Consider the following 70,772-nt stretch of genomic DNA (forward strand, 5'->3'; position numbering starts at 1 on the left):
AAATGCACCAAACAGTACTGCGAACACAACAGCGCATGTTTGATTTTCAGGGGTCTTTAAAAGTAGGGGACTTGGTGCAGGAGTGCATAAGTGGCTATCCTTTTGGGTCCACGTCTGTTTACGAAGTACAGGTGTGTCCTTGTTTGGTAGCATTGCCTAGGTGAACGAGGCTAAACAAAGCTGGTTATGTGATGGTGGACTCCCTTGAGAGCCTATTTCAGTGATGATACAATACCGTGATTAGGTCAGACAGACCTAAAGTCAGTAAGAGGGAGTGGGCATTCATGTAGGGGCTGCTTGCAATTCCCGGGAAAGCAGAGGGGAGTGAAGAAAGGGAGTGTGTCAGAGGGTCCACTCCTGAGAGGGAAATAACATGTAGTCTCTTTATCAAGGTCACCTGCCCTGCAGAGGGGAGGGAATTAATGACGCCTCGCTGTGACATCCTCTGCAGTGGCCTGAGGGCGTGCTAGTGTGCTGGACAACGCGCTCCTAGCGGACAGAGGGAGACCTATACGAAATTGAGAAGAGAAAGGGGCAGGATCTGATGGACGAATTCTGCAATGCGAATTCAAGTTCTTTGTCTCAAGAACATCCAGATATTTGTTCCCCACGGGGCTCAGCTTCCCCGGCTGGGTACCGAGCTCTGCTCCTGCTTCTAATTTTTCAGACTTCTTATTACTCTCCGCCATCTGTTCCCCAAAACTGAAGAACATTTGTGTACAGATGAGAATTTTCCTCAAGTGAGGCAGAGCAGACAGCAGGCTGTAAATATTTTATACTTTCCAGGATCATTTTCTTGCAGGGTATTAAGAATTCACTCCAACAGTTGGTAATGGGTTATCCGAAGAATGCTTTGCTTAGTAAAGCATTCATCTTGGTAAAGAATAGGAGGAAAGGACTTGGATAAATTCAGAGCTGAGGTTTCAAAGAGCTGCAGCATGATTTCATTCGTGGTGGCAGGCTCACCTACTTATTAACAACATTTAAAATTCTCCTCTTGGACTGTTTTTCTTTAACAGCTTTTTGGGAGCCTCCAACTTACAGAAAAGTGGCAAATATGTGCAGTACAAAGAACTCTTTTTTTTTTTTTTCTACACCATCTAAGAATAAGCCTCCTACATCTTGTCACATTACTTCCACATCCTTTACTGCCTATTTCCTACAAATAAGGATATTCTCCTACTTTAATGTGCTGAATTATGTCCCCCTCAAATTCATACTGGGGCTTCCCGGATGGCACAGTGGCAAAGAATCTACCTACCAGTGCAGGAGACACAAGAGACTCAGGTTTGATCCCTGGGGCAGGAAAATCCCCTGGAGTAGGAAACGGCAACCCACTCCAGTGTTCTTGCCTGGAAAATTCCTTGGACTGAGGAGCCTGGCGGGCTCATCGGGTCACAAAGAGTCGAACACAACTGAGCACCTGAACACACACATACAAATTCGTATGTTGAAATCCTAGCCCTCAGGACCTCAGAACACGACTGTATTTGAAGACAGGCTCTTGAAAGAGGTTGTTGTTTACTTGCTAAATCGTGTCCAACTCTTTCATGACCCCATGGACTGTAGCCCGCCAGGCTCCTCTGTCCATGGAATTTCCCAGGCAAGAATGCTGGAGTGGGTTGCCATTTCCTTCTCCAGGAGATCATCCCAACCCAGGGATCAAACCCACATCTCCTGGGTTGGCAGGCAGATTAAGGGCCACTAGGGAAAGAGGTAAGTTAAAATGAGGTCATAAGGGTGAGCCCTAATCCAACATGGGGTCCTTACATGTAGAGGAGGTCAGGAAACAGACACCCACAGAGGGAAGATCAGGAGAGGGTGGGGGAGGCGACCCTTGCTCTTCGCCCACAGTTCTGCCCTGAGCAATTGGTGATGTTTGCTCCCATCTCGTGGCTCCTCGGACACTTGGAAGATGCATGAGCATGGCATACGTATGGTTCTGGTCTCCAGTCCTGAGCTGTGCAGAAGTCCAGTGGGCTCAACTGCCTGTCCCGCATCCCAGTATGCCAGACGCTGAAGTCTGGCCCATCTGGTGTGGACTAATTTTCACTATCCCTAGTTCCCCTCCCCGCTCCCCTACTGTGTCAGATATATCTTTATTCTTATGCTAAAATTCTTAGGGTGACCTATGCTGCAACAATTTGAGAATTTATGGCAATGAAAGGGAAGCAACATGCCTGATCACATGCTAATTGGGGAAGAAAATTATAGGATATCTTTTCCTTCTTGAAAAATTTATTTTTAACTGGAGGATAATTGGTTTGGAATATTAGATCCTTTCAAGATATATTCCCTTTGGGTAAATAATGAGGTAGCTTGGAGGTGCTATATAATGTATTATTGTCAGTCATTATATTGCTCACATCTTCGATTAAAATAGTTATAATTTTGCTGCTCTCCAGTATTTAAAAACCAGGATGGGTAGCTATCACTAACTCGAGGGAAGGTCATTTAAGAAAAAAAGATAGATTTTTTTAGTGGCATTTGGTAAAGTAGAAGAGGGATGAAGGGCATATTTTCTTGAAAAATACACTATTGCAGTAGTTTTGTTTAAAATACTTTTGTTTAAAAATACACCGTGTTGATTTCTCCCAGTTTCTCATTTCTGTGTTGTTCCTTTGCATTAAAAAAGAAATTTTAGTTTTATTAACTTGACATTCTTCCCTTTCTAGTTAATTTTTGGCCATTAGTTCTTGTTTATAGATACATTTTCTGTTTTCTCTTTTGGCCACATCTCACGCGGGATCTTAGTCCCTGACCAGGGGCTGACCCGTGACCCCTGCATTGGAAGGGCAACGTCTTAACCATTGGACCACTAGGGAATTCCCATTCTTTTGCATTTCAACCCTGCATACTTGGGTTACATATGTTAGACTGTTCCTGGAAAATAAAACTGAATTCTTGTGGCCACACATTTCCACTGTATAGAAAAACAGAACTGTATAGAACCTGACAGCTGGGTGACTGTGGCTTTAATTTCAGAACTCCTAGTCTCAGTGAGGATCTCTGGTTTTGAAAAAGGCAAGCGGACACAGCCGTGACGGCAGTCCTTGCTTACGGCCTCCTATACTCCAGCCTCACACTCAGCTGGGCGGGCGTGTTCACCTCTGACCCTTGCGCTCCCTGGTCTCCATGGAGATGCATCGACACTCAGAGAGGTCAAGTGAAATTGTCCGTGTGACTCAGCCATGTCAGGGGCAGAACAAGGATTCCATTTACGGGTCTCTGTAGCTCAACAGCTGTGCCCCTAGATACTTGACCATAAGACATTTGCAGATTTCCCACTCATAGGTTAACACTCTCTTGATTTTCACAGCACTGTCAAGATTTCCCAGACTCCTCTCCCTAAAGAGTAGAAATGTGGCTTGTCTGATAGTTGATTTCTACGATGTTTTTGCAGCCCAAAGCCACCTGGAGAAGCATCTTTTCTTCTCCTGCCAGCTGGACACCTCAGCGCTCCTGGGCCAGTGGCTGAGTGGGAGCATGGGATGGGGGACCCATCTCCCCGATTCCTTGAGTGGCTACTGACACCCTCTCAGCTGTGAAGACAATCCCAGGCCAGGACCAAACCGGACTCCTACAAGTAAAATCCTAATAATGAACAAGACCAGTGGGAGGAGATATTTATAATGGTAAAAGAAAATGTTCTGTGCAGAGTGTAGCGGGTGAGGGAAGATTTCACAGCACAAAGAAACCATTTCTCCTTTTCAGGGATAAGCCCAGAACCTAAGTTGAAAATGTAGTTGAACTCGATGACAAGGTTTTAAAACAGACCCAACTCAAACACTTCTCCAAATAGTTCTTCTCAATGTAATTTTGAACAAGGTATTTGAACAGCATATTAAAAATGCTTCAGAGCTAAGGGTTTATTTCTTTTTCCTTCTGTAAAGTATTCTGACCAAGATACAGAATCTAATTAATGTAAACCCTTTAAGCACATTAGGAAAAGTGAAGTCACTCAGTCGTGTCCGACTCTTTGCGACCCCATGGACTGTAGCCTACCAAGCTCCTCTGTCCATGGGATTTTCCAGCCAATAGTACTGGAGTGGATTGCCGTTTCCTTCTCAACAGTCCTATATTCCTTCTCGCTCTGCAAATGTGCTCAGATCTGAAGGCTGTTCCCCTACAAATTGTCACGTATTGTTCGTTTCTTTGAATACTGCTACATAATGTCACAATTTCCATAGAGTGCCAAAGGGTATTTCTAAAGTCCCCTGCAGGTAAGTCGAAAAATCACTGCAGGGTGTCCCTCTGGCAATCCTGTCACGAGGACTTCATGGTGACTTCTGTAAAAGGCATTAAGGTGGACAAAGACCCGAACTATCGAACTCAAGCAATTCACTGTTTGAACCTGACAGCTGGGTGACTGTGGCCAATCTACTGTTAAATCCCTTCGCTTATTCCTAAACGTGGCTCTCTAACGTCTGGTCAGCTGGGTTATAAGGCACCGAAATCATGGAAGAATATCATCTGTGGTTTTAGGGTTTTCAGGGAAAAAAAGAGTCAGCTCTACTGAAGTCAGGGTTTGGGGGCCAACTTGTCAGTTACAGCCTGCTCCCTGGTCCTTGTGGACACTTGGCTCTGAAGGGCTCCTCCAGCGCCTGGAGCACAGGGAAGGGTCGGCTGGAGGCTGGAGGACAAGGCTCTGCTGCTTCTCTCTGGGCATGCAGGGAGCCCCACAGAAGTTGCATGCCAGACGACCTTCTTTGCTCTCATCAGGAATAGTCAGATAATTGACTTCTGCTGCAGGTTAATCGTCCTTCCCAAACTGAGCCTCCATCTGTGAGCCGGTGTCTATTAAATGACCACAGATGTCCTGTTAGCAGGTGGGAGCGGAGCCCTGGGACATGTGGCTGGGGAGGGGCCAGGATGAGACATTTGAGTTCTGGAGAAATAGCTGTGTGAGTGCAACCCGAGGCAGCATCTCTCAAGGCCATTGGCATTCACGGGTGTGTGTGTACTGAGCCCCTGCTAAGGCTCTGTCCCGAGGAAGAAGATGGCCTGGTTAGAGAGACACGAGCACATACAGGAAACTCAGTGACAAGCTTGCTAAGCAGTGAGAATCAACGGTGGGCTTTCCCCTGGCCCATGGTTCCCAGTTTATGCATGTTACTTGACTATGAGTCCATTAAGAATGAGAGATTCTTGGGCCCTGTGATGGATTAAAAGGTGCTCCCTAGTTGGGTACTCAACTGATAAGACTCATCCTCCCGTCTTCTGATCCAAAGACCCAGCGAGCCATCTATGTGTGTGTGTGTGTTAATTGCTCAGTGGTGTCTGACTCTTTGTGACCCCACAGACTACAGTCCTCCAGGCTCCTCTGTCCATGGGCTTCTCCAGTCAAGAATACTGGAGTGAGTTGCTGTTTCCTTCTCCAGGGGATTTTCCTGACCCAGGGATTGAACCTGGGTCTCCTGCATTGCAGGCAGATTCTTTACCATCTGAGCCACCAGGGAAGCCCAATATCCACCTGGCCTGATTTAAATCAGGAAGGAGCACAGACGTTTGTAAGTCTTCATTACAGTCTGTTAAGGAGCTAATAGGGAGAAGATGAGGAGCTGGAGGAGTGAGGAGGGGACTGGAGAGAGAAGTGGGGTGGAGAATCAGAGAGTGATGGAAAGAAGGGAACACACTGAGAGTAAGAGCATGGGGAAGCTGAGCTATGATGGGTTTAAGTGGGAGAGACCGCATCCCAGTGTTCGCCTGGGGACTGAGCTTCTGGGCAAAGGCGCCTGGGTACTGGAGTGTGCCCCCGCCCTGGGATCCCCAATCTCTACTCCTGTCTCTAGAACTCTGCAGGCGGCCTCTGCAGACAGAGGAGGGGTGCTGGCAGCTCAGGACTGCAGCCACAGTAACCAAATCAAGACCATTTCAAGGACCAGAAGCAGTCAAGCCATAGGCTGCACTCCTCTCCACAGTCAGAGGGTACAGTGAGCCCTGCAAGCAAGGTGGCTGCCAGGTGGCATCACTCATGAGAAGCTAAGCATATGTTCTGGCATGTCCTGGTTGCATAAATTCGAAATAAAATGATACTGTTTGTCATGTCCGACTCTGCGACCCCATGGACTGTAGCCCACCAGGCTCCTCTGTCCCTGGATTCTCCAGACAAGAATACTGGAGTGAGTTGCTATTTCCTTCTCCAGGGGATCTTCCCAACCCAGGGATGGAACCTGGGTCTCCTGTATCGCAGGCAGATTCTTTACCATCTGAGCCAAATAAAATAAATCAGTATTAATAATAATACTAACAATGATGCCATCATGCTTGATAAAAGAAATGAACATTTTTATAACTGACATGAAAAAGAATAAACCTCTTACAATCGTTGTTTGAAGCTACTTGAAAAACGAAGTATTTTGATGTATTACATCCACTTTACATAACTATAGGTTAGATACAAGATATTAATGACCATGACATTTAGCCTAAAAGCTTGATGGTTTTTATCTGGATTGCTCCTAAGCAAAACTGGGAGCTTCCACAGGCAGCCCATCACACACAGCGGCTTCCTGGAAAAAACGAACAGCTGGTCTTCATTGTCTGTGCCTCTTTGGTTCCTTGAGAAATCAAACAGGCCTTCAGTCTCCTCTGTAAGCAGGAAGCTGCCGGCCCCACAGAGCACATGTTTGTTTTGTAGCGTTTCCTCCTCTCTGAGACAATGCTGACAACTTTGCTTAAGTAGATGAACATCCCCATGTCTATGTTTGCACGTGGCAGGAACAGTCGGTGAATGTGAATAACGAGTTCTCCTCACTGAGGCTCCCCTGGACTGGAGTGTTGTTGCTGCCAAGTCACTTGGTTCTTCTCTTCCTCCACTGCTCTTCTGTCTTCTCCCGTGACTTGATACCTGACTTGATCATGGGATTCTCCAGGCAAGAATACTGGAACGGGTTGCCGTTTCCTTCTCCAGGGCATCTTCCCCACCCAGGACTGAAACCAGCTCTCCTGCATTGCAGGCAGATTCTTTACCACTGAGCCACCAGGGAAGCCTGTTATGCTGCCACACGTACCAAATTAATGTGTGAAATACACGCCCCGATGGATAATAGTTGCCAGAAATAAAGCCAGGATCTCTAGCTGATGAATTTGACCATTTCAACTAATTTTTCACTTTGGCATGCTTCCTTTTAGTATTATTTTGAAAATTCCTTAGATCTTCAATCCATGGAATGGATACATGCAAAACATCTAATGAGGTCTTTGTATTGCCGTTAACTGTTTTTAACAAAAGTTCCCCATGAATTGCATGAAAAGGGAAAAGGACAGGAAGAAGAGGAGAGGCATTTTACAACTTACCAGAGATCTTAGTAATGATGACTGTAAACAAGCACTGACTAATCCTTTCCTAGGTTGGGTGGGGAGTCTGGAAACGGGATTTAGTGGAAGAGGAGCAGATGCCTCAGCAGGTCCTTGGGGTGTCAGGGGAAGTAGGGGGCACCTTTCTTAGAAGCTCTGTGTACATCACTGACTGCCCCAGCATCAGATGCCTCATAGTGAAAAGACATACCCAGCGTTATCTGGTTAATGTGAATGGTTATTCTGAGCTGTTTATGTTGGGAGTTTTTGAGTAAATGTGTTAAGTCACTCAGTTGTGTCTGACTCTGCCACCCCATGGACTGTAGCCCGTGAGGCTCCTCTGTTCATGGGGATTCTCCAGGCAAGACTACTCGAGTGGATAGCCATGCTCTCCTCCAGGGGATCTTCCCCACCCAGGGATTGAAGCCAGGTCTCATGCACTGCAGGTGGATTCTTTACTGTCTGAGCCATCAAAATAGTCACACCATTTTCACTGCAGTCAAAGAAATATTTTACCATGAAAAAATTTTTTCCAAAAGTGCACAAAACTCTAGGGTCAAATCAACAGACATGTATCAAAGCATTTACTGTGCTTCCACTATCTGTATGATCAAAATTTTTTCTTTGTATTTTGTTACATAGGACTTCCCTGATAACTTGGTAAAGAATCCACCTCAATGCAGGAGATCCCAGTTTGATTCCTGGGTTGGAAAGATCCTCTGGAGAAGGGATAGGCTACCCACTCCAGTATTTTTGGGCTTCCCTTGAGGCTCAGCTGGTAAAGAATCTGCCTGCAATGTGGGAGACCTGGGTTTTTTTGTTACATATGAAGACTTTTTACAAGCTGGCTGTTCTTCTGCTGCAAAACCATCTTTTGCTGATGTGTGTGTGTGTGCATATTCTGAAGAGCAGTATTCATGTTTTCCTTTTTCCAAGCCTGCTCCTAGAGAAATTGTGTGTGTGTGTGTGTGTGCATATTCTGAAGAGCAGTATTCATGTTTTCCTTTTTCCAAGCCTGCTCCTAGAGAAATTTCAACCTTCCAGAGGCATTAGATGCATATTTTTTTGGTTGTGATTTTGTTTTACTGATCCATGAATGCTTTCAACTGTGACAATACTGCGTCCATAATTTTCAGTCTTTTATTTCTTAGAGCTGGCATGCTAAGACTTCAGCAGCTTTTAAAGTCAGCTTCTGAGAACTAAGTTGTCTGTGTTTTAGAAGTATGTCTAGATGCTTCTAAGGCTTGGATTTAATCAGTTCAGTTGCTCAGTCGTGTCCAACTCTTTGTGACCCCATGAACTGCAGCACGCCAGGCTTCCCTGTCCATCACCAACTCCCGGAGTTCACTCAGACTCACGTCCATCGAGTCCGTAATGCCATCCAGCCATCTCATCCTCTGTTGTCCCCTTCTCCTCCTGCCCCCAATCCCTCCCAGCATCAGAGTCTTTTCCAACGAGTCAACTCTTCCCATGAGGTGGCCAAAGTACTGGAGTTTCAGCTTCAGCATCATTCCTTCCAAAGAAATCCCAGGGCTGATCTCCTTCAGAATGGACCGGTTGGATCTCCTTGCAGTCCAAGGGACTCTCAAGAGTCTTCTCCAACACCACAGTTCAAAAGCATCAATTCTTCGGCGCTCAGCTTTCTTTACAGTCCAACTCTCACATCCATACATGACCACTGGAAAAATCATAGGAGAAATTGGGGGCAGAAGGGGACAGCCGAGGATGAGATGGCTGGATGGCATCACTGACTCAATGGGTGTGAGTCTGAGTGAACTCCAGGAATTGGTGATGGACAGGGAGGCCTGGCGTGCTGCGATTCATGGGGTCGCAAAGAGTCGGACATGACTGAGCGACTGAACTGAACTGAACTGAACTGACTAGACGGACCTTTGTTGGCAAAGTAATGTCTCTGCTTTTTAATATGCTATCTAGGTTGGTCGTAACTTTACTTCCAAGGAGTAAGCATCTTTTAACTTTTGAAAACCTACTATCTTCCAAATATGTAAGAACTGAAGGTACAAAAATGAAAATGATACCTTAAAAGGCACTGTAAGGTTGAATGCATAAATGAGAACATCTGTTTCTGGTTCCCAGTAATAGTAAAGAATAGTAGAGCCCCACGTCCCCCATCTAGCCGGCTGGCCCCGTGTGAATGTGAGGACTTGATGAGACCGCATCTGGCAAGAGGTACTTTTAGCGGTGCAGGTGTGTGGCCGGGGCTGCAGAAGATCTTGGTGTGCTGTAAATGCATGGTCAATAACTTTAGGGCAAAAATGATGCCTTGTGACCCCAATTCTCATAGAAGACTTTTGAAAATGCCACTGAAGGGAGGACCAATCCTACCCAACTAAGTGGTAGCTTCCATGACTGCTTTCCCAGGAAAGGAATATGAAAGGCCTGATTAAGAAAATTCCAAGTACCTGAGAATGTCTGGTAGCAAAACACAGATAAACATCTTAAAATGGTTAGTTCTCAAATATTTTCAAATGTTCATCTCAAGTCTGATTCCAAAATAGATGGAAAGAAGCTGCTTTGGGCATCTTTTTATTCAGTTCAGTCACTCAGTTTTCTCTTTGCAACCCCATGGATTGCGGCATGCCAGGCTTCCCTGTCTATCAGCAACTCTCAGAGCTTGCTCAAACTCATGTCCATAGTCGGTGATGCCATCCAACCATCTCATCCTCTGTCACCCCCTTCTCCTCCCGCCTTCAATCTTTTCCAGCATCAGGTCTTTTCCAATAAGTCAGTTCTTCTCATCAGGTGGCTAAAATATTGGAGCTTCAGCTTCAGCATCAGTCCTTCCAATGATTATTTGGCACTGATTTCCTTTAGGATGGACTGGTTGGATTTCCTTGCAGTCCAAGGGACTCTCAAGAGTCTTCTCCAACACCACAGTTCAAAAGCATCAATTCTTCAGTGCTCACTTTCTTTATGGTCCAACTCTCACATTCATACATGACTACTGGAAAAACCATAGCTTTCACTAGATGGACCTTTGTGGGTAAAGTAATGTCTCTGCCTTTTAATATGCTGTCTAAGTTTGTCATAGCTTCTTTCAAGGAGCAAGCATCTTCTAATTTCATGGCTGCAGCCACCATTTGCAGTGATTTTGGAGCCCAGGAAAATAAAGTCTCTTACTGTTTCCATTGTTTCCCCATCTATTTGGCATGAAGTGATGGGATTGGATGCCATGACCATAATTTTTTGAATGTTGAATTTTAAGCCAGCTTTTTCATTCTCCTCTTTCACTTCCATCAACAGGCTCTTTAGTTTCTCTTTGCTTTCTGCCATAAGGGTGGTGTCATCTGCATATCTGAGGTTACTGATATTTCTCCCAGCAATCTTGATTCCAGGTTGTGCTTCATCCAGTCCAGGACTTCACATGATGTACTCTGCATATAAGTTAAATAAGCAAGGTGATAATATACAGCCTTGATGTACTCCTTTCTCAATTGAACATCTTATTAGTTTCAATTTTATTTCACAGATTTTATACAACATAAAAAAGCATTAAATTTATTTACATGGTGTAAAACTTTTAATAAAAAATTTATCATATAAGATGTTCAGTAGAGCAGAAACTCTGCCTGTGACCATTAATGCAAAGATTTAACATAAAGTATGCTCTATTTCATGATTTTTCACTCTACGAGAAAATCTCTAATTCAGTTTGTCTAAATGTAACAACTACCCAGTAGCCTTCACTTTTATGAGCTTTACTCCCTCCTGTTTTATTCAAAACAGAGGCTGGCCGAGGGCTGTGATGATCAGAGCCTGTGACACTCATCAGGAAACACAAGCTTGCTGGTTCTTCTGATTGTCTCAGGATCGATTATCTTCAATGACAATAGTTCTAGAATAAGGTTCAAGTTCTACAAATATATATCGAAATTCATATTCACCACTTTCTGGGTTCTGAAAGAAAACAAAAACATAAACGAAAGAGCATCAAGGCCTTGCTTTCCCCTCGGCACTTCCATGAGTCCGGGTTCGGGACCCCTGCCCCACACGGCTCACCTCCTTCACTTCAAGATGCACGGTTCCCTGCTTCCCAGGCTCCGAGCCCTGGATGTAGAACTTCACTCGCATGTGTTTCAGCCCATCTTTTGTGTATTCAATAAAGCTGTCAAGAAAGTGGACAAGCCTGACTTCCTCTCACTTAAGCCTCTCCCACCAGCCCCCCGGATCCCGGCTGATCCCATACCTAACGTGCTGCCTTCGGCCTCGCCGTGTCGCCTCCCCATAGCCTTTGACGGGCTCGCCGAAAACACTGATGACCTAAAGGACACAGACCAGGCCTGCTCTGTCATGGTTATGGTTTTTTAAAGCTTCCTGGAAAAATATTTTCTGACAAACCAAGTGACCCCACAAACTGCAACACGCCAGGTTCCCCTGCCCTTCATTATCTCCCAGAGTTCACTCTAATTAATGTCCACTGAACATTTTTAGCAACATTTACCCAATGGTGTCTGATACTAAAACTTATGAGAGCAAAATGAAACTTTAGTCACTAAAGGGAAAGGGAAGTCGCTCAGTTGTGTCCGACTCTTCGCGACCCCATGGACTGTAGCCTACCAGGCTCCTCTGTGCGTGGGATTCTCCAGGCAAGAATACTGGAGTGGGTTGCCATTTCCTTCTCCAAAACACACATATAAAAACAAATGACCCTATTTAAAGCACACCAGATCGAGGGGTAGGAAACCATTATTCCTAATGGGAAAACTCACAATGAAGCAGACATGAAATTTTCACTGAACTGAAAATGCAAATACTTTGGAATACTTTCATAAAATACAAATTTGATACGAAAGTAAAACAAATATTGCTTCAACTCTAGAAATATTTAGTTTGTTTGTTGAGTGTCTTCAGTATCAAAATTTTCAGACATAAAGAAAAAGAAGTAATAGGTAAGATGAGACATATTAAAGAACTATGTATTTGAAACAAATCGGACAATTCTTCAAATAATTCACTATAATAGATTAAACATGTCAGTATCAGAACATTAGAATTTTCTGTTTTTCAGTCAGTCACAGTGCCTGGCAAAGAACAGGCCCCTAATAAATGCTGAGAAAATCAAGTTGTTTAAGTTTAATTATTCTTTGTAGCGCTCGTTCAGGCAGCAAATTAAGTTATGAGCTTGAAAACATCCCACTCCGCATTTATTCAGGGAAGTTCTGTTTTGTTCCAAATGCTGAAAATCACTGAATGGCTAGTTTGTGAACAACGCAGCAACTCTTCGTCTCTTCCAACATTTAACTATGCAACTGGTCATATTTATCATTGTAGTGTGTAAAGCATATCTTGTCAGGTAGAATTAGGTTTCCCAGTAACTACAGTGCTGCTGCTGCTGCTGCTGCTAAGTCGCTTCAGTTGTGTCCAACTCTGTGCGACCCCATAGACGGCAGCCCACCAGGCTCTGCTGTCCCTGGGATTCTCCAGGCAAGAACACTGGAGTGGGTTGCCATTTCCTTCTCCAGTAACTACAGTGGGAACTTCCTTATTCCCTGCTGAGTTTCACTCAGAGTGGCATCTCCTCCACGGCTCTCAGGTCGCCCAAGTTCAGTAAGAAGGAAAGACGTCAGAGACCGTTAGCTCCTGAGGCTTCCGTCCTGACGAGACTAGACACTGATGGAGCACACGGAGGCGGTGCCCAGGGAAACCCAGGGCAGGGCACGGATGCTGACAGGACCTACACTGACAGCGTCTGTGGGTTTGAAACCTTCCCGCCCCCCCCCAGGGACTGTCTCTTTGCTATTATTCCTTGGTCTATATGAGAAACAGCCATGCGATTTATGATGCTATATGCCATATTCTTTCAAAGTGCAAGAATTAAGCCTTCAATGAATTAGATTTTTCAATGCTGAAGCTTTGCACTCAGGGAGTAAGAAATCTGGGCCTTCACAGGCTACACTGGCTTTCTCTCTGTGACTGGAAAGCCGTATGGAAAACTTCCTTCTCGATGGGATCCTTTAAAAAAAAAAATCAACGTAGCTTTTCTGCGCCTGCCTACTCCTGGTTCAGGCAGGCTGTGCTTAAGACATAAGATCTGGAATCAGACAAACTTGGACTAGGTTCTGGCTCTCCCTCTTACCAGGCTTCCCTCGTGGCTCAGAAGGTAAAGAATCTGCCTACAAATGTGGGAGACCCGGGGCTTGATCCCTGAGTCGGGCAGATCCCCCGGAGGAGGGCATGGCAACTCCCTCTAGGATTCTTGCCTGGAGAATCCCATGGACAGAGGAGCCTGGCAGGGTACAGTCCATGGGGTTGCAAGGAGTCAGACATGACTGAGAGACTAACACATTCACGTTCTCCCTCTTACTGGCTTGGTCATCTTAGCTTTGTTAATTTACTCTCTTTAAATGTCAGTGTTCTTCTGCATGCAGGATAGAGACCGCGCCCAGCATAAGTGGTTCTCGTGCGAATGAGTGCTCAGACCTTGGGCAGCGTGTGTGGTGCACACTATGCTCTCAGTAAGCTCCAACAATTCCCACTATGATCGTGAGGTCATGGATCAGGTTTTTAAAAAGACTGGACACTTACTGCATGAGTTTAACATGCTGGTATAGTCTAAGCTTTTACAATTAGAACTGAAATGTCCCTGTATGGACCTCTGGGTGCTGCCCATAAATCAAAGCATTTCAAGTAGCGAACAAGGAGCTAATAACATAACCACAACCCAACCATTCTGATTTATTACATAAATTTCACCAGTCTCGGAACCACTATGTGACTTCTGCCCACCACTCCCCCAGTCACCCCAACGTTTTTTCCTCCCTATTATCGGAGCTGAAATAACTCAGCCTTGAAGACTAACCTCAGGATGCGATCTGCACTTTTCTAGGGCTTTCCCATATATCTTATTCGGACTAGATGAAGAAAAAAGTTCTCTGAAGATCGTGTAAAACAAGCCACCTGAAAATCACAGAAAAAGGAGATCTAGCAAAACAAGAACGAGCCAAATGGAGAGAGAAAAAGACATTCAGGAGGTTTATACTTGCTGTGATTCCAACCTGTAACGGTGATTCCAATAAGCACCACTATTAAGTAGGTAAAATCTCTTCCAGCTTCTTTCACTGTAAAGAGAAAACACCCCTGGTTACACGTGTGCCGGACATGAGCTGGATGCTCTTGGCTTCCGGATTTCCAGCAGGTGAGATGTGGGTTTGGGACACGGGAGGGGTCGGCGCGTGTTCTGGAGCAGCTGCTGTCAAATGTGCGCATTGGAATCACTTGAAAAGTTCTTTGGAAAGAACCACAGCCAACCCTGGGAGCAGGGCTGAGGAGCTGGTACTTTAGGTACTTGATCTTAATGCCTCCTTACTGTCTCAGATTAGGAAATCCTTTGATCCACTTCCTCTGAACCCTCCCACATGAAGTGGCAGCTCACGCCTCCCAGTTAAAGGCTAGCTCTTCCTCCTGCTCGAAGACCTGGTGGGGACTTCCACCTTGCAAGACACGTGCTCTGACCAGGGTACAATGTAACTGGAAGGAAGAAGGAAATGGGCTACCCCAGCCCTGAAGTGGCCAGAGGCCCCACCAGCAGAGCCAGCCATATCCTAAGGGAGACGGGAAGGGGCGCGAAATACAGACTGGGACGAATGGGAGCTGACTGATCAGCACTCTCCGATCAAACACTGAAGTCTGACAGGCAGCCTGGGAGCTGGTGCACAGCTCGGCTCGTGCTGGGAAAGATGGAGCGAGCGTGGTCCACATTAAGTGAAGTAAAAATGACAGCACTGCCACAGCAAACTGTGGGTGTACTCAAGCGGGTGTCGGACACCAGGGCCGGCTGTCCCGAGGGGGGCCTGGAAAACACTGCCCACGGGTGCTCTGACAGCCCTGGGGATGGCCCAGCACTGAAGCCAGGTGGCAACAGTCGTGACAATGAACAGCTCGGTTTCTGGACCTGAACCGCTCTTCACTCCTGGCATTCATTTACCGAAGGCAGGCCAACTCCATCAGGAGGCACTTGCGCAAGCATAAGATTCCCCTGGTCCTTCACCAGAGCCCCTCAGCCATTAACTTGGTGACCCTATGCTGGAAAAGGGGACACTTCAAGGTACACCGGACAGAGTCTAAGCTGACATCAATAACCTAAGGAGTCTCTATGGTCCCTCTGTGGAGTACCTGTGGTGGCTATGTAATAAAGAGCCTGGCATGTAAGAGGGTCACAGCTGGGTGGACTTACCAGACGGTTATTTCCCTGATTTTCGAAGTATTAACTGGAACGGCTACACTCAGTCATCAGCAACAATAGTCCCTAAACTAGGTCCTTTGAGGTGCATTGCCCACCATACCATAATCAGAAAAGTCGAATGGAAGCCTCTAAAACTGCCTGCCACTGATCAAAATAATAAATAAAAAACAGCACTGCATCTAAGGGCCAAATGTCAGAGACAGCGCTATTCTTAGAGACTAAAGATAGGTGTGGTTGTCCTAAGAGGTACTGGCGTGGCTATTAGGAAACTGAGATTAGATATACTCACATTCAATTTTTAATTGTGCAAAACTGGGGAAATTAGCCTTATACATACTACTGAGCCTGTCTGAAAAAGTAAACGGTGAGATTCAAATGAGATGAAGTAACACCTGGGAAATCTACTTGTCTGTTACAAAACATCAAACAACGGTTTTATAAGCTCTCTCCACACCAAACTAATAAAAGTTGAGAAAAATCTTACAGGCATAGTTCAGCAAAGTTGCATCAAAATCAACCGTCAAATGTGAATTCTCAAATCTGGGAAGAAAATTGCAGGCCTATCGTCTCTGCTTCTGAACTGCTTTCAACGGTTCTACCTTTTAATTTGCGTGAACCGTTTATTCTCGGTTCTGAACTTATATAAAGGGCGTTGGCAGCTCCCGTCACGTTTGCTGAGAGACTGAGCGCTACACGGAATCCCCTTTACCTTTCTGTGACGTTGAGAGGACAGTTTCCCTGCCCTGACTCCTGTGCACAGACACTTGCTTGCTGCCGTCCTCCTTCGCGCTCTGGGGGCTCCGTCTTTGCGTCCAGATGGATCTCTGGTTGACTCCCCAAATACACGTAGGTCGCGTCGCCGTGTTCTTCTCTTGCAGCCCCCATCTCCACCTGGGCTCAGTCTGCGAGCAAGCTCTGTGAGGCACGAAGTGTGGCAGAAACCATGGCTTCCCGGGGCACCCATGCAGCCTCTCCGCGCACCGCACAGCTCTCAGGAGAGTGCAGATCATGCTCCCGGAAGGTCGCCCCGCTCAGGGAAGACGCCAGCTGTGAAGAGCAGACCTTCGCGACCTGCCACACACCCGGCCGGGCGCGGGCTCGAGCGCTCGCGTCCACACCGGTGACGCTGCACGGGCGTGTTCGGCGAAAACGTTAGCTCCAACTGCGTCAATCAAGACAGAACGTCTCCCGAAAGGAGCTGACGCCCAGTTTCCCTTCCCTTCTGCTCTCCTTTCATTGGACTCAAAGTACTTGGATTCCTTTCTCTGCTGACATTCACCTGATCCCCGGCAGGCCCCTCGCAAAGGGACCTGGGAGACCGCTAGGAGCCCTGGGAGTGGTAGTTCGAGGGCGGCACTCCTCCCAGAACTGCCGCGGCGCGGGACGCTCAAGGACTACATCTCCCACAGTGCAAGGCAGCCGGGGCGCGCGCGGACGCCTCGGGGCCTCCCTCACGCCCTCCCTCACGCCCCTGCGCGGACGCCACGCGCCTCGGCGGGACAGGAAGGCGGGGCTTTGTTGGTGGCCGGCGGGGTGGGAGGCCCTGGCGCTGCGTACTTCAGGAACTTGCAAAAATCAAGTTCGCGGTTACAAACCGCCTATCCCGGTGTCCCACTAGAAGGGGCCGTGCCAACTGGGGAATTCTCGGTCTGACTGTGGCCCTGCTGTTGCCTCTGGGCAGACGATGTGGCCTTTTCGTTTGGTGTGCTTAAACAAGTCGGGCAGGAAGTAGCGAAGACTACCCCAGAGCCAGCAGGTGGGGAGGGCGAAGCACTCTCAGAGCCCGCGTGGGAGCACAGGGCCCGCGTTGCGCTCTCGCCGCCGCCAGGCGTCCTCGGCGTTGGCGTCGGCGCCAGGTCCCCTGGAGCCGGCTGATAGGCGGAGTTGCCCTCGGCCCCGCCCCCCCCACAGCTCCTCTGCGCACGCGCCAGCGAGGGGGCGTGTCCCAGGGCGGTGCGACGGCCAGGAGGAGGAGCGTCGGCGCTGGGTATCCATGGCGATCGGACGCGGCCGGCTCTTGCAGCTGCAATGGCAGTGCCTCTTGGCGCGGCCCCCGCCTCTTGGCTGCTTTGGCTCAGCTTTCGGGAGCCCCGGGGCTGCCGCGGGGCGCGCAGGGTTCAGGTGACTCTCCGGGGGTGGGGTGGCGTTGGGGCGGGCGCCCGGGAGCCCCGACAGGAGTAGCCCCTCACTCCCCCGCCTCCCTTTCTCTTTCTTTTCATTGATTCCGACCTGTTAGCGCGGGAAAGGTCTGGAAGGACGGAGAGAGGAAGTGTCTAAAACTTGGAAGCGTGGGGTAACCCCAAGTCACGGTACAAGTCGAGGAGCTTCCCTGGAATATTCTGTCTCCTCGGTTCACTCAGTTAGTGGGCCCTGGGGGTACGGGGGCGTGTGAGCCCCTAGACCTGGAGCAGCCCTCGCGGAGAGCCGCCGCGTGGACGCGCCCACCTACGCGGGCAGGTGGGAATCTCCGCGCTCCCGCGCCGCGTAGCCGGCAAGGCTCCCCTCCAAAGCATGTTCCCGAAGTTATTTCCTACCTAATTCTGGGGCCGGGTTTTTGTCTTTTTTATGACTTTAGAAAAGTCGATTCTACTTATCAAAACATAATCAATTTTCTCTCCTGCACCCAGTTCACGAATGGAGGACTCAGCCCCCTAACCAGGTAACGCTTTTAGGCAGGTTGGTCTGCGAGCTGCACCTCCGCCATCACGGCCAGGTTTGCGTTTCTGAGCAGACCCTGCGGGGATGCCTTCTGTTAATAGACAGACACCCCTCGGTGCTCGCTCCCCGATTCTCTTCTGCAGTCTTGTCCAAGCGGGGGAGGGTGTGTGTATGTGTGTTGTTGTTGTTCTGGTGACAGGGGGCTCGTCTTCCCTCCAGTTCTCTCGGGGTGCCCGGCGGCTGAAGGGTGGTCCTCTTATGCAGTCACAGAAGGAGATAGGAGGAGTGAGGTCGGGGAGGGGCACGGCGCTTGAGGCGGCAACTGCTTTCCAAAAGGAACTTCAGCTTAACTCCAAGGATAGTGGCTCACTTCACAGAGTGAATGTCTGAGGAAGTATCCCTAGTGCTGTCTTCATGTCTTATTACATCCCTTTCTTTGATCCTGAGCTGTTCCTAGCTCTGCACCGGTCTTCCCAGTTAGCTTGCAGGGTGGAGGAATAGTGCTAAGGACCGTTTGGATTCTTGAAGACTCTCTTTTTGCTTGTAGATCTCGATTTATGGATATAGAAAGTCTGCCATATTATGCCTTCTAATAAACCAGATGTCTGTGTTTAAGCATAGAAAAGGATTCTGTTACTAAGCAGTGACTAACACTTACATGACTGCTACTTACCAGCTCAACTACTTAAGGAATATTTTTTTCGCCCTGAATCTCCAGGACTGTGTCCCGTGTCCATCCTGCCAGGATCCATTACCCCGTTTACACGAGTTTCAGAAGCAGGGCCCCCCCCCCCCCCCCCCAGGTATTACAGTGACAGTTGGTTCTTGAGAATAGCTGTAAACGCTCTACATATCACAAGCCTCGTGACAAAATGGTGATAATGCCTGCAAAATTTCTATTATGTAGGAGAGAAAGACAGGAATTTAAAGTAGGAAGATTGAACTTTAAATCAATTTGCCACTGTTACTAAAATTAGTCTTTATATATAAGGTTCTGTTAGTGGGAAGCAGGATGATTGTTACATGATGAATCTTCTATTACTTTGCAAGTTGAGTGAACGTCTTGTTGAAATGATGTAATTAGAATGCCTGTAATTATGCCTGGCATGGAAGTGTGCATGGCAGTCTGTGATTTGGTGGTATATAAATTCATTTTGGTCAAGAAGTCAGATCTTAAGAATGGTTATAGTCTAAGTAGGTGATTATTTTTAATGTCTTGAGGCAGAAAAAATTAGATTTTAACAATCACACAAAATGTTTAATATGTTTAAATCTTTTTAACACAAAATATGAATTTGTATAAATATCTTAAACTATAAGAATATCACAGAAAGCTGTCAAGTTGGCTTAGTTTCTGCTTGGTCTAATTTCTTTGATTTATCAGATATTAAGAATCAGGCCCAGAAAGTAGGTTTTTAAAATACTGAACTTAATTCAAAGCAATCAGGTAAAGTTTGTCACTTGAAAAAAAATTAGTTTTAAACTAACTGTCATCTTACTAGTTATAAAGCTTAATACGCACTGCTTAACTTTGTAGCCATACAGAGCTTCATGACATGCATGGGACTTCTGGTGGTGAACTGTGTAGCTCTGAAGAATGTGCAGTTAGTTTATTTTATGGAGAAATGCAGATATGCTCTCAATGGTGCCAAAGTCCAAAACGATAAGATATATGGTGACACAGGCGTCACTGTTAATTACTTCATTAGAGCCTCAGTCTTCTGCTCTGGCAATGCAGGGCTAGGGAGATCTAGTTTAATCATGGAAAACCAAAACAGGAACAAATAGGCTGTCCTTTTCAAACAGATATGAGCTAGTGGGCAGGGGATTCCCTCTTGACCTGGAACACTAATGTAACAATTTTGGGAAAAAAGGTTAAAGAAGTTTTAAGCTTTCTGCAGGGTGTGCTCAGAGGACCTGGAGCCCAGAATGCTTGGGGGCCTTTGAGAACCAAGGCTCCAGCTGAAAGGATGTTTTTTGCTGTGATAGCTGTGCTCCCAGACCTTCCTGTGTGGGGGGTTCTCAGTTTTGAGATGAGAACAACAAACCTCCCTTACAACTCATTACATTTTCAGTACACAGGAAATATTAGAGAGTACACTGTGTTCTCCAGTCTTCCAAGTTCTGTTTAAAAACAAGCACCGCCATAAACTATAATCCCCTAATCTTGTGAATCAGATGTATTACCAGTTAGTACCTTGTTATCTTTCCTTGCAGACTGCTTTTCTTTGTGTGTATGTGTTTGGTTTTTTCCTCTGAAGAGAGAAATACAAACATAAGATTTTGTAGTGTATGCTGATAGAGTCTGCATTTTCGATCGATGTGTTATTAATTTAGAAAATATTTATTGAGTGCCTTCTTCATGCTGGGGGTGTTGTGGGTGATAGGCAGTGAGTAGACCTCATGCAGAAGCCCTGCCAGCACAGCCCTTCCACCCCAGTGACGTTGGGCGAGTGAAATGTGCGGTAGACACAAATGTGTGGTGACGCGTGCTAAGGAAACCAATGGGGGGGCTTCGCGTGTGCATGCAGTGCAGATTGGAGTTTAGAGGGCGTGGCTGGAAGATCTCGGTGGGATGGTGCCGTCTCTACCCAGGAGACGCAGAATGCCGTCTAGATCCTCCGTGCCGGCTTCATGCAGCCAGAGGCACTCGGGTGCTCTTCACCTCCCCTGACTTCCTGGCCAAGTGCACAGACGCAGGGTGGGAGGGGGCAGGATGAGATGCTCGTTTGGAAAGCTCTGCAATGCCCTCTCCCCCTTTAGTCAGAGAATCCCACCTGGGCACTAATTTTTATACTTCTACTGACATTTTTGTTTAAGTAAAGATATCCATAGCCAACAAGCTGTAAGTCCACTGATCTTGTTTGTCTCCATGGCAGGCACCAGGTGATGCCAAGTCTGTGGGCAGCACCGTCCCCAAGCCTCCTGAGAGCAGGCTGTGCTCACGGTTAAGGGCCATCCTTTGATCTGTCCATGTGGACTTCATTCTTGCACTCCCAGAGAGACTATTGCCCTGTCTTCCAAGGTCTTGGGGTCCCTTTCCTTTGCCCCCCCAGTCATCGTGCATATCTGGTAGGAAAAATGGGATGGGGTGATTAAACCGGTGGTGAACAGAGTGTACCCTCAGAGCCATAGCGTTGGTGAGCCAAGCACGTGGATGCTGCATACTCTAGGTTCTGCTTGATTCTGAAATGTGTGCTGGCTGGGAGGGTCAGTGATTGTGTGTCTTTGTGTGGTGGGGGGTGGGGGTCAGGTGTGTGGAGGCAGGTAAGGAAGCAGGTTCCAGATCGCCCCAGCAGAAGCAGCGTGTCAACCGGGAGGTGTGCGCTTGCTGACTGGCTGGGCGTCTCAGGTCCCTGGCCAGCTGCTGTTGAGAGCGGCTGGTCTTGAGGGGTGACTGTAGTGAACATTGATTTTAGCAGGTGGGCGTTTGGTGGTCCTGTGGCTGTGACTGCCGGAGCCAGAACTGGGACCGCTCGTTAGCCCTCCAAGATGGGCAAGCCTGAGGACGGTGCCAGATCCAGTTCAGGAATTTAAGTTTTTTTTTTTCAAACCCTACTGAGACATGCTGCAATTCATGGGTTCGCAAAAAGTCGGACACGACTGAGCGACTGAACTGAACTGATGTTAACTGTACTGTTTTTCTGTTGTGTTATTTAAACTGGACAGTTGGCACATTTTATCTTCCATTTTTGCTTCCATTCAGTACTCTTTTTTTTTTTAATGTATTTATTTTTGATTCAAGGATAATTGCTTCACTGTTTCCACCAAGTTCTTTCTGTAGCACCTTTTGATATGCTGATGGTTTATAAGAAGCAGCAGAGTCAGCCCAGCCTCCAGGTTTGCTCAGGACACTGAATGTCTGACTGCCACCCCCGCCTTCCGTAGACGAAGTTTCACAGCGAGTCGTCTTTGGAGTGCATGAATCCTTTCTGTTTCGCAGAGGGGAACGGACAGTTCACCTTTGTAATTAGTATTTTCCCCGTGTGCTTTCAGAACGAGGCCAGGCGCCATGTTGCCCTCAGGCCCCGCTGCCCTGAGTCGCCATGCCCGGCAGGACAAGGTCTGCAGAAGGCCCAGCGCAGGCTGCTCTGCGTCCCTGGACAGGTAAGGGGCGAGGTGCTCTGCCGCAGCTCAGGGCTGCAGGGGCGGCGTTATTAGAGAAAGCTTAGTGCCGGATACACCAGGCTGCTATTTTGAGCTCTCTAAGAACAGACGTGTGTGGGGAGAATGTGCAGCATGGAGAGCCGGCTGTGAGTCATCACAGCCTGTCACGGTGATCATCAGACTAGTCTCATGAAGCCGAACTTGAAAAGTGACAAGTGCATTTAATTTTCCTTTTTGAAAATGTTCTTCACAATTATTCACTTTCTACTTGATAAAGACCCTTGGAAAAGGAGAAAGAAGATTAAAGTGTGTCCTTTGGAGAGCTCAGGAGGTCTCGGACTTACTTGGCTTTCAGGATTTGGGGAACCCTTTTCTGTCATGTCAGGTTCCGTTCTGTGACCCTCAACAACAAGATCTGTAGAAACTGATAAAAATACTTGCTATTTGAAATTGATGCTGAAATGCCTGTGGCTTAGTACCGTACTAACGTCTCTGGAGCAGCAGCTGTGCGCTCAATGTTGTGTGCAGTCCTGGAAAGTGGGCACCACCGGGGGCGTCTTGCAGGGCGGGGAGCGGGCTCCCCTAGTCCACGTGCTGCAGAACGCGGATTCGCACAGAAAACCTGAGTTCAAGTTTTGGACGTTTAATACCACGTCGTAACTTGCTCAGGTAACAGTGTCCATACTTGCACTATGTTCTTAAAAAGAAGAAAAGCCAAAAAAGAAAGATTTAACTAAGGACGTGGATTTAAACGTTAAACCATACACTCTGGGAATTTTGTTGTTCATTCACTCAGTCGTGTCTGATTCTTTGCGATCCCATGAACTGCAGCTCGCCAGTCTCCATGTCCTTCACTATCTCCTGGAATTTGCTCAAACTCATGTCCACTGAGTTGGTGATGCCATCCAACCATCTCATCCTCTGCCATCCCCTTCTCCTTCTGCCTTCAATCTTTCCCAGCATCAGGGTCTTTTCCAATGAGTAGGCTCTTTGCATTAGGCAGCCAAAGTATTGGAGCTTCAGCATCAGTCCTTCCAATTCAGGATTGATTTCCTTTAGGATTAACTGGTTTCATCTTGCTATCCGAGGCACTCTCAAGAGTTGTCTTCTTACTCTTCTCTGGGAATAGACTCTGTCATACAATAATCTGATAGGAGAACTAGAACAAATATCGCTTTAGCTGATCTGTCCATGGATACCAGAGGGCCTTCTCTGAACCAAACGCTCTGCTTGGGGAAGGAGGCAGTTGGTGAGCCACTCACATGTGTTCTCATGAGGCTTCCAGTCCTGTGGAGGACCCAGATTGAAACAGGGAGTGGGTTATAAATTGGGGTACGTGCTGTCCAGAAAGCAAATGGACTCTTTAATCCAGATTAGTAGGGCGGGATGGTCAGGCAAGACTTCTCTTGAGGAGCTAACATTTAAGCTGAGAACTGAACACAGAGACGAAAGGGCCTGGAGAAGAGCCTCCAGAGAGGGGCAGCGCAGTGGGCTGGGGGCCTGCACCTGCTGCCGGAGTGGGGTGCTGGGGGTGGGGGCGAGGGAGGGAGCCCGCAGGCCCAGGGGAGGGGCGGGCCTTGTTCTCCCTGTGGGGCTTTATGCTCGTAGGTGCTCACCGTTTGCTTTCTGACATTGCCTCGTTCACTTCTCTGCCTGCGTCCCTCCTTCCCAAGGAGGGCAGAGGGAGAGACGCCAGCAGAGCTGAGACGGGAGCCCCGGGACTCTTGCACAGAAAGGGCTGCTTGTGTTGGGAGGTGAACGGCCAGGTGTTTTCTGGAAGCTGCTCTGACTCCTCTCCTCCCCCCTGCCCCTCAGTTTGCCCTCAGAGGTCCTGCTGAAGATCCTGTCCTACCTGGATGCGGCGGCCCTGCTGTGCGCCGGGTGCGTGAGCAGGCGCTTCTATCACCTGGCCAACGACAAGTAAGGAGACTGCACGTTGCTGTCGGGTCCAGTGGCGTTTTGATGGAAGTTGTGAAAACTAGAGAGAGCTTCTGAGCCATTTTTGAGAATGTAGAAGAATTTCGAGAGCGGTTTCAGACATATGTCTCCCGGGTGAAGTTTTCAGTGGTTTGCCTTTCCGCGTTTTAGGAAAGGGATAGTCTTTGCATGAACTGGAAAAGGTCACGCTTGTTCTCGATGAAGCTGTTGGAGAAAGTGGCCTCCGGTCTGTTTTCCGGGAGGACTCGCTGTCCCCCAGAGGTGGGCAGGCTTCCCCCGCAGCCTGCGCTGGCGTGGGACCTGCCCTGACCTGCCCCGCTGGGCCTTGTGGAGCAGACCCCGAAGGAAGAAAACCTGGCTGCCGTGGGACATGCTTGGTGCAGGGGTGTGAGGGGAGGGCAGGGAGGACAGAGCGTGCCCAGGGAGCCTCTGCCCCGGAGAGGAGGCCCGCAGAGCCCCCGGGCTGGTGGGGGGTCCGTGGGAAGAGGGGTGAAACCCCTTCTTCTGTGCTGTCGCTATGATCTCTGTCGGCGGCTCAGAACGTTGTCTCGAGGGTGAGACGTGGGCTCCCCCAGCTTCTGGCGAGTGTTGTGGGGTCTTAGCTGTGACACCCCTCTGTTTTCAACATCAGAAGGGTCAGACGGGTGTTGGTCCCACACAGAAGCCCCGTGTCAACCAGTGCAGAGAGCATGATGGAGGGGAATGCGGATTTCAGGAGTGGTTTACTTGGTGAGGGGGCGGAGAGGGAGGGGGCAGGGCTGTGGTATGTAGACACAGCTGCACAGCGCTCCTCAGTGCGGGGTCTGCAACAGCTGCATCAGAGCCAGCGGGGAAGGTGAAAAAAGTATCAGACCCCTGGTATACATTTCTGCAGATTTAAATTCTGTGTTCTAGAATCTGTGTTAAAAATCTCTCCAGCCACGTTCCCATAATAAGAAGGGGACATATGCCATTCTCTGGTTGGTCAGGGTGGTTTTCTTATCCGTTAACTTTAAAAAGATATTTCCTGTATGAGAAAATACGTGTCTGTGTCAGTATATATGCATAGTGTCAGTTCCTGAGATAGTTCGAGAATGAATGGAAAGCAAGTTTTGTGTGTCTCTCCCTTAGTGACCCTCAGAGATGAAGACATTCACTGAGGCAAAGAGCAGTGAGGCGTTTTTCAAGGACGGGGTTGACTAAATGGCCAGAACTGTAGCTTCTTGGGAGTTCTTACTTAATTCAAGGACAGAACTGAGACTATTCAGATAAACTGCTAAGCCGTAAGTTTCTTAGGCTTTGTCCCCTCAGTCCAAGGCCCACGGGGTGCAGGCCCTGGGCTCTCAGCAGACTGGGAGCCTCAGCTGTAGTTAGATTCTTTGCACTTCTGTTGTTGGTTATCTGTCCACCCCACTTTCTTGGAAGTGGTTGTGCTGTAAAAATCTGAGCTTCTTCTGAAGTTACCCTCGTGTTTGTTCTCTTTTATGGAGGAGAGTCTTAGTGGGATAAGTTGAATTGTATTCTTAAGAGTTACAGTCTTGATTTCACAGCCAGACTTCATAAAACAACTTCGTGTTAACAACTGAACAGGTAAACCATGAATGTTCCTGAGAAGTTGGTACTTTCTGAGCCTTGTTTGAAGAGAGGACAGGAGCCATCCCATGGCGAGTTACACTGTTGACTTACGGGGAGATGCGTCACGAGGGTGGGGTCTCCCCCTCCTGCATGGGGCAGCCCTCGGCATGAGCCCTTGGCTCTGCGGTGGTGGTGGGGGGTCACAGGGAAGCCTGGATCGGGCTGAACCTGGCTTTCTCCAGTCCTCTGGGAAACACTGTTTATCAGAACATTAAATTGGCCTCATTTTCTGACCAACCTGATGGAATTCTTCCTGTGCATGGCTCATAGTCAGATAGCTCTTGCCCTTCAGTCTGCTCTAGCTTTTTAACCAGGTTGGGCATTTTGTGATCAAGAAATGAGTGTTTTTGGGTTTAGGGACTGTCTAAAAGCCTCTTAAGCTTGACCTTTGTGTTTTATAGATAATCAAGTGGAACAATATACATAATATTGAATATTTTAATTGTGTAGGATGTTTTTTATTCTCTTGAGGCTCTTCCGATGGTGAATTAAGTGAGATAATGTGTGTGAAAGTGTAGGGTGGCACCTGTGTCCAGCCAAGGGTGTGACGTCACTGCCCTGCCCCTCATGCCCCTCTCCGGGCCGTGTTCTGTAGTTTGTGAGCGCTGGAGCTTATGGAAAATAGAGCGAGCCGCAGTTCTGTGGTGCGGAGGTGGGAAGTTTGGGGTTCAGTGGAGATCTTGCTGAAGTAGAAAAACACTGAAGTGGAATGATTGAGTAAATCAGAAGAAAGCATGGACAGGCATTTATGCAAAGGGAGTTTTCAGAAGCAAGCATCTTCTCAAGGGATTTTGGTGAAAGAGCGCAGATTACCTGAATGTTCTCAACTGATCATTATTTTGCATCTGTTAGTCCATGTACAAAAGCTTGTAAAATTTTGAGCTGAAACATGAATAAGCCTTGGAGTGAAATGATTTTGTGAGGGGAGAAATGACTAGAAAAACTCATACTAGAAAGCGATTTTGGTAGTGGGCAGGGGTCTGACTCCTGGCTCTTTTGCTGGGAAGTCCTGCATGGAGAGTGTTGGAGGATCCCTCCAACTGTGCTGTCTGAAAAGGCTGACCCCTCCAGACCTTCCCCTCTAGAAGTCTTGCCTCCCAGGCCTCCTGCAGATCATCCTTTTTTGCATTCAATAGAAACGCGGAGACAGGAATTAGTCAATAATTAATTATGTAAATTTTGCCCTTCACACTAGGAAACCCTGTGTTAACTCCTGCCTTAGTTTCCCTCTGGAATGCCTTTCCTTACTGATGGAGAGTTTTGGTGAGGGGAGCCCCCAGCTCAGCCCCTTTCGCTGCTCTACTCCTGTGACCCCCTGCCCTTTGCCTCCTCTGGGTCAGAGTGGCGTTGGAATTCCAGCGCCCCAGCTGGTGGGCGCTCTGGGTGTGGATATGATTGTTGGAGCCCATGTGTCCGTGCTGCTGAGAGTCAGGGACAGGCAGGGGTTGAGGCTGTGAGGATTCAGTGGCGGTTCTGTCAGCAGACCTGGGCCGGGCACCTTGCAGCTGGGCCTCAGTCACATGGTCCGTGCAGGGGGGACAGTCGTAGCCGCCACCTCCTGGGTTTGCTGGAAGGGCGAAGTGAGTGCGTGCCTGAGAAGTGCTGAAGCGTGCTCAGGGCTAGTGCTCCGAAATGTTAGCTGTTGTTAGGTGTTACTAACCGTCCTCAGTTTTTCCTTGTTGTGCAAGCAGTCCATGTTCATTGTTAAAAAATTAGAATACATGTCATTCACCATCAGCGTTTCTCTCTGTGTGTGTGTGTACATATGTATGTATGCATAAAACTGCATTCTGATCTTTTCAAAGACACGCATGTGTAAAAGCTAGGAAGCCACATTGTGTACCCTTCTTGCTTTCTCCGATGTTAGACCTTTTCAGTTATTGGTGTGAGAAGGCAGCTCTTACTTGGGATGACACCAGGATAACATGAGATCGCTCGTTTGCCTCGGCCCTGGGAAGCATGCATTTCCCGTTAGTGTGTGTCTCTAGGGCTGGTGAGTCTAAAACACTGACCTTCGTGTTGATATTTGAACAGCTGTGAACCGCTCAGCTTGACTTGGTCATGGAAATAACTGGACAACAGTCACTTGACTAGCTGTTAAATCACGTGACCAGTTCCTGTGTGTTCCTCTGACACTCGTGGCAGGTGCGTGGCAGTGTCTCTCCGTTAACACGTTTGTTTCCTCTCCTCCCCCAGTTTTATTTGGATCAGACTCTACTCAGCTGCCTTTTCACCTAAAAGATCTCACTGGAGAGTTGACCCGGCAGAGAAGATGGACTTGTCCGTCAGCTTACTGTCAGCGGGGGATAAAGAAGCTGGATATTGGAAGAAAGAGTATCTTACAAAACAGATAGCGTCTGTAAAGGCGGCTCTAGCGCAGGTTCTCAAACCTCTGCACCCCAACACAGGCCTCCCGGTGAAGACCAAGGAGGCCCTTAGGTAGGCCTTGCGTTAGCAAAGAAGGATGGCCTGAGCCCCGAGTACTGTGTATACAGGTTCTGTGTGTGGTTTACATGGGGAGGGACTGTTGGATGTTTTCTGGTTTTGTGTATCTATAAAATGAATGGTATTTTCCCACCCCATATATATGGTCTAAAGGTTTTATGGGCCTGGTAGTCGGCTCTAATGAAGCGGGAGATTCAAGGCCCTGCTGAGCGGCAGAGCCTTGGCCGTCTTCATCTGTGTGTCGCTGGTTCCTGGCACAGAGCAGCAGTTCCACGGGTGTTTGTGAGGTGAGGGGACAGGTCCCGAGAGAGCTGCCATGGCCTGGAAACGCGCCTCAGGCGTGTGCTAGGAGCTTGGGCTTTCAGGGTTCCAGGTGCTTTAGAGATGACAGGTGGCAGCCTGCGTTTTTACTTTTTGCCACGAGGCAGACCTTCTCGCTCGCTCTTCCATCTTCAGAGTGTCTGGCCTCGGCTGGGTGATCATCCTGAGAGGAGCCGACGGGCGAGAGTACACCATGGAGCACGCCGACCTCTCCGTCAACGACTCCTCGGTCACCGTCGCGTGGTACGGCAAGGACTGGCCGCCTCTGGCCACGCTGTCCACCTTGGACCTGTGTGGGGTGACGCCAGTGTTCATGGGCAAGTCCAGAGCCCCCAGCAGGACCAGGTGCGTGCCGCTGTGTGAGGCTGTGTCATGTGGAATGACACTTGGCCTGCCTTTCGTCATTCAAAAATATCAGTGGTATATTTTGATTTGATTGCATGTCCAAGCCTTCTGTTTCATTCTGGATTGCTGTCGAATAGGAAAAGAAGGGGCTTATTGTGTCGATAAGTTTGTTGTTGTTTAGCTGCTCAGTCAAGTCCGACTCTGCGTCCCATGGACTGTAGGTTCACCAGGCTCCTCTGTCTGTGGGGTGTTCTGGGCAAGAATCCTGGAGTGGGTTGCCTTTTCTTTCTCCAGGGGATCTTCCCACCCAGGGACTGAACCTGCCTCTTTTACGTTGGCAGGAAGGTTCTTTTCCCCTGAGCCATCAGGGAAGCCCTATCTATGGCTTAGGGAATGGTTTTTTTGTGGCAATTTCCTGGAGGATAGGTGGCTGGCTGAGTTTTTCAGTTTTAAAACCATTTTAACACAGAGACATATAAAGCGATCATATTTTCCTTCTTGAGTAAGTGATACAGTGATCACAGTTTACGCGTTAGATCGTACAGTCACTATTTTATGTGCTTTTCTGTTGGACTCGGCTAGTCGTGCCATCTTGGGCAGACGGCTTGCAGACCACGCCTCCACATTCTCATCTGTGAAATGGGGTGAGGATGGTTGTGATGTAGTGTTCAGTGTGCATGGCTGCTGTGAAACCACAGGTTTTCACCGTCCAGTGCGCACATCGGGTCTTACTGCTGCACATACGTCGGGTCTTATGTGTCTTATTGCTGGTGCTTATTGAGTCCTTATTATTATTCCGTAGTGAGGTGGCTGTGCCCTGGGTTCACACTCATTCTTCGGCTTTTGGTTTTCCTAAGAACTCGGTCGTGCTGACTTTTCTAAGCTGGATTTTGTCACGTGTGGCCTCCCGAGCTCCTGGCTGTGCGTGTGTGGAAGTGCAGAGGTGGCGGCTGCCTTGTCTGGCGCCGCTTCCTCTCCCGCCCCCAGCCCCTCTGACCTCGCAGTGCACTGTTCTCACTGCCCTTCGAGCTGCAGCCCCACCACGGGCTCTCCCAGCCCCTGCCGAGGAAGGCGTTGAGGTCTCACTGCAGCGTCTGCCTTCTGCTCAGTAGAACTGCCTTCTTTCCCGGTGCCCCTGACTGCAGAGACGACTGCAGTTTGTAGCCGAGCCGCTTGTCTGTGTCGGCCTCTGGCGCTGGCTGTCTGAGGGCTCTTCCCGTGATCACTGGTCCGGCTGTCATGCTGTGAATACGGGTGTCGTATTCCTAGTGCTAGTGGGTCCAGGTTTTATTGTATTCCGAAAATATGCTTACTACTGTGAAGGAAAACATTGGCATCGCTTCCCCTGGCTATATTAACCGAAGATATTTTGGGAACAGCTACTTTTTTGGAATGGTATCTTTATCTGCGTGACTGTTGAAATTCTACCTGGTATCATGGTGGACCCCAGATTTCCCTTCTCCAGTGTTTAGGTTTTATGCACCATGAAATTGTTTTCAGAGAGTGAGTCTGCAGCCTCTGTGCCAGCGTGACTGAACAGTACCTTACTGGCACATCATGAGATTATGTTTATAGGAATGAGGACAGAACAGTTTGCATCAAAGTAAAACGCTCATGAATGTTCATAAATGGATGGTGTTGAATTGTAAACTCACTCAAAGATACTATGTTCCTGAAATTGTCATCCAAGTCAGGAATACCTGATACTGCACAGTGACAGAAAGCTAGAACTCACTGTGAAAATTCATTTAATGTAATTTATTTCCATTAAAACTCACTGAACTTCAGCCAGCATTTATTTGATCAGCGGTGGTGAACAAACTCCGAAAGTGCTTCTCAGGAATCTGTTTTGATCGACACTTTTATTCCAGGTTTGTGAGCAGATGCGTCTATGGTGCAGATATACAAACCCTCGTATGCATCTGCGTGACGGCAAAGGAGAGACATGGTGATTTTTATTTTGTGTCCTCCATGAGGACCTTGTTTTTAACCAATGAAAGCCTTCTTTAGGGTTGTGCTGGCTGTGTCACCAGGGATGCTCTGCCTCCCGGATTCCGGAGAAATGTCGGGTCACCGGCAGCCTTAGTTTCTGCGTCAGGGTGAATTGTAAGGCCAAGGCCAGTGGGGACTGGCATGGCCTCTGTGGTGTTCGTCAAACCGGTCTGGAGCTGTGGTCTGAGGGCTGGGGCATCAGGCTCCTTTCGGGGTGTTTTCCCAGCCCCGCCCACTTGCATCCACGTTGGCGACGTCATCGCAGTGGCTGCAGCCATCGCAGTGGCTGCCGCCCCGGAGCTCCTCGCGGTGCCTAGTGCTCCAGGGAGGAGCTCTCCTGTCGTCCCCCGCCCGCCCTCCCTCCAAGGCGGGGGCTGTCTCCCCAGACACAGGTGAAGTCACGCTGAGACGGTGTGCAGGGTTGGAGCTAAGCGTTCAGCTCTGGTTCTCCTAACTCTACACTCGGTCCCCAGCCTGGTGTTCAGCTGCCCCCAGGGTATTCGCCCTTGGGGTGTATTTTTAGATCGCTGCCTCACACCCACGCTCACCTAACCTGTGTGGTTCTTAGTGCAAGAAGCCGGGTGAGAGGCTCAGGTGGTCAGGTAGCCATGGATGGGTCTGGTTTCCATGCTTACAGCCCCTCTGCTTTCAAAGAGTGCACAGTGGAACACCCTGATTTTTACATGCTTCTGCCTAACGAACATCTGAACACCTGTCACCAGCTGGCGTGTGCCTTAGGTGCTGGAGGGCCCCCCGCTCCTTAGAGAGTTCCCTCTGATGGCAGCTGAGCTGTGTTAGCCACTGAGCGCTCCTCTCCCTCCCGGTTTCCCGGATTGCCTCCGGGAAGGACAGACACCTCCGGTGGAGCGGACAGCATGGTTTTCTTCTGTTGATCTGCGTGTCAGAGCTGTGTTCTGCATGTGGGAGTTACTTACTCTCAGACTCTCAATCCTAACAGAGTTCACGCTGCATCTCGTTCATGAAAACCCTTGTGATTTTGGTTTAAATCTATTTTCTGACATTAACAATTTCCACTATTTCTGAGTTGTTCTTGATAATAACTTGAAGAGGTGACTCTGCTTTCAGGTAGCCCAGTGGACTGCTCCTTTTTTGCCCTTTAAGGGAGAAGGAAATGGCAACCCACTCCAGTGTTCTTGCCTGGAGAATCCCAGGGACAGGGGAGCCTGGTGGGCTCCCATCTATGGGGTTGCACAGAGTCGGACACGACTGAAGCGACTTAGCAGCAGCAGCAGCAGCAGCAAGGGATTTCATCTGCGTTACTGAGGGCCGTACTTTGAGGCTCTGCTCCTGGTGGCGATGGTGTCCAGGCTTGTGAGGACGGCCCTTCCCCTCGCCCCTGGGTGACGCTGCTGCTCACTGCAGCGAGGGCAGGGGCTGGGGAGAATGCTGGGCTTACCTGGTTTGCCTTTTATTTATGCAGGTTGTCTCTCCCTAGGAGCTTCCTGTGCATGGTTAGAGGTTCCTAGAAGTCTTTCTAGATGCACTGAAGAGCGTCGGCAGCACGGGCCAGCCAACGCTCATGTTCCTCTCTGCTTTCTTTGGCATGACGTTCAAAGACCCCGATGGCATTCTCTGATCACCAAGTACCAGCTGAGCCAGCTGACCGAGTCCAGCGCAGTGGGCGGCGACAGGCTGATGCGGGTCTTCTGCCTGCCCCCTGGCCTGGTGGTGGGGCTCTGGAAGGTGAGCCCAGCACACACCCGCCCTGCAGCCCCCCGTCCATACCCCCGTCGCTGCCCTCGCGCGTGGGGCGGAGGGTGCGGTTCCTGCTGCCCCCTCATGACTCCACATTTCCACCCGGGGTCCCGCTGCTGCCCGCACCCACGGCACGAGCCCTTCCTGCCCATGTGCTGGGTTCCCGTCACCCTGTGATTTCCCAGGACGTCCTTTCCCCTCAAGCTAGTCCACACTCCCGCCTGCCGCTACTTCGCGCCCTTCCTCTGCGGAAGCTTCTTCCTGCCCATTTCACCCCGGGTGCTCACCGGTGTCTCTGCTCATGACGGGGGAGCAGCCCCCCAGGCGTTTCCTCTCCCTGGGGTGGTTTCCAGTCTACCAGCTCCTTCTCATCCCCTGGGCGGTAGTGGCAGCGAGGGGCGACAGTGTCCTGCTCCCCACGGGGCCAGGCCGGCTCACCTCTGTGGCTGCGGCCTGTGAACGAGCTGCTTGTGGAACAGTTCACACGTGTTCACGGCGAGGCAGCGTCCGGGCCCCACGCCAGACTCCAGACCGCTTCTTGCCTCGTCCTGCCGTGGCCTCTGCTCTTCCTCCCACCCTCCCTCTGCACACGGCGACTGTGGACCGGGACGCACGGGGCTTGTTCTGGGCTCGTGAGTTGTCCACCTGGGCTGGCCGCACAGACGCCAGGACTCTGGCTGACCCCATGGTGGAGGTCTCACCGGCGTCCTCTTCATCTCTGAAAAGCCTTTGAAACAACCTGGAATTAACTGTATATTCTCACAGTCAGCATATGTCACAGGGCACTCTGATGTTTCACGAGTGCTAGGGTGTTAATGCTTCTGGTTCCATGCACTGTGTGTGTTGGGTGCCTTGTGGTCCTGCCAGCACTGTGACGTCTTAAGTCTTATCAGGCAGTGATGGTGAGTTAGCGCCGCGGGGTCTTAGATGGTAAGAAACCACATTTCTCTGTGATGCATGTGCTGCGATCAGAAACAGCGACCCTGTGAACGGTGAAAATATCTCTGCCGACGCATGTCTTCTTTTGATTGCCTTTGCAGAGGGAGGAGGAGCTGGCGTTTGTTATGGCAAATCTGCATCTCCACCGCCTCGTGGAGAGGAGCGTGCTGGGGTCGCCTGCTGTGTACGTATCGCTGTGCGGTGTGTGCAGTTTTGTACAGTCAGCGTAAGGGAGTCTGAGGTGAAAACGTCCTAACGTTCCAAGAATAGCTTCAAAGATACCGTGTTTTTAATCAGTAGCCACAAGCCGACGGCATAATGATGCAGCTGTTGCCAGCAGTCACGGGCTTACCTGCGAGTAGCCTCCGCTGCGCTCGTTAGGGCTCAGGCTGGCGCGCCTTGCGGGACGCGGCCTGTGGGCCAGGGCAGTGCCTCGCAGTGACGAGGTTCGCGCACACTGAGGCGCTGCACGCTCTTGGCGCTGCTCTGCTTGCTCGTATCGTGACTGCGGGCCGACGTGGCCCCTGGGGTCTGAGCTCCAGGCGTGTGCTGTGCTTGGTCGGGACAGCACGCCTGTTAATGGACCTCGGGTCAGCATGTGGGCCGTGCTTTCCATTTCTCCACTTCTCTCACCCCCCGGGGCCAAGGCACCCACATACCGACCTGGAAAGCTCCTGCGTGCTTCTCCGTTGGGTGCGTTAGCTGCTGACATGTTTCTTCCTGGATGAAGCCTCCTTCATCATAGCTCTGGGTCTCCTCCTGGCGGTCCCTGAGCTGCTGGTCTGTTGTCCGGTGTGTCTTCCTGCCGCGCATTCACCCTCTGAATGCTGAGACCACCTGAAGCAGAGCTGCTGTCCAGGGCGGGTCCCAGCCATGTTCTGTCGTGGTGGTCCGGGGGTGCCCAGGAACACACGTTTTTGCCCGTTTGTATAGAAGTAGGGAAAAGGAACATGCCCTTCTTCTGAGCCAGTGGTATTGAACCCTATCAGGAATCCACAGAGGGCTGGCGGCAGCTGCTGTCTCGAAGGGGTGTTCATTTTCTAGGGAGTCTTTCCCGTCAGAGCGTCTTGCCTCTGAGGCTAACAGATTCGCACGTGTGTGTGTTTCGCTCCTCAGCCCCTACGAGCTGCCTCCGCACACACCCATCTCGGATGACAGCCCCGAGCGTGGACTGCACGGCTACAGGCTCCACGTGGACATGCACAGTGGGGGCGTGTCCTGCCTCTGCGGCTCCTTTCGCAATCTCTCCGCCAGCAAAGGTGAAGCTCCCTGAGTTTGAGTGTTTGTTTCAGTGTGAAATTGTTTCAGTGTGAAAGTCTGGAGAGGCACGGGGACCACTTTTTATACCCGAGTTAAGGCAGGCCCGCCGAGTGACCAGTACCCGTGTCTGTCCTGGCCCTGCGTGCCCTCTCCCCCCCGCAGACCCCTTATCACAGGCTGTGGGGCTTCTGGGCCAGCCCCACTCACAGTTGCTGGCTCTGGCTCCATCATCACATCCCCCTTCTCTACCTTCTGGAATATTCTCTGCTCACCCTTTCCACTGGTACCTGGTGCTTTGCCCCACCACGTGCCCCTTCTCTCACCCCGACTTCTTCCTTCTCAAAGGAGTGTGGTGAATGTGGTGGTTGCCCCCACAGGCCCAGTGTGGGGTGTGCCCAGGGTGAAGGCAAAGGAGCCCAGACAGCGGTGGACGGGAGGCAGAGGCCGTCACCCGGGGGTGGGGGTGATGCAGGCGCCTGCCCTGGTTCTGACTGTTCCCATCTGGTGTCGGTCCTTGTATCCTGTAAACTTGAACTTCGGTGTACAGACTTGCATAGACTCAAGTTTCACACTGGTTGTAAGAATATTTTATAGGGGAAAATTACATATTTCATTTCTGAATGTCCTGGTCCCCCAGATTCTTCCACCTGATGGATTTGACATCCATTAATACTCCCTGCCTGGACGTCTCAGGTGGCGCTAGTGGCTAAGAATCCACCCCCCAGTGCAGGAGATGAGAGGCTTGGGTTTGATCCCTGAGTCAGGAAGATCCCCTGAAGGAGGGAACGGCAACCCCTCCCAGGATTCTTGGCTGGAAAATCCCATGGACAGAGAAGCCTGGTGGACTGCAGTCCATGGGGTCACCAAGAGTTGGACGCGACTGAAGCAACTTAGCAGCATGTTAGCAATACTCCCTGCCTACATCATCTTTTTGGAGTTTAGAAAACAGTGATTTTAAAATTGTGTCATTCTGTCTGCAGTTATTAGCTGAGCTCTTGTAGAGAACGTTTTCCCTCATCAACTGGGTGACTTCCTGTAATGGCAGGGTAAATGCTTTAATCCTTTCTCTTTTAACCACCAATTTGCAGATTACGAAATTGGTATATTTATCACCGGCCATGGTAGAAACAGCTTTGAGGGCACTCGCTCCTGTCTTTCTTGTTTAGTGTTACTTTGGACTCTTGGGTTATTAAGTACTCAATAATTTATAATCAGTGACAGACGTTATTCTTTGTAAAGCTAAAATTGTCCCCAGTTTGGTCAGTGGGATTGACTTCAGGTCGGCTTCTCTGCCTGTTCATACACCTTCCTTCTTCTCTGAGTCATCTTTGCATTTGTCCTAAGAAGATTTCTAGGCTTTTCTCTGCGTGTTGGCACTTTTATTACAATTATGAAGAATGTATATGTTAACCTAGGGTGAGTTGACATCTTTGTTGTTTATTTGTCCCCCCTCCCCCAAGTATGGAATGTCTTCCAGTTTGTTCAAAAATACTTTTCTGTCTTTTTGGAATGTATCAGAATTTTCTTCATATGAATTTTGCACATTTCTTAAGATTGTTAGTAACCGTCTCCTCTGTTGCTTTTGCTGTATCTTCCAACTCTTTGTTAAATGTCTTTGTGTGGTTTTGGTCTCAGGTCACTGCTGATCTCATAGAATGAGTTGGGAAATATTCCCAACTCTTGAATTTTTTGGAGGGTTTTGGATAGAATTGGCAGTAGTTTTTTCTTAAGTGGTTGGTGGAATTCACCTTTGAAGTCATCAGGGCCTGGAGCTTGCTTTGTGGGAAGGTTTTTAGCTACATTGTCAGTTTCCTTTATAGCTGTAGGGCTTGTTTAGGTTATCTGTTTTCTTCTTGTGTGAGCTTTGGTATTTTGTGTCTTTCAAGTTATCTGTGTAAATACAAAGATTGATGAGTGGGTTCACTGGTGGGTGGGTTCATCAACAGAAGAACAAGCCTGCTTCTTCCGTTGTAAATTTCTCCATGAATGTTTACTGGATGACGAGTACTTAAATCCATTGTTTTACTGGTGGTTTAGTCACTAAGTCATGTCCCATTCTTGCGACCCTGTGGACTATAGCCCACCAGGCTCCTCTGTCCATGTGATTTTCCAGGCAAGAATACTGGAGTGGGTTGCCATTTCCTTTTCCAGGGGATCTTCCCGACCCAGGGATGGAACCTGGTCTTCTGCCCTGCATGTAAGTCTCCTGCATTGCAGGCAGATTCTTTACTGACCAAGCCACCAGGGAAGCCTGGTCCATCATTTTATTAGAGATTATAAAACGGTGATTCCTTCATTGTATCATTCCTTCTTCATCTATTATTAGCATTTGATAAAGAAGGGTTTTCTTTTGTCAATTATTAAGTTACCATGAAATATAAATAATACAGGAAAGGCATGATACATGCTTGATTCTTTCTTGATTTACATACAGCGTATTAATTTATGCTGTAATAGTCTTTGAAGATGACTTATAAGTTTTCTGCGCTCAGTTGCTCAGTCCTGTCTGACTCTTTGTGACCCCATGGACTGGAGCCCACCATGCTCCTCTGTCCATGGAATGTTCCAGGTAAGAATACTGGAGTGGGTTGCCATTTCCTTCTCAAGTGAGGTATTATTGTTAATTCATGGATTGAAAAAACAGAGGTTATTTTAGTCCATTGGAAGCCATTCTTTTTATTATTACTGTGATGTTCAGACTGTCCTGTCATGGGGCATCTGCTTCTGTTCATCTGACATGACTCTTCCCCTTTGGTAACTTGCTTGTGTTCCAACAGGATGAGATGCTCCAAGCTCATGTTGTCTGTTTCCCACCCAGACCTGGACTTGGCCATTTCCCCAGGACCTCTGTTTCCTTTTATTTCTCACTATAGACTGTGGCATTTAGAGATCATAATCTATATCCTAAGGACGCCTGTTGCTCTTGGGTTTTCATCTCTTCTAGGGTTTTCACTGGGCAGAGCTATGAGGTTTGTTGACTTTATAATATGTAGAAATAAATTATGCATTCATTTAAATCAAAGATCTTGGGGTTTTTAATTCACCTATCATTTTTATATACTTATATTTCTTTTCCTATGCTGAAAGTCTTTGTTCCAAACAACATCAAAATATATAAAATTTCAACCCCCCCTGAATACTGATATTAGTAATAACCTATTGCATGTTAGGGCTTTCCTTTTAGCTCAGTCAGTAAAGAATCTGCCTGCAATGCCAGAGACCTGGGTTTGATTCCTGGGTGGGGGTTTGATTCCTGGGGAAGGAAATGGTGCCCACTCCAGTGTTCTTGCCTGGAGTAATTCCACAGACAAGAGGAGCCTGGCAGGTTACAGTCTAGGAGGTCGCAAGAGTCGGACACGACTGAGTGACTAAGCACATATTGCATGTTACTCTAAGATTTCCCTTGTGGCTTTTTATGTGCTTAAGATACGTATATCACCTTAGAAAAAGTTAAGTCACCTAAAATAATTCTGCTCTGTGTGGTTTGCTATCACCTTGATATATGATTAGGGTGATTTGTTTCAGTTGACTTTTTATTTTTCAGGATTGCTTTGCTTCTGTTTTTACATTAAGAAATTACATACCACATTTATATGGTCCAAAGTTGAAGTTGTAAAGCAATGTAGTTCAGAGGCGTTTACTTCTGCCCTGTCTCTTCACTCCTGTTCTTTCCCTCCCTCCAAAGGTAACCCTTCATATTAGTCCGAAGTTTGTTCTTTCAATGTTTCATTTTGAATACATAATGATATATATTAATATATTCATATTTCTCCCAATTTTTAAAATATGACATACTAGACTCCCTTTGAAGTTCCTTCATTTTTTCCAATTGATGATTTATTCTGAAGATTAGTTTTTAAAATAAGATACAGGTCTTTCTCTTTTCCTCCTTCCCCAATAGCTCAGTTGGTAAAGAATCCACCTGCAATGCAGGAGACCTGGTTCAATTCCTGTGTCAGGAAGATCCACTGGAGAAGGAATAGGCTACCCACTCCAGTATTCTTGGGCTTCCCTTGTAGCTCAGCTGGTAAAGAATCTGCCTGCAATGCGGGATACCTGGGTCCTATCCCTGGGTTGGGAAGATCCCTAGAGAAGGGAAAGGCTACCCACTCCAGATTCTGGCCTGGAGAATCCCATGGACTGTATAAGCCCATGCAAAGAATTGGACATGACTGAGCGACTTTGACTTGTTAATGTCTTTTCCTGTGGTTTCCAGCCTTTGCTGTTAGTGGTTTAGTGAATGTAAAGTGAATAGCCTTGTTCACATATCACTTCATGTCTTGTCAGCTTGTCTTTGAGAGACTTTCTTAGAAATAGAATTGCTAGCTCAAAGAGTACATTGCAAATATAATATTGAAAGATACTGGCAAATTCCCCTTTGTGAGAGTGTTTCCAACTTAATGGGGAATTAAGTTAATAAAATATGTTGTCACTAAGTACAGTTCTTCTAGGTTTTTGTTATATGTCCTCTTAAGTTGAGTGTCTTTCTATTCCTGGATTTGTTGGATTTTTTACAAAAATCAAGAATAATTATTAAATGTTATGAAATACATTTGGGCAACTATTGATGGTATGATTTCTTCTCCTTTACACTATTAACATAGTAAATTTCATTAATACATCTTCTGTGGGAAGGTTAACATCCTAGAGTCCCTAAGACACGCTCCTCTTCTCATATATGTGCTTATTTTAAAAATACTAGTTTCAGTTATTTGGTTTTTAGTATTTTCCATTTAAACTCAAACTATAGTTTTCAGTTTTTTATGTTTTAAATTTGTTTCATTTTCAATCATAAGAAAGTTTTCTACTTTTAACTGAATCAGTTTAAGATTTATATAATTTCCTAGAAATCATCTATTTGGGGCTTTATTTTGATCTTTTCCTAGCTTTTTGAGTTGACTGCTTAGATTGTTTAACTTTCAGGTTTTCTTTTCTTTATTTTTTCCCCCCGGTTCTCTTTATGCCCAGAATCTTGGACTCTGGAGGTTGGAAGGAATTGAAAGGTGATCTAAAGAATGATCTATTCTGGGCTTGAATTTGCTCTGCCCGGAAACAGCCCACCTGCCTTTTTTTCTGCTTTTCCTTGAGCCCAAAGTAGTTTCTCTGTCCGTCCACCCACTTGCCTTGATTCTGTTATTTAAAAGAGAGAATGAAATCTCATCCCTTTTCTTGATATGCACCGTGGAGGGGCTGCTAACGTGCGCACCTGTTCCCAGGGCGCCATGTGCATGCCCGGGGCTGCGGCTGGCAGAGCGCTTGGTCTCGCGCTGCAGGGCTCCAGCCCCGGGTCCTCGGGTGCCCTTTGCGTCCCGCCTCCCCGGCCTGACACGGTCTCTCTCCTCCAGGGGCTAGGCCGAGGTCCGTGTCGGGGGTGCTGCTGGGACTTCAGAGGAGAGGACTGCCCGCGCCTCGTTGTCAGGGAACACCGCGTCCTGTTGACTGCGCTCTGTGTGCGTCCCTCATGCCCGAGCTGTGCCCTCGATTGTGATGAGGACAGGACGAGGGTGGCAGAGAACCCGGGCGGGCCCTCGTCACAGGTGCCTGCCGCACGCTTCGTGCCTGTGTTAGTCTTCATAGCAAGCCTGTGGGCTGGGCACTGTGGCCCCTCCCGGGTTACTGCTGGAGCGGCTGAAGCTTGTGCTGGGAGTGCTCCCTCCGGCTGCGCCCCGGGCTGACTGCGGAGCCCAGGGTCTCAAGCACTTGGCTGCTGTCTCCTGTATGCTGTACTCTGCAGCGTTGTGCTTCTAGGGTGTGCTTTCTCCTGTGTGACTCTGTCTTTTCAAGGCGGGGGGCTTGCAAGGGTGTCAGGTGGGGGCCCTTCTCTGCCGGAACGCTGACGTACCCTGAGAAGGTGAGATGATTGTTAGGACACGAAGGAGGCTGAGTAAAAGAGAATGGGAGCCTGTGATGGGAGCAATTCAATTCGCCTTCAGGGACATTTTCCCCATAAGGCTTCACACGACACTCTTGCATGTTTCCTCTGCCTGTCGTTCCGCGATGCGGACCAGCAGAGGGCGCCGTTGCCATCAGAGTCATCCCTCTGCCAGAGTACAAACCCAGACGTCCTCTAGGTTTTTGAGAAATGCACTTGTGGTTCCAGGTGGTATATTTAGTCAATTCCAGCTCTGTCATTGCGGGAGGGGATGACAGCACAGTGCCCCCATCAAGGATAAATGTTTTATCCTCATGGCCCTAGAATTGCAGGGCGCTGAGCAGCCCGGCCTGGCTGCAGAGGCAGTCTGCAGAAGGCAGTGGCAAGACCTTGGCAGCTCACACCTCCTTCCTCCAGACCCTTGCGGTTTTTCTTTTTCTCTGACTTTGCTCTGTATCCTCTCGCAGTAATAAATCTTAGCCATTAAGACAGCTATGCCCTGAGTCCTGTGAGTCTTCCCAGTAGATCCTTTGGGTCTTGGGGGCCCAGTGCCAACCATCTACCCACATCTGCAAAAGTACAGAAGTCATAACGTGCCCAGGGAAACCCAGGAACCCCTCCCAGGGCTGTGCAGTTACACACGAGTCGTGACTCCACCTGCCGAGTGCTGTCTGCCTGAGAAGCATGTTGGAGCCTCAGCACCTAGGGCTGTTACTGGGGCTGGCCACGTGGCACCCCCTGCCAGCCTCACCCACATTCCAGACTCCCAGGAGGAAAAGTATTCAGCATGGATCATGTTGTCGGTACAGACTGTTCAGTCAGAGAGGAATGGTGAGGTAGGAATCCTCCTGAAACCTGTCTCCAGACCTCAGCTTTCTAAGGGTAGGCTGTCTCAGGATGCGAGTGCAGTTCACCCAGTGGAAGAGCAGACAGGAAGAGGTCCAGTTGTGTCTTTGAAGTGTAAATGGAGCCTGAAAAAGAGCATGTTCAGCAGTGCAAAGTATGAAAGAATGTGTATTTTTTGATCTTAGTATCAAGCTAATTATTACCAATTTTCAGAAGCTGGAGGAAAAAGATTTTGCACAGTACAGCATGTTGAGACTTCTTATCAGTGTTGAGAGGGAGAGTGATGGTAAAGAGGCAGAGGGAAAGAATTTTTAAGTAACAGAGTATGCTGCTAGTGTCATTTATTTGAGTTGTTACAAAATGCATTTAAAAATGAATGGCTTTTTCCTTTTATGGGATTTGAGAATTCTGAATATGTGGACATTTGTAAAAAACAAAAATCACCCAAGGACAACGCTTGTTTCTCTCTTGGTTCATTTTCAAATCTAGAGCTATGTTTATATTTGTGGACCACACTGTGGGAGCAGTGCCTGCTTTTTCCCCCTGTCACTAAATAGCCTTTGAAAAATTAGACTTTGGGAAGTTGTATGACAACCTGTGTTTGGTTTTATCATGCTTTATTGACCTCTTCTCCTTCTGTTGGGCATTTAGGTCTCCTTTTCCATGATTATACCACTATTATCACGAGCATTATTTTGAAAAATGTTTGGTAATTTGAGAGGTGAAAATGACATCTGATTGTTTTAAATTTGCGAACGTCGAATGTATATCAAGGGTTTGGAATAACAGACGTGTCTGAAGATTATCTGAAGATTATTATCTGAGAAAATTAGCAAAGCCGTGTGTATTGACTGTTTTAGAAGGCCTGTAGACTGTGGCTGAGTTGGCGGTTACTGGAGCAGCTGTCGGTGGGCTGCTTAGGGCACCTAAGCCACTCGAGCTGCAGTGGTCAGGTGAGAAAGGAAGTGAGGCGTGTCCAGGAGACGGGGCTATGCCAGTGCTGGCTGGTTTTCATATTTCTTTCCTAACTGAATTTCTAGTTTGTGTTTGATGGGTTCCACTGTTTTAAATGTTTACTAGACCTATATGAGTTATATTGGTTGCAAATATTTTTGACATTTTGTCTTTTTTGCCTTCTAAATTTTGTACATGTTGTTTTGGATTCCCACCCCCCCGCCTCCCCCCGGCCCCAAGTGGTGGTGGTGGTGGTGTTGTTTTTAAATATTTATTTATTTTGGCAGGTCTTAAATGCGGCATGAGGAATCTTGAGTTGCAGCATGTAGGGTCTAGATCCCTCACCAGGGATCAAATCCTGGCTCCCTGCTTTGGGAGTGTGGAGTCTTAGCTACTGGACCACCAGAGAAGGTCCCACTAAAAAATTGTTCATTGTATATAATCAGTCCTTTTTTTCTTGTTGTTTCTTCCAAGATTTTTACACGTAAAAAGTACCCACTTGGCAAGGCCAGGCGGACATTCGCCTCTGTTCCCTTTTGTTGATCTCCCTTCCTTTTGTAAACCCAGGCTTCCCTTGTGGCTCAGCTCGTAAAGAATCCACCTGCAATGTGGGAGACCTGGGCTCATCCCTGGGCTGGGAACACGGCCACAGGCAGCCTGCAGTTCCCTGCCTTCCCACAAGGGCTCCTTCTCTGCTATGGGTCGGGCCCCTCTCCCTGTGACTCTACCAGGCAGGAAGTTCCTCCAGGCTTTACTTGTGGATTTTGTTACAAAAATGTGTCCTTCTCCCAGGGTAACGTTTCTTACCAATAAACTTTTATCGAAAATGTCTCAGTTATTTCCATTCATTTATGCTTTCAGATATATTTAAAATAATCGCTTGGCTAGATTTTAAGTGTCTTAATTGGATTTTGATCAGATTTGTATCGAATGTGTACATTAATTTGGAAGGGATTGATGCGGTGTCATTCAGGGCTCTGGACCTTCTGTTTAAGTTTTCTTCCCTGTCCTTAGGAGAAATGTTTGTCACGTAGGTCTTTTACCTTGCTCGACTCATTTTTGTGTCGTTGTGAGTGAATATGCTGAGGTTATGTTTCCGTTACTAGATTTGTTTTATATCCTTTGGAGATTTTGTGATGTGCTTTTCATTAAAATGCTGATTAAATAATAAATAGTACCATACTCTGTAAGGTGCAATAGAAAACACTGAGGGATCTGAAGGAAGTTATGGGCCTGAGAAACTTTTCACTCTACAAAAAAGTAGGGTTGTTCATCTCTTGAGGAGCAGAAACTGTTTAGCCCAGATAACCTCTTTTTAAGAAATTCTACATTAAATTTTTTATGGTTTGTTTGAGATATGTTTCTTATATAGTATGTTACCCCATTTTTATTGGTTGTGATTCCAAAAATAGATAGTTTTTTGTGTCCTCTGTTCCTTGATACTGATTACCTTCTGTGTTTCTAGGTCAAATTATCCTCTCTCAACATTTATGGTAACAGGAAGGCATTAGAAATTGTTTGGTCGTTTCTAGGTGGTGATTATCTTGAAAATTAGAGCAGATAATTTGTATAGCATCTTCGTCAGCGGTGGTGCTTACCTTTTCCCTGGTTTGCACATTCGGTGGCCCGTTATGAACAAATTGGCGCTACAGAATGCTGTCCACACGGCAGGAGAACACAGACCTCCATGCATTTCACATCACGGCTCATTGGGAGTCAGTGGTCTTTTCCCTGAAGCGGGACAGGCGATGTGGTTTGTGGGGCCCAGCATAAAATGGAACTTTGAGGCTGCTTGTGAGAAAATTATTCAGTTCAGAGTGGTAACATTAAACCAGGAGGGTCCTCTGCAGACGCACAGGTTGTGGCCCCTGAAGCTGGCCCCCCTGCCCCAGCCTGGGGACCCAGGACCTGTGGGGAGGAGCCTTGAGGTTCTGAAACTGTTCATTATTGTGTAGTTGCTCAGTCGTGTCCTACTCTTTGCAACCCCATGGACTGTAGCCCACCAGGCTCCTCTGTCCGTGGAATTTCCCAGGCAAGAATACTGGCGTGGGTTGCCGTTTCCTCCTCCAGGGGATCTTCCCGACCCCAGGGACAGAACCCACCTCTCCTGCACTGGCAGGTGGGTTCTTTACCACTGAGCCACCTGGGGAGCCTTCACAGGAGCTCTTTTCCTCCTCGTTTGCATTTCTGGCCTCTTTACTTCTGTTTGAGATTCTGACTTCATGAATGCCCAGAAGTTCCTTAGAGAAAATCACAAATACATGTCCACTGGGTCTGTCAGACTTTTTTCTTCATGTTCAGGGACCTGGTCTGTAACTGCATATAACTATTTACAGTTTATGTATATCAGGGGTTTGGAATAACAGATGTGTCTGAAGATTATCTCAAGATAATTCTCTGAGAAAAATAGCAAAACCATGTGTATTCCAGGGGAGATTTACTTTAGACAGCCAACAGGAGATTTTCTTACCTTAAGAATTCGTGCCATTTCTGTTTGATCATTTGAGTCTTGTTCCTAATTACTACTTTGTAGCATCAGGTCTCTGCAGCTGTAAATTCTTAATACTCTGTGGCTTATATTTCTAGGTTTATAGGGTCTCCCTCCCTCTTTATCCAAAACTTGGGCAGACATCTGAGAGTTGCTTCTGTTCCATTTATTTGTGCTCCTGAGCTGGTCTCCAGATGGTAATCGAGGGTTCTGTCTTGTTCAGTTTATCTGTTCAGTTAACTTGTGCTCTGCTGTCCTTGCCTCAGGCAGTTCTAATCTAACTGAACCCCCTGCCCCGCTTCTGTGTTCTTTGCTTTAGGAAAAAAATCACTGGTCTCTCCTCCCCACTGTCTTTACTTCCCACTTTTTCTATGTTCTATTTGTGATGCAAAAAATGAACTCTAATCATAGCTGAGAAATGAGAACTGTTAACAGTAGTGTCATTAATATGCCACAGAAGACATGACCTTTATCCTCAGAGACTAGGTTATTTCAGGAAAGAGATCAGCGGTCCAGTATCTTTAAATGTTCAAGAGTATAGGGCTCTCTTGGAGGCTCAGACAGTAAAGAATCTGCCTGCGGTGCTGGAGAGCCAGGTTCAATGCTGGAGACCCGGGTTCAGTCCCTTGGTTGGGAAGATCCCCTGGAAAAGGAAACGGCAACCCAGTCCAAAGAGCTGGACACAACTGAGTGGCTAACACACAGGGGTTTAGGAAAAGAAAGAGATGAACGCAGTTAGAAGGGTGCTGTCAGCCGCAGGGGTGACGGGTAAGCTCCCTAAGGCACTGGGGGACGAGGAAGCTCTGAGGACTCAAGTGGGCCCTGCCCGGAGTTATGGTTGGATGGGAAAAGTGGGGCTGGTGCATATGCAGAGGGGCCTTTGGAGGAACACTGATCAAGATAACAGTTAACCCTTGAGTGCTTCATTTTCTGTAACTTTCCCCTCTGCTTTCCAACTTAGAAAAAATTACAGGACTAGTTCAAGAGCTCCCATATACATGTTTCCTTCTTTAACGATAGGTGGGTCTTGCTTGTTCTAGGATGTCATACAGTAGGGCTCATACGGTATGTCCTTGTGCGTTCAGACTCTTTCAGCATGGTGTCTTTGAGATGCGGGGGTGATCGCCATTCCTATTCATTGATGGATTGTATTCCATTGAAAAAATACACCAGAATTTGCTCACCTGTTTTCCTGTTGCTAGAGAAGGAATTTGGGTTGTTTTCTGGTTTGAACTGTTAGGAATAAAGCTACCATAGAATTTTTATGAAAGTCTTTTTTGTGGGCATACATTTTTCTTTCTCTTGGCTAAATACCTAGGGCTGAAAAGTTGAAGCTTAGGGCAGGTTTATGGATTGAAAGTTGACAATCTTTTTTTATTTTATGTATAAGAGATTTTTATGTGTTAGAAGTTACCAGACTTCAGTTTTTAGAGTGGTTGTGCCATTTTACACTCTCATCATCTGTGTCTGAGTGTTGTGGTTGCTCCATATCCTGGGCAACCACTGAAGTTATTGTCTTTTAAATTCTAGCCGATCCGGTGTGTGGCAGTGGTGGTTTTTCCCTAGTGGCCGCCAGTGGGGAGCACTTTTTCACGTGCTCGTATCCGTTTGTATGTCTTGTTTTGGAGTGACTTTGTGTCTCTTTATTCCTCAGTTGTAAGAGCATTTTATATATTCTGGGTAATAGTCCTTTACCAGGTACATGTTTTGCAGATGTCTTTTTCCCAGTCTGTGGCTTGCTTATTCATGTTCTCAGTGGGGGTGGTGTAGCTGCTCAGTCGTGTCTGACTCTTTATAGCGCTGTGGACTGTAGCCCTCCAGGCTCCTCTGTCCATGGGGTTCTCCAGGCAAGAATACTGGAGTGGGTTGCCATTCCCTTCTCCAGGGGATCTTCCTGACCCAGGGATCGAACCCGGGTCTCCTGCATCACAGGTGAATTCTTTACCGACTAAGATTCCAGGGAAGCTCCCCATTTTCTTGATGGTTATACCATTTTAGTGATCAGAAGTTTCTCACTTTGATGAAATCTCATTTATTATTTTTTTGTTTTATGGTATTGTTTTCTGTTTTCTGTTAAAAAAAAAATCTTCTGCACCAAATTATGGAGATATTCTTTCTTCCAGCTGGATTATGGTTTAAGTCTGTGAAACATCCTTAATTAATTTTTGTATGAAGTATGAGGCAAGGGTTGAGGTTCATTTCATTTTCCCAAATGAATAGAAAGTTGTTCCTACACCATTTGAGAAAAGGCTTTCTTTTCTCATTGAATTATTTTGATGTTTTTGTAAAGAAATCAGTTGCTTGTAAAAGTATTGGTCTGTTTTTGGACCCATCTGTTCTACATTGTTCATCTATTGATCTTTGTAGTAATACCACACTGTCTTGATTGCTTTAGCTCTTTAGTAATTCTTGACGTCAATTTTTTTTTTTTTTTCCAAGATTGTGTGGCTATTTTAGGCCCTTAGCATTGCCATGTGAATTTTAGAATCAGCTTGTCAAATGTTACTCTTTGTTGATAAATTAGTTATTAAATACCTGCTGGATGGTGTATGTGTGGTTGGATTCCTTTGCTGTTAACCCGAGACTGTCAGAACAGTGTTTGTTAATCAGTTGTGCCCCAGTATAAAATAGAAAGTTTAGGAAAATACCTGCTGGGATTATGACTGAGATTATTAAGCCTGTATGTCGAATTTGGGTAAATGGACATCCTAACCATCTCAAGTCTTGCCGTCCATGAGCATGGTGCATCTTTCTGGCTGGCGGTAGACTTAACTCTTTAGATGGATTATTATTGTTGAGATAATACATAAAAGTGTTTAGCGTGGCATTTATGATGACCCATCCTCTAATGTTACTATTTACTGTTAGTTCCATTAATCACACAGCTTTATAAAGCACTTTCTGTTCCTCTCTCATTGTGATTGGCTTGGAGCTTGACCATGGTCACGCTGCTAGTAAATGCCTGGGCAGGGTTTGAAATGAAGTCCTTACGACTCTTAGATTTTGTGCTTGTAAGTGCATGTCCTGGAAGCCAAGGGTAGTGAGCCTTGTGTTGTATTTCTCTGCGTTTTGGGGGTGGCCTTTATATGTTGGCAGGTTAAGGTTAGACGGGATCCAACAACAGAGTTTATTCCGAATGGTTTAAGCATCACAGGAGTTTAATGAGGATGTGTTGGCTCAGTCTCCCTGGAGACTGGCTTCTCCCGTGAGAGCATCACCCTGTCACCCCAGGAGCTGACCCCAGAGTGCTGCCTGTGCCCCTGGCCCCATCCGTCAAGGCAGCTTTCCCTTCTCTGCCCCCGCCCGCTGCTCACACTGACCCAGGCGAGCAGGGATGCGCCCCAGCCAGGAGCCAGGCCACTCACCCCCGGTCACAGGAGGGCTGGGGCGGCAGGCAGGGAGCCCAGGGATCAGCCGTGGTTGGGGGCTGCAGCTGGTTCCCCAGCACGTCTGGTCTGTGCAGTCATACTTCCTACTCTGCTGGTAGTAAAATGAAAACAAAGCCTCCTGAGAATCTAAACCCACATTATACATTCTCAGCTAGTATTTAAACCAGTGGGTGATCCTGTTTCCCTGATTTTGCATCCATTTTACTCTGTTGTAACATGTCTTAGACACAGAACACGGTCTGGGTCACGTTTGTGCCACTTCCCTGCTGTGTGGCCTCAGAGAGGGCGCTGTTTGCCTCTCTGCTTTCTCAGCTCTGAGCTCAGAGAAGCACGGTGTCTAATTAGTAGTCCTGTTCTAGGCTGTTCTTCTAAGCTGCTGTGCACAAAGTGCTTAGCTTATGCTTGGTGTACAGGAAATACTCAGAAGCATGACCCGTTTTATGTACACTCACCTTCACACCTGCGTCCTGTGTGCAGATTGCTTATGTGGAGAGAGAGCTTCCCCTTGTTCCGTCTCAGAGATGGAAGCAGTTGCCAGGGTCGGTGGGGAGAGCGCTGACCGTGAAGACGCCACAGTGTCGTTACTGGTCTACAGGGAGGATGTCTGGTGATGGCAGCGGTCCTGTCTTCCTGGAGAGATTTCATGTTCGTCAACTCGTACGGATGCCACTGAGCTGTTGCTGGCTGTGGTAGCTTGGAGTCCGCTTTCTGCCGTGGCCTGCGGACCAGCCGGCAGTCCCCCGCGTGGCTGTGCGGTGACACGGTTCTGATCAGGGCCACATCTGCTGGGCAGGATGGTGTTGCTTCGGCTCCCCCTAGGCCTCGCTGGAGAAGCTGGCGAGGAGGGACCTGGGCTGCCCCGCGGAGCTGGAGCCGCACCGCCCGACGGGACTCCGCTCGGAGCCCGTGTCCTGCTGTCCATCTTTCTGTCGTGCCTCTGTGAGGACACTGTGCCGAGTCCCCAGAGCGGGACTCTGGCTCCCACGGCAGCCCAGCTTTGGCTTTCTCTTGTCCTGGGGATGGAACGGCGTGGGGTCAGAGAGCTTGTGCTCTTCCTGGCTCTCCTCCCCTTGCTGGCCCATGACTCACATGGCACGCTCGGGCAGGTGTGGCCCCTGAAGAAAGCTCACGTGCGGGTGAGGGCCCGTGGCCCTGTCATGGCTGATGCAGCCTTAGCAGGACGCGTTACAGTGGGTGCAGGAGGCTCAGCGGCCCCGCAGGCCCCCAGGCGCGCGTGCAGCCCCACCGTGGCGGCCCCGGCGGTCAGGCGGCTCGCAGGCCGCTTAGCGCTGGTCCAGGTGGCCCAGGCTCATCTCAGCCCTCGGTCCACGTGGGCTGGGGTTTCTGCTCATTTACGCGCTTGTGAGGAGACGCCCTGTGGGGGCTCTTTCCCTGACCGCGTCCGCAGTCGCCTGCCCTCCCCGCTCCTTTCTCTGGATGTCTCTCTCCTCCCTCACACTTAATGCCCTTGCTGTGCACTTTCTGGCCCCTGTTTTCCTAAGCTTCACGCTCTGTTTCCTCACTTTCCTTGCTGTTCTGTTTTATCAGATCAGTGGAGCCCCTGCCTCTCAGCGGCTTCCCCATGGTGACAGGGTGCTATCTGGGCTCACCCCAGGGTCTCCCCGTCTCCCCAGGGAGACACGCTCGTTTCTCTGTCTCCCCGTCTCCCCAGTGAGGCACGCTCGTTTCTCTGTCTCGGGAATGCAGGTGCAGGTGGTGGTGCCCTGGCCTCGGCCAGACGCCGGGGTCTCTCTCCTTCCATCCCCAAGCCCAGCTCTTGGATCCACGAGGCTTCCTGTAGTGGCTGACCCGAGGAATCTTGATCTGTGGTCCTGCATTGGTTGCTCTATAGTAATTTAAAATATCTTCAATCTTTTTAGGATACCTTGAAAATGAATACATGAAGCTCAGTGTGATAAGTTTTAAAAATAACACAGAACACCTACCTCTTATTGGAAAAGTTGGCCTTTCTTGGAAAACTAATAGTTTTGATGGCTGTATAAAGGTAATTTTTTTCCTTTAAGTACACGGTATAATTAATGTGTCTGGTGACGTGTATGTGTGATGCTGCTTTGAAAGTCCTTGACTGATTGTTCTGGAGTCAGAAGAGCTGTGCACATCTTCTTAGCGCTGACCGTCAGTTGACTGACTTATCCAGCTCTGCGTGCGTTTTCTTTTCCACTGAGCGAGGTGGGTGGGTGGTGCTCAGCACCATTTCTGAGCGGTGTTGACTGCACCCCCGCGTTCCCTCGAAGCCCTTTTGGCTGTTTGTTTTATGGACAAAGAGTGGAGCTGTAGGTTGCACCAGGCAAGTCGCATTTACTCAAAAACGTCTTCCTCCTACACCCATTTAAAGTATATTGCAGTTCTGTTCCAGCATACAGATATTTCCTTGAACAGTTAAATCGGAGTTTGCCTCTGTCACAAACCAGCCGCACAGCGGGGAGGCTTGCTGTGGGGGCTGGGGGCTGGCTGGGGTGGTGGAGGAGGATGGTTCTCACACAGTCTGGCTCCTCCAGTGCCCCCGGTGCCTGTGGGCGCCCTGGTTCTCACTCCTCTCCTTCTGTATGTTGTGGGATGAACTGGATTTCCACGGGATGGTTCTGCTGGGGATGCAGAGGCCCCCAGTGAGCTAGGCTTTATCCTGCCTAGGAGCATGGAGGCCTCGTCACAGGGGGGAGGGGTGATAACCGAGGCCAAGAGCCGCATTGTCACCGAGCATGAAGACCACCTCATTATCACTATCTCTCTTGGTCCACTTGCTCTTTGCTGTGATGAGATGTTTTATTAATTGTACGTGTAAATAGGTATTTAAGCTTCGGCAAAGATCTGTCGTACACAAAAGAATATTGTTCCATTTCTTCAGGAGCACAGGCCTGGCTTTTTAAAATGGGTTCAGATGAGTCTTACAGAAACATGCACGCGAACGTTGAAATCACGGTAGATCTTGAGGACCGGGAAAGACAGAATATCGACCTGGCAGACTTAAGGGGTTAGGAAGTCCACACTGCACGTGCTGCTCCCGCCTGCTGTAATTCTGTTCTCTTTCCTCTTCTCCCTGCTCTTTCACTCAGTCCTTCCTGACGAGGCTCCATATCTCCGTCAGGTCTAACTGGGACTTCTATCCTTGCCACTTGTGAATGTTTGTGTTTATTTTGTAGAGTTGCTCCATAATGGACTTAACTCTTTTGGAGGAGTACGGGCAGCCCTTCTGGTGTTTCAGCTCCCCGGTGTGCGTGCGGTGCTGCCCCGGGCCCTCCGACGGCCCTAATTTCTTGGGGGAGGCGTACTACGTGGACTACTCGGACTCGGAAGGAAGGCTGCACATGGAGCTGGTGTGGATTGAGGAGACGGAGGAGTACTTTATCGTCAGCCTGGCTCTCTACCTGCGCTTGGCAAAAGTGAACCAGTGGTTTGGGACAGAATACTAAGCAGTAGCAATCGGTGGCAAATTATTATTGCTGTTTGTTTTTGTTGGACTAACTGGTTTTGTTCCTGGTGTTTGTTGTGAGTTAAAATAAAGCACTGGTCTGTTCAGTATCTTCTTATTTCACATTATAAGTTATGATTCCTGGGTCATTTTAAAGTTAACATATAGAAGATTAAGTTAAATTTTAAAAACATGAAAGTAGGACATCACAGTGGAAATTCACATAAAATAAAAAAGGAAAATATTTACTCTTCTCCTGCCCTTGCACTTTAAAATACAAGAAAATGGTTGAGACTGGAAACTGGTAAGTTTTCTCTTGGGAGGGTGTGTGTGTGTAGAATAAAGATCATGCGACCTGACCTTTATAAAGGCACTGTGTGTGGGTGGGTGTGTGTTGGGTAAAGACCATGTGACCACTGTATGTATGTGTGTGTGTGTGTCTGTATGTTGGGTAAAGATCATGTGATCACTGTGTGTGTGTATTGGATACATAGGATTTTTTTCTTTATAGGTTAGAACCCCAAATAAGGAAACACATTTAAACCTGAAATTCATGGTATTCATTAGGATTAGAAAGTGCTGTATTCATGGCATTTAGCAGCCACATTAGTATTCAATAAAGGAAAGTAAAATAGACAGATGACCTGCTTCAGAGGGAAAGATGCGTGGGTAATCATCCGAAGAAAGTGTCATTCCTTAGAAGAGAGAAGTGTGGCGCACATGCTATTCAGACGGCAGCTCTCCGTCTGTGGTGTTGGAAGTAGGTCGAGCTGGAGAAAGAGGGCCACTCTCCTTTCCGCGGCTGGACAGCACCAGGATGGAACAGGGAGCCCGGGGGGGTTGATGCTGGCAGCAACGTGGGGGCTCACAGTTACAGCGCTTGTCTGCATCACAGCTGGCTGGTCAGCGAGTGCACGCCAGGCTCCATGCGTTCTCAGCTGTTTGCACATCTGTGGAAACTACTCTAAGGGGCATACCAGCAGCGGGGGCAGCTTGCTGGAGGCAGGGATTGGCGGATGAGCGAGTCCCTCCCATCTGAGCTAACGATGGAAGGGGAGGTTAGAGGGAGGGGCCGGTGAGGCATTGACAGTCGTGGCGTCTCATCAGAGCCCTGTGCTCACCACCAAGCGAGGCTGCAAGACTCACCCTTGCTCCCGCTTGCCCTTTCATGGGTCTGAGATAATGTCAGCTTTGGGTAGCTCTTCTCGTTTATCTCCATATTTCTAAGTAAAAATCTGTAGCTGATTCTGGTTTTGTTGATTTTAGCATCTATTGACTTATGGTCGATAAAATATCTCTCTGTTACACCAGCCATCTTCCCTCTTGCATCATACCAGATAATTCCTGCAACGTAAAATCTGTTGTGATTTGTTACTATGTAATATTGTTCCTGTGAGGCTTCTCTCTTCTACAGCCTTTTATTTTTCTTGGATTGCCTTCTTTTGTTGACTTGCATGGGTTTTCAATGACCCTCAAGTTTTCCCTAAAGGTCTGTCCAGTGTTGCAGGGGTTGGCCAGTTTTTCAGTGTATCCCACCTCCTCCACCACCCACACAGGCTTAAATATGTCAAATACTCTCTAAGTTCTACTGTGTCTTCCTTGAGTTCTGCTCCTGTTTGCTTCAATCTAAACTTCTCTGTCCAGCCCTCCTGGACAGCCCTCACCCTGAGAAGTCTCCCATGTGCATCCTGTCCATGGAGTCTTGTCTTCATTCTCGCTTTAAAGTTGCCCCTTGAACAGTGCCTGTGTGGACCCTCTATGTAGTTGAAAATTGGAGTAGAGTGTAAAGGTGGCCCTCCCTGTCCTGGCTTCCTCAGAATCTGCTGATTCACCCAACCTCAGATCGAGCTGTGCAGTAGTAGTAACTTGGAAAAAGCCCAGGTGTCCGGGGACCCACACAGTTCAGACCCACGTTCTGGGGTCAGCTGCACATCTGTTCAGTGGCACAGCCTTTCCTGTAGGTCTCGAAGGAAGTGCCACGGGAGATGCATTTGAGGTCCATGAAGTTCTGAAAACCATCTGATAGTTTAACTGGGGACAGATTGTAGGAGGTAGAATATTTTCTCTTGGAGCTTTGAAGACATCTTTTCTTGAGCATTTATCCTGTGGTTGTCTGTGAGTATCTAATGCCATTTGGGTGGATCTTGCTTTGTGCATGGTCTGTAATTTTTCTCTTCTCTCTGGAAACTCTTGGAATTTATGCTTGGTGTTTCGAAATCTCAAGGTAATGTGTTTTGAAGTAGGTCTTTATCCTTCATTATGGGTCATTTTAATCTAAGAATTTGTGCACTTCAGCTGTGCGTTAAAAATGTCAGTCATTTTCTCTATCCAATTTTTCCGTTCCTTTTGTTAATCTACTGTCATCCTTTCTGGGTGGATCCTCTGAAGTTTCTTATCTTTTCCACCTGTCTCTCAGTCCTTTGTTCTACTTTCTGTAACAGTGTCTCAGTTTTCTTTTTCAACCCTTCTATTTAATCTTTTTTGATTGTGATGACCAGGTTTATACTGTATACAGATTCCTCTTCTAGCTCCATAGAAGACATTCTGTAGCTGCTTTGCAAGTCTTTCTCTAAGATGGGCTGGCAGACTCTCTGTGAAAGGCCCACTGGTGGCTTCAGCATTTGTGGAGCATATGGTGTCGGCTGCATCGACTCAGCTGTGCGACCAAGCGTGAAGTCAGCTCCGGGCCGCCTGCAGGGGAGGGGCCCGTGTTCTGTGGAGCCTTGATTCACCTGAGCAGGTGCAGGCTGAATCATCGCAAGGCTGCAGTCTGCAAGCCTGCACACAAGTCTCTAGGGTTATCAATTTCAGTTTTCAAAACAGTTTCCAGCTTCACACTTTGGCAAAATCACAGCAAGGCTCATCCGTTGGTGCTGAGTTTGTGGGTGACAGTGTGATGAGAAATGAGGGACTCACAGTCTTGGAGGAGAGGATGAGTCCACAGTGGAGGAACCTGGAAAGGCCACACCTGGACCCAGCCTCCTGACACCCCCCTGCCCCTCCGCCCCCTCCCCTCACCACACACCGCTCCTCCCCGCTGGTCTGCTGTGCTGTGGCTGGGTGCCCTGCCCGGAGGAAACCCTTTTCACTCTGCCAGGGCTCCTGTGCCCCCTGCTTCTGCGAGTGCAACCTCTTCAGTCCACCTGGGCCGCTCGGAGCCCCCTCCCCACCACTGCAGGTGCCTGCTGCACTGGACGCTACATCATGGCTGTAGAAATGGATGTGGGGGACAGCGGATTTCTCAAGAATTAACGTGCAAACCTGTATTAGTTCTGTACATTGTGAATGTCCACAGATATGCCCAGTGTAAATAATTTAGCCCTACTGAGGACTGGCCCATCTTAGTATTACATGCACTGAGGTTACATTAACAGCCATGAGAAAAAAAAAGAAAAAAAAATTTACTAATCATACTGCCTTGTCAGAAAGTCTTTTTGTCTGTAAAGCAGGAGAATCTATTATGCTGGAATATTTTAAATACAAAGGAATAAGAATCAGGGCTCATGGAGCTCAGTCAATTCAAGTAAAGTAACAGGTGTAGTTGGCAAAGGAAGCAAGCATGAGTTACATGCAGAGAAATGTACCTCCCACGGGTGTGCAGTCAAAGGGACATACTTTTATTTCAAGTGTACTCCGCAAGTGTAAGATTTTGTCCGATTCAGAATCAGACCAAAGATCTGACTGACCTTGTTTAGTCACTCAGTCTTTGCAACCCCGTGGACTGCAGCCCACCAGGCCTGCTTCCCTGTCCTTCACCATCTCCCTGAGCTTGCTCAAACTCATGTCCATCTCATTCTCTGTCGTCCCCTTCTCCTCCTGCCCTCGATCTTTCCCAGCATCAGGGTCTTTCCCAATGAGTCAGCTCTTCACATCAGGTGGCCAAAGTATTAGAGCTTCAGCAGCAGCCCTTCCAATGAATATTCAGGGTTGATTTCCTTTAGTACTGATGAATTTGATGTCCTTGCTGTCCAAAGGACTCTCAAGAGTCTTCCCCAGCACCATAGTTTGAAAGCATCAATTCTTCTATTGACCTTGGCCAAGATGGATTTTATAGTGACTTGATAATTGTCTATTGTTCTTATTAACATCTCTTTATGAGTCTAATGATTATAATTGCTGCAGAAAGAAAATGCTTACATGGGAAGATCACTGTGTACAAGTGTTTTTCATGTTTGTAAAGAAATGTGCCTTTAAAAACTGCAGGCACGGGTTGGTCCTACACACGGGGTGCATTTAGTCTGTGGAATAATACAGCATCCAGCTTCGGCATAGGACGTCGTCTGTGGTCTCCTGGGGCTTCAAGGAATAACACCCGGATTTTCTATGAGCTCCTGCTAGGCATGTCCTGGGCTGCGGTCGCCCCTGGGGCTGAAAGAGGGAGCATAGCACGCCCAGAGGAGCGGGGTCAGGGGGTGGTGGTGGAACACAGGTGCCGTCCAGGCAGCTCAGCAGAGCATCTGCCACCGCCTGGAGGTCAAGAGAAGAGCGGGCTGGTCTGGAGCCTCGATGGGCTAACGGGGCAGCTACAGAGGGGCCCTGCCTCCGGTGGAGCTTGAGGACCAGGCCTCCGGGGCCTGGGGCTCACACATCCTCCATTTTAGGTCCATGTAGCACGATGCTCTGCTCTGGAAAAGGACGCGCAGGATGCATGCCTGCTCCGAGAATGTGTAGAAACTGGGAATTGCTCTCCAAATGTCAGATCTTAGAGTCTTCCTGAACTGGCCTGGCCTCAGCCCCGACCACTGGCCTGAGTTAACCTCTGACTTCTCTTTCCAGCCTGGAGGGGGACACAGTGAACTACCCCGGTACCTGCCCTAGGGCGAGTGTGTATGTTTGCTGATTGACATAGAGGTATGTCACAGTGAAATGGGTGTACGAAATACATTTGTTGTGCATGTCTGCCTCAGGAAAGTGTCTGCGGACTCAAGATGAAACACCTGTGCTTGCTCCCTGACTTAATGCTGCCTAGGGAGAAACTGAGACATTCACCATGGTTAATAATAATAATAAAATCGGAGCTTACTGTGTGCCAGGCACTGTGCAACAAGCTTTCAGTTCAGTTCAGTCGCTCAGTCGTGTCCGACTCTTTGTGACCCCATGAATCGCAGCACGCCAGGCCTCCCTGTCCATCACCAACTCCCGGAGTTCACTCAGACTCATGTCCATTGAGTCAGTGATGGCATCCAGCCATCTCATCCTCTGTCGTCCCCTTCTCCTCCTGCCCCCAATCCCTCCCAGCATCAGAGTCTTTTCCAATGAGTCAACTCTTCCCATGAGGTGGCCAAAGTAGTGGAGTTTCAGCTTTAGTATCATTCCCTCCAAAGAAATCCCAGGGTTGATCTCCTTCAGAATGGACTGGTTGGATCTCCTTGCAGTCAAAGGGACTCTCAAGAGTCTTCTCCAACACCACAGTTCAAAAGCATCAATTCTTCGGCGCTCAGCCTGCTTCACAGTCCAACTCTCACATCCATACGTGACCACAGGAAAAACCATAGCCTTGACTAAACGGACCTTAGTCGGCAAAGTTATGTCTCTGCTTTTGAATATACCATCTAGGTTGGTCATAACTTTCCTTCCAAGGAGTAAGCGTCTTTTAATTTCATGGCTGCAGTCACCATCTGCAGTGATTTTGGAGCCCCAAAAAATAAAGTCTGACATTGTTTCCACTGTTTCCCCATCTATTTCCCATGAAGTGATGGGACCGGTTGCCATGATCTTCGTTTTCTGAATGTTGACCTTTAAGCCAACTTTTTCCCTCTCCTCTTTCACTTTGATCAAGAGGCTTTTTAGTTCCCCTTCACTTTCTGCCATAAGGGTGGTGTCATCTGCATATCTGAGGTTATTGATATTTCTCCCGGCAATCTTGATTCCAGCTTGTGTTTCTTCCAGTCCTGCGTTTCTCATGATGTACTCTGCATAGAAGTTAAATAAGCAGGGTGACAATATACAGCCTTGACGTACTCCTTTTCCTATTTGGAACCAGGCTGTTGTTCCATGTCCAGTTCTAACTGTTGCTTCCTGACCTGCATACAGGTTTCTCAAGAGGCAGGTCAGGTGGTCTGGTATTCCCATCTCTTTCAGAATTTCCCACAGTTTATTGTGACCCACACAGTCAAAGGCTTTGGCATAGTCAGGAAAGCAGAAATAGATGTTTTTCTGGAACTCTCTAGCTTTTTCGATGATCCAGCGGATGTTGGCAATTTGATCTCTGGTTGCTCTGCCTTTTCTAAAACCAGCTTGAACATCTGGAAGTTCACGGTTCATGTATTGCTGAAGCTGGCTTGGAGAATTTTGAGCATTGCTTTACTAGCATGTGAGATGAGTGCAATTGTGCGGTAGTTTGAGCATTCTTTGGCATTGCCTTTCTTTGGGACTGGAATGAAAACTGACCTTTTCCAGTCCTGTGGCCACTGCTGAGTTTTCCAAATTTGCTGGCATATTGAGTGCAGCACTTTCACAGCATCATCTTTCAGGATTTGAAATAGCTCAACTGGAATTCCATCACCTCCACTAGCTTTGCTCATAGTGATGCTTTCTAAGGCCCACTTGACTTCACATTCCAGGATGTCTGGCTCTAGATTAGTGATCACACCATTGTGATTATCTGGGTCATGAAGATCTTTTTTGTATAGTGCTTCTGTGTATTCTTGCCACCTCTTCTTAAGGTCCAGACCATTTCTGTCCTTTATTGAGCCCATCTTTGCATGAAATGTTCCCTTGGTATCTCTAATTTTGTTGAAGAGATCTCTAGTCTTTCCCATTCTGCTGTTTTCCTCTATTTCTTTGCACTGATCGCTGAAGAAGGCTTTCTTATCTCTTCTTGCTATTCTCTGGAACTCTGCATTCAGATGCCTATATCTTTCCTTTTCTCCTTTGCTTTTCGCCTGTCTTCTTTCCACAGCTCTTTGTAAGGCCTCCCCAGACCATTTTGCTTTTTTGCATTTCTTTTCCATGGATATGGTCTTGATCCCTGTCTCCTGTACAATGTCATGAACCTCATTCCATAGTTCATCAGGCACTCTATCTATCAGATCTAGGCCCTTAAATCTATTTCTCATTTCTACTGTATAATCATAAGGGATTTGATTTAGGTCATACCTGAATGGTCTAGCAGTTTTCGCTACTTTCTTCAATTTAAGTCTGAATTTGGGAATAAGGAGTTCATGATCTGAGCCACAGTCAGCTCCTGGTCTTGTTTTTGTTGACTGTATAGAGCTTCTCCATCTTTGGCTGCAGAGAATATAATCAATCTGATTTTGGTGTTCACCATCTGGTGATGTCCATGTGTAGAGTCTTGTATTGTGTTGTTGGAAGAGGCTGTTTGCTATGACCAGTGCATTTTCTTGGCAAAACTCTATTAGTCTTTGCCCTGCTTCATTCCGCATTCCAAGGCCAAATTTGCCCATTACTCCAGGTGTTTCTTGACTTCCTACTTTTGCATTCCAGTCCCCTATAATGAGAAGGACATCTTTTTTGGATGTTAGTTCTAAAAGGTCTTGTAGGTCTTCATAAAACCGTTCAACTTCAGTTTCTTCAGCATTACTGGTTGGGGCATAGACTTGGATAACTGTGATATTGAATGGTTTGCCTTGGAGACTAACAGATCATTCTATCGTTTTTGAGATTGCATTCAAGTACTGCATTTCAGACTCTTTTGTTGACCATGATGCCTACTCCATTTCTTCTGAGGGATTCCTGCCTGCAGTAGTAGATATAATGGTCATCTGTAGCTTTACCTGTATCTTTTTAATAAACCTGTGGGGCAGATGGTACTCTGATGACCTCATAGAGTAAGGAGCTGAGGCTCAGAGGGTAAATAACCACAGGTACACACAGCCGTGACTCGCCGCTGTCTGAAGCTGGCACCTTAACTGGTGCCATGTGCGTGTTCTATGTTATACCACATGTCTGGAGGCTCTGGGAGGCAGAAGGACCATCGAGGACATGTAAGACCTGAGAGGATGTCATCAAGTAGGTAGTTAGCGTCATGTAAATAAATACATATAATGAAGTAGTTTCTGCCTAATCCAAGGATACAGCTGTTTAAAAGAGTTATGCCTTTCCTGAAACAGGCATTTAAAATGGAAAGTATTTTGTACACCCATTTCATGCCTTGGAAGAAAAGTTATGACCAACCTAGACAGCATATTAAAAAGCAGAGATGTTACTTTGCCAATAAAGGTCTGTCTAGTCAAAGCTATGGTTTTTCCAGTGGTCATGTATGGACAGAGAGTTGGACCTTGAAGAAAGCTGAGGGCTGAAGAATTGTGGCCTTTGAACTGAGGTGTTGGAGAAGACTCTTGAGAGTCCCTTGGATGCAAGGGGATCCAACCAGTCCATCCTAAAGGAGATCAGTCCTGAATGTTGGAAGGACTGATGCTGAAGCTGAAGCTCCAGTACTTTGGCCACCTGATGCAAAGTGCTGACTCATTTGAAAAGACCCTGATGCTGAGAAACATTGAGCAGGAGGAGAAGGGGATGACAGGGGATGAGATGGTTGGGTGGCATCACCGACTCAATGGACATTAGTTTGAGTGAACTCTGGGAGATGGTGATGGACAGGGAGGCCTGGACCCGCAGTCCATGGGGTTGCAAAGAGTTGGACACGACTGAGTGAACTGAACTGAACTGATGTCTTAAATCAGTGAAACCAGTATATACCAATGGAAAGACTGAGAGCAACTCAGTCACTGTGAAGAAGCCAGGGAGGCAGGGCCTGCTCTACCACGAGGAAGCATAAATAAAGGCAGGAGGTATGAGGCTGCCCTTTGGTGCAAGGCAAGAATGGACAAACGGAGCAGAAGACAGAACTCAGAGACAATTTTGGTGGTACAGGTGGCTCAGAGCAGAGGAGAAGGGTGGGCTTTAATGGCTGATGTTGCGATGACAAGGTGGCTGTCTGGAGGAAAGAAAAGTGGACCCACCACACCACACACAGAAACACATCCCTGCTAGACTGTAGATGAAAATGTGAACAGCAAAATAAGAAAGCTTCTGGGAGACAATATGAGGAGCTTCCCTGCTGGCTCAGTGGTAAAGAATCCACCTGCCGAGGAAGGGGACTCAGGTTCGATCTCTGGGTCAGGAGGATTCCCTGGAGAAGGGAATGGCAACCCACTCCAGTATTCTTGCCTGGTGAATCTCATGGATAGAGGAGCCTGGCCGGCTATAGTTCATGGGTTCACAAAAGGGTCAGACACAACTTAGTGACTAAACATCAACGACAACCACTATTTTAAAAAGACAGCCTGGGCAGTATTTCCATGTGTTGAGGTCACTGACAGGCACTGGACTTAGGCACCGTTTTGAACTCTTTTAGAAACACAATCCTCATTGTCAAGGAAATGTGGTCCCTTTCCTGATAACTCTTGCTAAGCATCCTTCCCCGTATCATGCCAATGCCTGCCTCTGAGTACCTGTAGAGAAGAGAAATGTCACTTATTGGCCATAGTCCCCTCCCCGCTAGAGATGCCTAGAGTCAGCCTGATTCCCACTGGGTCCTCCCGGGGTGGCTTTTACAGGGAAGCCGAGGAAGGTCTCAAAGCATCAACCAAAGAAAGCTGAGGAGTAATCTGAGCTACTAAGGGGATTTCAGTCACTCATGGATGATTATGCCCATGAGAAAAAAGGGAAGACTATTTATATAATGGATGCATAAATAAGGCAGAATATCTGGACTTGACCATTTCAGCTGCAGTGATGTTTTGATTGCATACGTTATTAGGAAAATTCAGACTTGGTAGAAATAGAAAACCCAAAATACAACTGATAGTAGCTAAATCTTGACATAAGAACATTAGACTTGGAAGAAATAATGAGCTTGTAAGAAAATGCTTAGTGGCAAAAAAAAAAAAGTTAATTTGTTAAATTTGATAGGGACTCAAAAAATCAGGAAATTAAATTTGTGCAGTGAAATATGTATGGAAAGGGATTGCTCCTGATGAAAGTGAAAAAATGCACAGTTTACTTGTGTGCTCTAGAAAGCTCATCAAAGGATTATGCTGGTTTAATGGCATTTATTGTTGCTAAATTCTAAGGGAAATGCTTTTATTGGTGAATAGTCTAAACACCCTCAGGGTTCAAATGATGGGGTGAAAACATTCTGTATTGATTCAACGTGTCGAGTACCTCTTCACTGCAGCGTGCTGTTAAATTCTGATGTCACTGGACTATGGAGCCTGCAATAAAAATTATTTGATCTTTTATGTACACACAGCCTACACCCCAGTGGTCGTCTGTAGCCCCTGGTTCTCGTGCTTTTCCAATGCACATTGACCTCTTGCCTCTGGTTAGGGCAGAAGTTTAGGGCAGTTGTCATGGAACGAGATACTAAGTGGTATCTGTAACAAATTACAAACGCCATCCACTCATTTCCCCAGAACGAGATCCTTTATGTGATAAGATTCTGTTGGCCACGGTTCCACTGCTAAATTGCTCATTTGCCCCGATGATTTCCATTCTGCTTAAGTGGAGCTAACGGTCAGGTGAGAGAGGTTTGTTTCTATAGCAGCTTGGTGGCCGAGCTGATGCTTCAGTTCACGACGTGCTCTCCATGCGGCCCAGACAGGCGGGCCTGATGCCGGATCGTCAGCTGGACATGCCCTTCTCTTGCAGGAGAAGATGATTACGGTACATTTATAACTACTTTAACAATTAAAAAAATATTTTGTTTTATTTATTTTTGGATGTGCTGGGTGTTCGCTGCTGTAGGCAAGCTTTCTCTAGTTGCGGAAGGGTGGGGCTCCTACGCGCTTGCGCAGTGCCGACTTCTCGTCTTGGGGCGCGCAGGCTCTAGAGCCAGAGGCTGCGGTAGCTGGGTCACGCGGGCTTAGCGGCTCCGGGGCACGCGGGGTCTTCCCGGACCAGGGATCAAACCCGTGTCCCTGCATTGGCGGGCGGATTCTTAACCACTAGACCACCAGGGGAGTCCTATAACTACTATTTAAGGAGATTCTCAAAGCTTTCTGTAGGAAAAAGTTGCCAGCTGGCGAAACTTTCGTAGGGTAGAACAAAAATGGAAAACCTTCCACACTGATATTAGGAGAAGGTTAAAAGTTTCATCCTGGAGGCAGAGAGCAGCGTGATGTCATCTCACGGATTTATGTCACCATCACATGTATTCCCCAAGGGCGTTGTTACATTAGGAAGAGTAAGCATGCATCTCCATCACTGTGATTTATGTTAAAACCTAATCGCAACAGGGAACATTACTTCTGTGGGCGGCGTGTCTCCCCGCCAATCTGTGGATGGTTGGGCCATAGAGGAATTTATTCCCTGAATGTTCTGTTTGGGACTGAAACCTGGCCCCATGCCAGGACTTGAGTATGGCTCCTCGGACAGAATACCTAGTAAAACTGGAAGTGTTAGCTGCTCAGTCGTGTCTGACTCTTTGCGACCTCATGGACTGTAGCCCACCAGGCTTCTCTGTCCATGGAATTCTCCAGACTAGAATACTGGAGTGGGTTGCTATCCCCTTCTCCAAGGGATCCTCCCGACCCAGGAATGGAACCTTCACCTCTTACATGTCTCTTGCATGGACAAGAGGGTTCTTTACCACTAGCGCCACCTGGAATAATTTTCTGGGAAAGTATTTCCAGAGAGCTCTGAGTTGTAGATCAAGGCCACCAGGGATTCACCTGCAGTGTAAAGTCTGACAGATCACCCGGTGGTGAGTGGAGGAATCCCAGTGGACCTAACGATGTGTGCCCTTAGAAAGTCCGGGGGACGATAGGGTCCAGTGCTGAGAAACATAGGAGGGGCCACAGCTGTGATGGAGGAGAGAGAGCTGCTTCTGTTCAAACTGCCCCCTTGCCCAAGTTGTTCCGTTCAACACAACAAATACTTAGTACAGAGTGGGTGCAACTTATTACCTGTCTCTTTACAGCATTTACTCCACTGCAGCCTGGAATAAAATGTGTCTATGATTCAACAGTGATTTCTCTGTTTTCACCTTTCCACGTCTATTTAATTCGAAGATAAGGCTGAAATTCTCAGACCTCGAATGAGAGGTCCCGGACAGCTTTCAATGAGGGAGTCGACAACTCCCCAGGAATGAAAGCCAGGCTTCTAGCTCTGTTCTCCGCTTGCTGAACTAGAATCTTAGCGAAGTTGTTCCCTGGGAGGAAGTCAGTGATGCCCACCTTGGGATCGGAAATCCGATATATATATATAACATGCAGCTGCAGATGGCACTGAGCCTGCCGCGTCATTCTCTCCTTCCTCCTCAGCCATAGAACCAGGAGAACTGGAGAGGGAGGCATCAGCCGTGTGGACGAGGGAGGCAGAAGGCAGCTGAGAAGGGCCCGTTTTAGGAAGTTGAGAGCATCGTGATGGCGCTGCGGCTGCAGTGTTCACGGGAACCATCTGGGCCCCGGCGCGGGCGTGGAGGGTGTTGTATCCTGGTTCCAACTCTGCGGTTCACCTTCAGAATGACCTTGAGGGTGGCGTCTAGAAGAGGATGCTGACTAGGAGAGTGCCCTCGTAAAGCCCGCAGACAGGACACGTGGAGCTGATGAAGCCTCCAGTCTTCCTTAAAGTTTGCCAAGGGCAAGATACATGATGATGTCATCCCTCACAGAGCAGGCAGTCAACTAATGTCCAGTCCAGGTGCATTTGTAGAAGTGAATGCAATTACCATCCTCGCCCCGCTTGACTCAAACAATTAAACCGCTAATATCCATTAGAAAAGCGGTGCTTTGTTTATGGGATGAAGCAAGTTATTTTTAGAAGCAAATGAATGCTGGAGAACTGCCCTCCCAGCACGTATTATGGCCACGTATGTCGAGAGGAGTTAATGGCTTCGTTTTGGGGGAATGTGGCTTTTGTGAAATTCCTCAGCCACAGCTGTTCTCTGGAAGATGTATGTAATTGGGATGAAATTTCCTACGGGACATTGCGATAAGTCCTGTTTTCACCACGTGGGAACCTCACAGCTGATGCATCCCTACTCTGGTCACTGCAGAACTGTCCTATCGTCTGTTAATACCAGATGGTGTGGAAGATGGAGAAGAGATTGTGAACCTGGCTGCCCGTGGGTGTGCGAGGCGTGACGAAGAAATTGGCAGTTAAATGCTGACCTATGAGTTTGATGCTTTCACTTATCTTTCTCTGCAGCTCAACACACGAGATAACTGAGCTCATGTGTGCGGCGTGCTCAGTGGTGTCTGACTCCGTGCAACGCCATGGACTGTAGCCCGCCAGGCTCCTCTGTCCTTGGGATTCTCCAGGCAAGAGCCCTGGAAGGGTTTACGGTGCCTGCCTCCAGAGGATCTTCCCAACCCAGGAATCGCACCCCTGTCTTTTACGTCTCCTTGCAGGTGGGTTCTTTACCACTGCACCACCTGGGAAGCCTCTCTCCTGCACAGAAGTACACAAGTTTTAAACAAACCTGACTTGTGAAATGCTAGACTGAAGCAGGTACATTAGGGAGTGATTTTTTTGCCTGGTGAGGTGGTTTTTCACATTGTGAAAGAATTCTCAACCATTTGACTGTTTTTCCTCCCCAAATTGAAATAGATTTTTTAGATTGTTATGGATTGTAAAAGAAATACACACTTTTGGTAAGAACTTTTAAAAGTACACAACAAAGTACAAACAGGAAAATAAAAATCACTCTCAGAGGGGCAGGTACAGAGAATAATAGAATGGAAAAGTGGACGGAAGTACAAATATGACAGAAACTCACAAACATGAGACCATTAGGAATTAATCTAGTTCAACAGAAAATAATTTTTCAGAAAAATATAGCAAAAATTCATCCAATAAGAAATGGAACATATTAATAGAATGTAATCATTAAAAATCCAATCAGTAATCAAAACCCCATATATTTTTTAAAAAACAGCAAAGTTCAAACTATTTAAATCTGCTTTTTTGCATTATATTCAAGGGCCAGAGAGTACCACTAGCTGTCAACAGAATGTTCTAAAGCATATGAAGACAGAGAATGCTGTCCAATTCATTCTTAAACAATTAAAAACATTTTAAAAATTGTAAATTATAGCACACATATAGAAATTGCATGAAGGAAAAATGCACAGATTGATAATTACTATAATTCAAAATCATGACTGACCCTCACCCAATATTGCCACAGTCCCTGAGTCCTCGGTGCCTTTCCATCAAACACCTTCTCTTTTCCCTAAAGATAACCACTGTCCTGACTTTTAGGTTATCACATTCTTATTTGTCCTCATATTTTAATAATCTGAACATCTATTGCTAAATGCTTTACTTTTGTCCATTTGTGAACTTTGTGTGAATGCTTTGGGTGGAGGTCCAAGGCATGCCAGTAGGACTGGAAAAGGGGGAAAAAATGAATAAGGACTAGAAAGAAGTAATCAAACTGTTATTGGTAAATGATATGACTTTCTACATCAAAAACCCACACTAACCCACTGAGGAGTTATTAAAATTAGAAACTTCATTAAGGCTTCTGGAAAAATATCTATGTGTAAAATTTAATTTAATTCCTTTAAAAACCAACAATCAGAAATTTTAATTAAATAATGCTTTATTGTAATTGCCCCCCAAATTCACCTGAATAAAAACAAACTATATGGTACTTGGGGAAAACACCCAACCAAGGATATGTAAGACCTTTCTGGAAAAATCTTACAACTCTCTCAAAAGACATCAACAGAAATGTAAATGAATAGAGAGTTATCACTTTTATACATGGAAACACTGACTCTTAATAATGTCAGTTCCCAATAAATTAATCTATAAATTCAATACCATTGAAATCTAATTGCAAGAAAAAAGTTTTACTTTATAAGCTAATTAAAAAGCCATGTGGAAAGCTGCAAGTTTAAGAATAGAGAAGACAAGTCTGAAGAAGCAGGTAGCAGGAGATGCTTTGAAGATTTATTTTGTAGCTACAGTAATTAAAACAGTGTGGGAACTAGCTCAAGGGCAAAACCTTGATTTATAAACACACAAAATTGAAAACACAGAAGCAAAATAATGCACAGTGGACACAACTTACTGGCAAGGTAGCCATATAAATCAGGTGGGGAATATGGACTATTCAATAAATGGTACTGGGACTATAGGACACTCATTTGCAAAAAATCAGAATTAAAATTAGACAATCAGCACAAAAATATATCCTAGGTAGACCAAAGAGATAAGCAAACTTTCAAATTTGAAATGAAAACATCAGAGAATATCTAACCTCGGTGTAGGGATGGATTTTAAATGAAAAACATAAAAAATACAAGCCATAGGAGAAAATGAAGATTAAATCGTCTGTAAGCAAAACTTCCATTGATAAAAACATGAAAAGACGAATCAAAGATTATGAGAGGTTTGTAAAGCATATAACTGATTAATATATTAAAGTATTTATTGAATATAAATATTTAAATATATTTAAGCAAACATACTTAAATATTTTAATTATATTTAATATATTAAAACTCCTTCAAAGCAATAAGCTGAAGACCAGAAACTTGATAGACATTAACAAAGGGTCTAGACGGATGTCTGACTCTTTGCAAATCCACAGACCGTAGCCCACCAGGCTCCTCTGTCCATGGGATTTCCCAGGCAAGGATACTGGAGTAGGTTGCCATTCCCTCCTCCAGGAGATCTTCCTAACTCAGGGATGGAACCTGTGTCTCCTGAGGCTCCTGCATTGGCAGGCAGATTCTTTACCACTGAGCCACCGGGGAAGCACTATAGACGGAAAAGTCAGAGGAGAGGGACTGCAGGTCGACACTGAACACGTGAACGAAGATTTGCATCATCGGGGAACTTCAAATTAAACCCGAGTGAGGCACCAGCTCACACTTTCCCGTTGGCAGAGATGAAAAGATCTGACAATTCCAAGTCTTGGTGAGAACGTGGAGACAAGAAGCGCATATGGTCTGCTTGTGGTTGATACAACCACTTTGGAAAGTAATTTTGCATTTCTCATAATTTTAAATATTTCAGACTGTATAATTTAGCAATGCTAAGGGTCTTAGAAAAGACCCTGATGCTGGGAAAGATTGGGGGCAGGAGGGGTAGGGGACGACAGAGGATGAGATGGTTGTGAGGTGTCACTAATTCAATAGACATGACTTTGGGTGGACTGCGGGAGATGGTGAGGGACAGGGAGGTCTGGTGTGCTGCGGTCCATGGGGTTGCAGAGAATTGGACATGATTGAGTGACTGAACAACAACAATTTAGCAATTCCATTTCTCAGTATGTGTGGAAGGGAGACTAGTGCACAAGGAGAGATGCTTAATATTTATAATGGCGCTGTTTGTGATAGCACCATTGGAAAAATTAGAAAAATCCTGTATGTCCATCAATAGGAAAATGAACAAAATATTGGGTATATTCATAAAATAGAACACAATACACCAGTTAAAATGAATGAATCAGAGCTACATGCATGAACATGAATAAATCTTGTAGACATAGCATGAGAATATGGTACAATTTATATAACATTTAGAAACGTTTAAAACCAACCTGCATGTATTTTATGAAGTATGCGTTCATAGAAAAATGCCTTTAAGGCATTAAAAACATGCATAAGACTAACAAACTTCAAATAAGTGGTTAAATTTAGGTTTCGATGTAAAGGGTTAAGGGACTGAGAATTCTTCACAAAACAGTGATATAAAGACAATATGGCAAAATAGTAAGACGTGACCAAGTGACTATGCTTGAAATATTTCATATGTCAGTTAAAACTGTCATCAATATATATAATTATATCTCCATCCATATCTATCTATCTATGCATCTATTATCCATCACCTATGTATGTTAGATTTTAAAATCTCTACTGGTTTTTATTAAGGACGTACCATATTTCATAGACATACTACATAGTGATTTCCTGATTGTAGTTTATGTAAAGTTTGAATGCTTTATTTTTATTTATTTTGGTAAAGAGATATATATGAATGCATTTATTAGTTTTTAATTGGAGTATAGCTACTTTACAACGTTGCATTAGCTGTATATGAAGTGAATCAGCTATATATGTACATATATCCCCTCCCTCTTGGATCTCCTGCAGGGAGATGTAAATATACATACATCTGTAATCTCATTTACTGCATCAGCTGGAAATTCTGAACACTGTGAAACAACAGACTTCTGACCTTCAGACAGCCCCCTCCCCCAGCCCTTCCATGCCAATCCCTCACACCTGAAACCCTGAATAAAGGATGTGAACATAACAAATAGAATGACTGGATTGAGGAGGTGTCTGTGACCTGAGTTTGAGGATATAAATTTATATAGATTGCCCAACAAGAGGACATTGCTGTCATGAGGTTGCTGTCATGACGTTTGCTCTGTACATGAGCTTATCACATATTAGACTACACTAGGTCCCTTGTTCTTTGATTTGAAGAAATGACTCTACGGAGCTCTAGAATGGATGCAAAACCAGGTGTAATCCTGCTGTGACCAGGTGACCAGTGGTGTATGACTGGGTCCTTAGATCTCATACTCAGAACTCTGCTGTCACTTCCAGGTATGACTGGGAAGAACTACAAAACCTCATGAAGACAAGAGCTGCCCTGAGTCACCTGGGGCCCATCCTTACCAGGTGCCAGTCTAGGTGACGCATGAATCAGTGGGCTTGCTGTGAGCGCCACACCCTGGCTCAGTTCCTGCTGCTCTACTTAGAGATGCATTTCAAGGGCATTTGCATCAGTTCAGGAATCTTGAAATGAGTTCTGAAAATAGGACTTTACTAGAAGGGGAAAAAGTGAAAACAATGACAGACCTTATTTTCTTGGCCTCCAAAATCACTGAGGACGATGACTGCAGCCGTGAAATGTAAACACGCTTGCTCCTTGGAAGGAAAGCTATGACAGACCTAGACAGCATATTAAAAAGCAGAGACATCACTTCCCTGACACAGGTCTGCATCATCAAAGCTCTGGTTTTTCCAGTAGTCATGTACGGATGTGAGTGTTGGACCATAAAGAGAGCTGAGCAGTGAGGAATTGATGCTTTTGAATTGTGGTGCTGGAGAAGACTCTTGAGAGTCCCCTGGACTGCAAGGAGATCAAATCAATCAATCCTAAAGGAAATCAACCCTGGATATTCATTGGAAGGACTGATGTTGAAGCTGAAGCTCCAGTACTTTGGCCACCTGATGAGAAGAGCTGATTCATTGGAAAAGACCCTGATGCTGGGCAAGATTGAGGGCAGGAGGAGAAGGGGATGACAGAGGATGAGATGGTTGGATGGCATCACCAAATCAATGCACATGAGTCTGAGCAAACTCTGGGAGATGGTGAAGGACAGGGAAGCCTGGCATGCTGCAGTCCATGGGCCCACGAAGAGTTAGTCTCGACTCAGCAACTGAACAACAGCAATACTGCAGTAGAAAGATGAGAAGTTAGATGAAAATATTGGAAAACATCTAATATCTGCCCCTAGGTTTCTGAAGCTCCTAGGGCTCCCTCTCTCATTTACCAGCCATTCCTACTGCAAACGCAGTATAAGCTGACGCTAGAATTGGGGTGCTGGCTCCCCCCAGGTAGGGTCATTTACCACATCTGTTTCTGGGTGCAGCTGGGAGGCTTGGTCCAGTGTTGGATGAAGAGCATTGCCGAAGGGGAGAGGCAGATGAGATATTTGAGCAGCTTCCCTCCCCCTGGAGCCCTTATAAACCACAGTGCCTGGCACACAGTAAATGCCCAATAAAAATGTAATTTACTTAATGAACAAATGCATGAATCCATTGTTAGTTTGCAGCCACAGCCTGAATTGGTTTATTGGGTAGCATGTTCCTGGCTGTTATTTCTGAACATACAGTGGCCTGTTTTTACCAGCTTGGCAAGTTTTTTTTAACCCTCTTGTACTTAATGCAGGTTGAGGGGATAATTGCTATTTAATATTTGAAAAGCCAATGGATGTCTTGGATGGTGAAGTCCCAAGGCTTTGTATTTATAGCTTTATTATCCACTCTCTCCATTTTTTCCTTTGATGTGGCCTT

General features: G+C 47.1%; 2 protein-coding genes across 2 annotated transcripts; one reads left to right on the plus strand and one right to left on the minus strand.

Moving 5' to 3' along the window:
• Positions 1–10,839: 10,839 nt before the first annotated feature.
• Positions 10,840–16,792, minus strand: TIMM21 (translocase of inner mitochondrial membrane 21). The gene is made up of 6 exons (XM_052660487.1): positions 16,212–16,792; positions 14,316–14,378; positions 14,120–14,217; positions 11,507–11,580; positions 11,320–11,425; positions 10,840–11,217 (listed from the first exon to the last, which is right to left on the minus strand). Exons 1-6 carry the CDS (start codon positions 16,510–16,512, stop codon positions 11,125–11,127), a joined length of 735 nt encoding a protein of 244 aa, XP_052516447.1. The 5' UTR covers positions 16,513–16,792; the 3' UTR covers positions 10,840–11,124.
• Positions 16,793–17,495: 703 nt separating this feature from the next.
• FBXO15 (F-box protein 15) lies at positions 17,496–51,817 on the plus strand. Its single transcript, XM_052660551.1, has 10 exons — positions 17,496–17,623; positions 22,157–22,267; positions 24,083–24,187; positions 28,016–28,258; positions 28,721–28,930; positions 32,500–32,626; positions 33,679–33,761; positions 34,694–34,836; positions 50,267–50,391; positions 51,548–51,817. The coding sequence occupies exons 1-10, from the start codon at positions 17,496–17,498 to the stop codon at positions 51,815–51,817; spliced, it is 1,545 nt and encodes a 514-aa protein (XP_052516511.1).
• Positions 51,818–70,772: the final 18,955 nt, after the last annotated feature.

Source organism: Budorcas taxicolor, chromosome 22 (genome assembly GCF_023091745.1).
Source record: "Budorcas taxicolor isolate Tak-1 chromosome 22, Takin1.1, whole genome shotgun sequence".
NCBI classification, from domain to species: Eukaryota; Metazoa; Chordata; class Mammalia; order Artiodactyla; family Bovidae; genus Budorcas; species Budorcas taxicolor.

Coding starts and splice junctions, on each gene's coding strand:
- FBXO15 (XM_052660551.1), top strand. CDS start 17,496: ATGGCGATCGGACGCGGCCGGCTCTTGCAGCTGCAATGGCAGTGCCTC. Junction 24,188..28,015: donor TATCACCTGGCCAACGACAA/GTAAGGAGACTG, acceptor CTCCTCCCCCAG/TTTTATTTGGATCAGACTCT. Junction 28,259..28,720: donor AAGACCAAGGAGGCCCTTAG/GTAGGCCTTGCG, acceptor TTCCATCTTCAG/AGTGTCTGGCCTCGGCTGGG.
- TIMM21 (XM_052660487.1), bottom strand. CDS start 16,512: ATGATCTGCACTCTCCTGAGAGCTGTGCGGTGCGCGGAGAGGCTGCAT. Junction 14,218..14,315: donor TATTGGAATCACCGTTACAG/GTTGGAATCACA, acceptor TGTGATTTTCAG/GTGGCTTGTTTTACACGATC. Junction 11,426..11,506: donor GGCCGAAGGCAGCACGTTAG/GTATGGGATCAG, acceptor CTTTCTTGACAG/CTTTATTGAATACACAAAAG.